Source organism: Meleagris gallopavo, chromosome 1, assembly GCF_905368555.1.
Source record: "Meleagris gallopavo chromosome 1, MGAL_WU_HG_1.1, whole genome shotgun sequence".
NCBI classification, from domain to species: domain Eukaryota; kingdom Metazoa; phylum Chordata; class Aves; order Galliformes; family Phasianidae; genus Meleagris; species Meleagris gallopavo.
Genome location: NC_139404.1, coordinates 54,291,791 through 54,363,879, shown reverse-complemented (window position 1 = coordinate 54,363,879; position 72,089 = coordinate 54,291,791).

Below are 72,089 nucleotides of genomic sequence, written 5' to 3'. Positions count from 1 at the left end.
ACACTTTTAACATACTCTTTCATTAGCCCTACTCCTCAGTACTTAAAACGCTCAATTCATTCAACTTTACTCCAGTCTTTCAACTTGATCCCCTGGTTTGCTTGGTACTGAGTACTTTTGGAAAACAAGAGAATGTAGCATCAAAGCATCAAGCACTGAAAACCAAATGTAAGGACAAGTGAACTTGTGTGGCTGCAGGGCACCATCCCTATGCTCTGGCTTGGGAAGAGCCTTTCCCTAAGAGCACATTATCCCTTAATCACCTGGGCTGGTTTTGTCATTCTACAAAGCAGTGTGTATGGCCTGTTCTTGCAACTGGATACTGGATTAGTACGAGTTTGAGATCCTATAAGAAATCTTGTTCACTCAAGACTATACTGTTGAGCACTGATTCTTACAGCGCTTCATAAAAGCTTCCTAAGTATGCAGCACAGTTCCTCAAAGCTTAGAAAACCAAGGCACCTGTACAGTTCTCCCATTAGGAAGTGAACTCCTGAAATAAAAATAAAAAGCGTATTTGTGACCACAGTAGTAAAGATCAAAGTATTTGCAGTTGTATTTATATCTGACAATAGAGAGATTTTGTTCTTAAAGAGTGGAAAGTATATTGCAACAGTTATATTAGTTCCGCAATAGTATACATAGGAGTATATTTATATGTGACAAGGTGAGTCAGGAATGGATTATTTTTAATAAAACATAAGATTATGTGAGTTTTCAGCAGTACATTACTCTGACACTTGCTGTAAATATTTTTTTTTGCATTTTAAGGAACAACAATACTGTAGGATAAGAAGTAGATGATCATAGTAGAATCATAGATCACAGAATCGTAGAATGGCTTGAGTTGGAAGGGACCTCAAAGATCACCACGTTCCAATCCCTAGTCATGGGCAGGGTTGCCAACCGCTATAGATCAGACTGCTCAGGAGCCCATCAAGCCTGGCATTCAGCAGGGATGAGGCACCAACAGCTTCTCTGGGCAGCCTGTGCCAGTGCATCATCACCCTCTGAGTGAAGAACTTCATCCAAACATCTAACCTAAACCTCCCCTCTTTCAGTTTAAATCCATTCATCCCTGACCTATCACTATCTACCTGCATAAAGGTGGTCCCCCTCCTGCTTCTAGGTTCGTTTCAAGTACTGGAAGATCGCAGTGCCTGGAGCCTTGTCTTCCCCAAGCTAAATAACCCAGCTCCCTCAACCTTTCATCATAGAGGAGGTGCCCCAGCCCTCTCCTCATCTTTGTGGCCATCCTCTGGACCAGCTCCAACAGCCCTGCATCCGCCTTGTGCTGGGGGCCCCAGGCCTGTAGATGCTGACTATGATGAAAGACATTCTTGAGAAATTCACTTTAGCAATTATTTGTAATGTGTATTAATTGGTGTGACATTATTTGTATAATGAAATGTGATTATATTGCATGACTCTTAAAAAATCTCTGTACAGCATCTAACACAAGAAGGCCTGGTCTAGAGAGTTTCTAAATTCTTACTGAATGCAAGCATAAAGTTAAAAAATAAAAAGTTCGCTTTCGTGTGCTCTCTGTCCATTCAATAGAGCAAACTTTCTAAAGGAAATTACAGTCTCATGGTAGATGGTATTATCTAAGAAACGTGTTGCCATTTCTTGGACTAGATGATCTTAGAAATCTTTTCCAGCCTTAGTTATTCTATGATTCTGTGACTCTTATCTGTATAGATTTTCCAAGCAAAAGGAACAAGAATGGTTCTAATGCAAAAAACTGTATTCCCTTCCAGGTAATGTGATCCTCGCTTTGTCTCATAGAATAAACAGGGAGAAGGATGACCCCACCTCCCTCTTTCTCTGTTCCTCTTCCCCCAGCCTCCCTTCTAGCACAGACAGATGTAGCTGTAGAGGGTGAGGGCTAACATATTTTGACCAGTTAAATGCTGGCCCAGGGCACGGCAAAACTCGCTGTGACATCATGAGGTTGGGGGTCTATTTTACATGAGCAGCAGGAGGTCAGCCTCATTGTTTGCAGAAAGGCCAGCCTATCTGCATCAAATTCCAGCACTGGGACTCTCAATCAAGTTTAAATCTTCAGATTTTCCAAGAAAATATGTTAATTATTTTCTGACCTCCAGGCATTAAAAACAGCTTCAGAAAGGAATTCTCAAGATTTGTTGAGTTTATCATAACTAAAAATACGAATATTTTAATTTTTAAACAAAATAAAACAATGAACAAATTTTAGGTACTTCCCTGGAACTGTGAAACATCAGGTTAAACTGACAAAATATGAAGTGTAACCGATAACACTTTGTTATTCTAGAGAATCTCACTGATTTAATAATTCCGTGGCATTTTCCATAATAAATTCCATAGGGTTGTGTGAAAACATGAGCAGACCATATAAGAGGAGGAAGGAATGGCATGGTTATAGAGCCAGCTTCCATAGGAGAGGTAAGTCTGTTTTTTTTTATTGCTGTTTAAAATCCTTACACAGACTGAATGACAACTGTGCCACTGGGCACTTGCCTCAAAGAATCTGTAAATCAGCTTGTTGGGGTAATGTTCGCATAATAATCCCTGTTTTAATTTTCCAGTTCAGACCACCATTATGAAGGTGCTTGCAACAATGCCCAGAGGTCCCAGCTCAGAAGGGCCCCAAGACGCTGGCCACTGTATGGATTTTATTATGTTAAAGACCACACCGTAATTACACACTTCTCTTGATTAAAGGAACATGAAGAGGAGTATTGTGCATTTGCTATTGTCTCTCCCTCCTTTGCTGTCTGGGCTGAATCCTCATTAGGCCTAATTGGAAGTTTGCAGCGCACTCAGGGAGGATGTACCTGTGTGCTCCTCGGCTAGAGCAAGGCAGTGACACAAAACCCCAGGACCTCCTTGCCTGGTCCAGAGGAGAGAAGCACTTTGTGGTGCAGCAGTTTGTCGTGATGGGCTTCTTGCCTTTGCTTTGCAACGCAAAGTGCAGCTGCACCGCACTGAACACATAACACACAGGCATAAGAACAGCAAACAAAAACTCTTCTTTTACATATTCCTGAGTCGTTTTTATTCTTAAGAGGCAGACTAAGTAATATTGCACTTGAGGTAAGCTGGGGAGGCAGTACACAGTCAGCTTTCTTACCCGCTCTTCTATCTGTTATTCTCTGTTGACATAAACACCGCTGTTCATTTGAACTCTGAAATGAAAACCCAAACCACCACCACCACTGAAAACTTTTGTTGGGGCATATACAAAGGAATGTCCTTACGGTGAAGTTTTAGTGAAAGCAAAGAACATTCAGATGCATAAAGCAATAATGTCTCCAATCCCAGATACTTCTGTACCATATGGCCAGAGAGAAACAGATGGGCCGGGTCACAGCAGGGGAAGAGAGGGAGAGCCTGGGGATTGTTATCTGATCCACTGGGCCAACACTAGCAGGCTGTCCCCAGCAAACAGCCTATTATTATCAGAAGGGGCTGATAAAAATGTGATCCTCACATTTATTTGCCCTCAGGTAGTTCTCACATGTGACACCCAATCAAAAAATCTTTTTCATTTTTTTTTCTTATTTGCAGATGTTTAGTTGGGGGCTGAAGCAATTGACTTACAAAGAAGCAAAGGACTGTGTTGCATTTGCTTCTGATTGATTTTAGATATGGGTTATTTCCTGTCTGCCTGAAGTTCAGAAAGTGGCTTGTCTAAACAAGATAAATTTAACAAGTAATAATGCAAAAAAGATATTTATTCTTTTCATTATTGTTGTGTGTCCATGGCAGTATAAACATTAACCTGGAAAAAACAAATACAGTATGATACCTGTCAGAGAAACCCTGGGATATCAGTTGTGATTTCAGCAGGAGAGTTCTATGTTTCTGTGCTCCTCAGTTAGCAAAGTTGTAGTAACAATTAGAAAAGTTCCACAAACTATTAAATTGCCTTCCAGTTAGGGAAGAAAAAAAAAAAGTGCATGGAAAGTACTTCCATAGCTATGTTAAAAATGAAGACAGCTATTTTTTGTTTTGATTCATGGATACCAAATATTTCACCAGAATTGCCAGATAGACCCATAAAGGTGAAGAGTGACCTTGTCATTGTCAGATTGGTTATGTGAGGTTGACAACCCCCCAAACACCCTGTCCTCTTAGACACTACTGCAAACAGTTAACACAAGTGAAACCACCACTGTATGAGCACAGGTCATGGCACTTTCCTTAAGTATCAGCTCCCTAACCTCTACCATTTTGCCTTCTGATAGCTCGAAAAAAGTGAAAAGAAATTTATGCTTGCTACAAATACAAGATACTGAAACATGTCACCTGCCCACTTTAATCTTCTGGCCAGGTCTGGTGGTGAACATTTCCTGAGAGCAACAACAGCTACGCTATTTTCTAATCCAAATCTAAGGTGTTGTGTAAAAGGAAGATTTTGCTGACCAAACATTGCTATTTGATCTTAAGCACTACTAACTGGTTAGTATGGGCTGCAAAAGCAGAAATGCTCTGTGTTCAGAATTTCCAGACCTTATTAAAATGGCCACATGGGACATTGTCACTCAAATTAAAACAGATATTTATTGCTGCTAAAATTCATTACTGGGACTCACAGAGCCCAGGCAGATTGTTACCTCCTACTGAGCCTGGTGCTGCTGGCTGGCCTCTGCATTCCGTCCTCCCTTTGAAAAAATGTCCTTGAAAAACTCAACACCAAGAAGATCTGGCAGGGAGTGGATAACATTCTATGTCCCAGAGGTGCTATAGAGAGTCTGTGTCTTACAGAAATGACTGCAGGTTGGAGATGTGCTGAGGGAAGAGGTGTGTGTGTGCCTATATCTAGGCAGAGATGCTGGACAAGCAGTAACTGAGCCCTTTGAAGACGATTTGGGTGTTCTAGCATATCCTATACCACCTTGTGAGTATTTAGGACTGTGGGCTAGCTCTGAGTTAGGGTCCGAGGCAAATTATGAGTGAGCTGCTCTCCCACCAATGCAAGGTGGACAAAGAATAGCATTTGCAATTATTTTTTTTTTTTTTTAATTGAGGACCCAACATTCTGCTCTTCTGTGGAGAGCCTGAGAAATCTGCTGATTTCAGATTTCCAGGATGTGATGAAACAAGGTACTACGGTTCACCAATGCAACCAGGAGCTGAGCTTTAGCCTTCATTTTTGAAAATCTTGGATTAAAAGTTTCTTGTAGATAGTATTTGTCACTGTCCTCCACTTCCTAATTCTAATACACATATATATTTCTCATATAAATATATGTATTTGCAGAGAATTTGCAGGAAAACTTTGGTTTTAACACTTCAGTCTCTTTCTGAGAAAAAATCATCACAACATCTGGACTGAAAGAACATACAACAAAGATAGGGATAAATGCATAGCTCTTCCTTAGTAGAACCACATATATAACAAAACAAAATAAAGCACATTTTACTAAGAAACATATACTGTAATTATCCTTTGCAGTCTTCATGGGCTGGAATTAGGCTTTTCCACAAGTGACTTCCAATGGGAGATATATTCCTGAGCTGCAGGGAAGGACCATCCCTCATCTTTAGGGGTCCCAGAGCACATCTAAGACTGGAAGAGCTGCTATTTTACCACTCCTAAACTTCCTCCTATGCTGATAAATTGGTAAATGTTCTAGTTCAAATGAAGTTTATTCAAGGTAAAGATCTATGGGCTAAAAGATGCCTCTCCCTGCTGTAAACATGGTTTTGAGGTCATGGCATCTTTGACCATGCCACGGTGGAGATGGTGGCTCTGCTGTGGGAAATACAAAATACTTATCCAGCTGGGACTTATGCCCAGCAATCTTGCACTCCAAGGAAAAGAGGAAGACAAGGGAAGACTACAACAGGATTTTAGCCAGTTTACACAGATTGTCATATAAGTACAGGTTAACAGGAAACTATGAGAAGTGAAATTTCAAGCTCAACTCTCCGCTTATCTTCTATTCAATGGAAGATAATTTGGCCTCATCTTCACTTTCTCAGTCATCTGCCCCTGCAATACATTGATGCTGATGCTATAATTTAATTTAATCTAATCTTGAAATAATATATGACAGCTCTGATTTGAATATCTGACTGATTTGTTTAGAGGATGCTCTTCTGAGGTGAATGCCTTTTCCCCCTCTTTCCTCTACTTTACCAGGAAGTTTCCATTGACTGGCCAGGCACAGAAATATTTCTGAAAGACAAGCAGTTAGATTTTTGGGAAAGGAAATGATGTATTTAGATACTTCTCAGAAATCAAAAAGAAAAAAAAAAAGAAAAAAATCTGTATTATATTGCCAAAACTCTGGTAAGTTACAAGAACTTTTATAGTATATACAAAGAAACAAAAATGACAAGGAATAAAGAAAACAAGAAGAGGTAAGTAGGAAAAGGAAATGCATTCCTTTGTTGTTAAGTGTTTGGAGAGGGAGTATATGTAATTTAGGTGACCAACACAGGTGCAATATTTTTCCCCCGCTAATGGAAATGGAATGAAATAGAAACAAAATCAAAATCAAACTCTTCCTGATTCCCATATTCCTGGAATATAAATTCCAGTTTGATGCTGCAAAGTACTTTTCATTACAAGCCAAAAGAACAGCCCTCACTGATGTTTACTTGAATGTCTCAATTTCTGGATTAAGCTGTCCCATTGTTTTGAAGCATGGTTATGGTTTAGAGATCAATGAGACATAGACTATCCTAATCTACTACGAACATGCTATAGCAGTTAAGGGATACTCTGCACTAGAGAGCCATCTAAATCTTCTAATTACTTCAGCTACTGATAGATTGGCTCTTACCCCCTTAAATTCCTTTGTCACCGAGGAGTTAAAATTCATGAGCGTCTATGCTGCTGAATGCTTACTCCAGTGCTGCTATTTTCTACACCAAGCTAGCCATCACTGCAAAGAGTCGGAGGTCTGTCAGGCCATCTGTTACATAATAGTCAACAATCTCTAAAATCTGGGGAAACAGAGATGGAGAGAGCAAAGATGATGAAGGGTTTAAAAAGAACAGATTGCTGCCTTGCTTGGAAGGGAGGGAGGCAGGAGGAAGGGGGAAGGGGGAAAGGCCAGATAATAAGCTCTGATGGAAGCAGAGATAAGCCCATTTAGCATAACCAGCAAACATATATATATATATATATATGTTGATATATACTACAGTATAAACTATAGTGGCTAAAGAAGTTGACTAGGACTCCAGATTGGTGGAACAAAAAAAAAAAAGAAAATTGTTTTGGGTCAATAAAGCTGAAGGAGATACTGAAATATTACAGCTATAATTCAAGCACTGCCATACTCAGCTAAGATCTAAAGCCTCTTTGAGAACATCCTCTAAATCAGTGAAGAATCCAACCTCAAATCCTTCTGTCTCTTGGTGTTTTGTCACACTCTCTGGTGTACCACAGGAGTCAGTGAATTTTTTCCTTCCATCCTTGTCTTTTCTTCCTTTCCCCTCCCTTCGCAAAGGAGGTGTCTCACAATTTCTAAGGCATTGACATGGTGAGAAATTGCAAGTAGGTCTCAGATACTTTATATTTGTCTTGCCACATGGCCACATTTTAAACAAGACTAACCATATCCGGTGCAAAATGCTCTCAGGAGACATATTATCTAGTTAACTGCCTCTGCAGCCGTTGAAATAGTACCAGCAATAACATTAGCATGGTGAGCCACCCAGCTGTACTAGAACTGCTAACATGAGCTCACTTCTCATCTGCTCTCAGGCTGTCTGGTTCTATGCTTGTTCCGCTTGTTCATGCTTGCAGAGTTTACTATGTCAGTACCAAACATAATGCTGGTGTTGCCTTGGTTTTCCTGGTGTACTGAGACACGCTGTACTACAAATCTCACCACCAGACTCATTGCAACTCCCTCCAAATGGATGCTGTTTCAACATCAAGGCTCAGTTTTTAACCCCTGGATTCTCTTACAGTGGAAGTAAAAGACCAGTGGGACTTGAAGGCCTTGCAGCAGTTTCAAGCACTGGTTTCTGCCTGAAACAATGATGTGAAACAACGAGAATTTTGTTTTAATTTCATCAGCCCTCTTTGTATTTTGGGGGCTGATGGCTGCACTGAGGACTTCTTCTGTGACCTCTCATAACATGAAAACAAATTACCTTAACTCCTGCAAACTTTACATGTTTCAGAGTGTTTCTTCAGACTGAACTGAAGTCATACATGTTCACTCGCTGATGTGTTTGGCTTTATTATCCCCTTGTAAACCATTTTTGATCTGTAGTAGAAAACATATTATATGCTTGCTCAGGGTGGCAGAGGAACGGAATGTTTTCTAAATGCATTTATACAAACAGCTGAAGATATAGGGATAACTTTACTGGTTAAACCTTTCATATGGCAGTAACTACCGCCAAAGCAAACGTTTTATAATGGAAGTAATTAAAACCTGTGCTCATTTGCTTATTGTTATCTCTATAGAAAGAGGTGCTTCATTAACTGGGATCCAAGTGTATAAAGTGTAACACATCCCTTTGAGCTGTATTAATGGATCATACACAATAATTCTGACAGATGGAAAAGATGAGCCTTACAGGTCTGATAAAAATAAACAACAAATGCTGCTGTCACTGTGCAACATGAGTTGTGTAATGATGCTAGCTCTGGTCTCCGCCGTAGAGCCAGTGCTTCAGAATACTAACATCAAGCCACTTGATATGTGTTTGACGTCTAAACAAGTCACATCCTTTGCTATAGGAAGAAGTTGTGCTGGGGGTTGGGGACCGTCTATGGTGCTACATGGTTCAGATAAATATCTTCCCAGATGAATCCCATGTAAAATAATTTGCTCAAAAGACCATCTTTTTTAATCATATGAAATAGATGGTTGGAACCTTTTTTAAGAAAAACATCCAAACAACTTAGTCCCTGCTGTAGTGCTAAAGCCTTGTTCTAACATTTCGTGCTGGGAATGCAAAGCAGGTCACCAAGTACAGTAGTACAAATAACACTTTATTTACAGTTTCATGGCTTTCAGATTTCCTGTCTCCATAATCACTTCCTTCTAATTTCCTTCTGTTTTGTTTGAAATGGTAGTCTTTTCAAAGGAAGTGCTCAAAGAAACAACGCCTTTGTAAGGTTTGGATTAAATGACGGAGATTTTTATACTTCTTTTTGTTGATGTCTGTATTTCCTAGCACCGGTTTTCTGTATTAACAGAGTTTGTATGTCTGGTTGGTTCAAACAGAATCATGATAAGAGAACTGCAAAAAGGCCAGCAATGAAGGGCTGAAGTGTCAGCTGGGGGAAGCTGGCACAGTTCCACTGATGTACATCAGTACAGACCAGAATCGTTTGAAGAGCCAAAAGTTTTAATGCTGGATATAATGCTTTGAGCGCTACCATGGAACTTGGAAAATTTGCTAATACTTTTGCCTGTACAAAACATTTGGATACAATAAAGTATGTATATCATAGAAAGCACATTAAAGGATGAAAAACTTACCATGAGCCAGCAGTGTGCTCTTGCAGCTCGGAAAGCAAATGGTATCCTGGGCTCCATCAGAAGAGGGGTGGCCAGCAGGGACAGGGAGGTGATTGTCCCTCTCTCACTCTGCTCTTGTGAGGCCTCATCTGGAGTACTGTGTCCAGGACTGGAGCCCCCAATACAAGACAGGAAGCTGTTACAGAGGAAGGCCACAAAGATGATCAGAGGACTGGAGCACCTCCCTACGAAGACATGCTCAGGGAGCTGGGCTTGTTCAGCCTGGAGAAAGCTGCAGGATGACCTCATTGAAGCCTTACAGTGCCTAAAGTGAACCTACAAACAGGAGGGGAGTCAACTCTTTATAAGGGTAGATAATGACAGGAGAAAGAAAAATGCTTTTAAGTTGAAAGAGGGAAGGTTTAGGTTTGATGTCAGGGGGAAGTTCTTTACCAAGAGAGTGGTGAGATACTGGAATATGCTGCCCAGAGAGGTTGTGGATGTTCTGTCCCTGGAGATGTTCAAGGCCAGGTTGGATGGGGCCCTGGGCAGCCTGGTCTAGTATTAAATGTGGAGGTTGGCATGTGATAGAGGGGTTGGAGCTTGAAGATCCTTGCAGCCCCTTCCAACCCTAGCCATTCTACGATTCTATGATTCTATCAGTAATAGAGATGGAATATACAGGGAAAATAGTTAGGTGTGAAATTTAATCCACGTATTATTTGATGCATATTTATTTTGTCTAGTGGTTTCAGTTGTCTAAAGAGTAACATCTCCTATAGTTATATTTAGACTTCTCTATATAATATCAAGTTGCCTGACCAAAATGGGACAGATCACAAATCCCGTGTCACTTTTTAAAATGTTGCTACCAAAGACATAACATGAGTAGACTGCACCCCTCACGCTTCTTCTTCAGCCTGTCCCAGCTACTTGGCCAAAATTGCCTACTCAACAACCAAGGTAAACCCTCCTATTTCCACGTTGATGTGTGGTCTTTCTCTTCTGTCAGAGTTTTGATTATTTCTCAAAAACTTGATTATTTTGATTATTTCTTTCAAACTCTTAATACTTCCAAAAATGTCCAATGAAACAAGCCAAGAGAAGTGCTGCTGCTGTGCTGCCACCACATCTCACTTCTTATGTGCTCCACTGATTCGTGTCTGACTGCTACACACTTTTCCAAATGCAGTCAAGAATTTTTTTTTTTTCTGTCAATAGCACATATTTAGACTATTCGGTTTTGGATCTGAAGTATAAAGAGAAGAAAAAGAAAGTTGTGCTATTTCATTTAATAGCTAGGTTTCATAGGGAATGGTCTAAAAAATAAATACTTCCCACATGTGCCAGTACTGCTGCTGGTCAGGGCATTTTTTATTTAAGGGGAGCTTTGACCAACTAGGTATTGCAAATAAATTATGATGATATGATATGGGAAATATTTGCCACTCTCTCACATTTTTCAAGGGAGAGCTCTGTTAGGTTTACTTCCTGCATAGATCAGTGCTTCTGAAGCAACATCTTTTAAGGCCATCAAAACTTGCCAGCAGTTCAAGTACCCATCTTCATCAGTATAATCCTGGAAAGACATTCACAATATTAAGTTTTTGGAAAATTAGCCACTCACCTCTAGGCAGAACCCTGGTGTCTCAGAAGTGTAGCTTTGACAGTGTATCTCAGTCTCTGCCTTCATTTTCAAGTTGAGGAAAAGCCTCAAGAACTCTCAATCTTTGCCTCCATTAAGCAAAAAAGCACAATAGTTTAGCATTTTTAAATTTTTTTTTTTTTTTTTTTTTTGTCTCCACATCACTTTCTTCAACAATTTGTTATTTCTGGATACGTAACACAACAAAGCTCAATTAGATGTATGATCAACAATACAAAAATCATGTGACTATTAAGAAATTGCTGAAAGAAAAGAGGAAGCTGCCATCACTGTCTTTAGTTTGATGTTACACAGAGCTAACACATACCCTGATCTCACCGGTCTTTATGTCCAGACTCAAACGTTCATTAAGTTTCACAATGAGATAATGCGTCAGTTATATTTAGGTACTATAGAGTGTAAGAGTCTTTATAACCTTCTGGAGAAGACTCACAGACAGAGAAAATAGATTTGTGTAAGTGAAAATTGATAAGTTGTTCAGCTTCTTTTATCAAAACCAACTGTCTTTATTTCAAAGTCATTTGTAGACTATATTATCACTTATTTCTTAACTTTTTTTTTTTTTGGTCATCTCAACTGTCTCTCATAGTAGACAAGCAGAGAGGTCTTTTGTGCACCCTCTTACATCTCTCTAAGACTCCTTCTCTTCTCTTCCTATAGCCTAAGAAAACTTCCTCAATCTTCAAAAAGTGTCTTCTTTTGCCCCTGAAGTAGAGCTTAGAAGGTTTGGCCTCTTAGAAACTTTTGTCAGTCCTTATTTTTGCTTATAATCTCCCAAAATAACTTGTAATGGCAACGTTTAAAAATCGAAAGACCTTACTCCATGCTAAAAGCTGTTCTTGTTCACAAATTAGGAAAAGAGTATAAAATGCTTCTGTGATGCAGAGACTGGAGACTGGACAAGAAGAATTTGTTTTGTGTTTTATGGAGAAAGAGAGATTCAGAAGGAAATATGAAGGTATTCTACACTTCTAACCACAAAATTGTTGATTCCGTCCCCTGCTCTCAAGTTCACCAGCTGCATCAATTTGCGTTTGTGGTTCAATCAATACCATAATTTAGCAATAGCATTAAGGGAAAGAAACAAGGAAAAGAAGCCTAGAGTGAAAGAAAAGCACCAGAATATCCTGAAACTTGAGTATCATACTGCTTTCAACTTTATATTCTGCGTATGGAACTTGTAAAGGTGAAAGCTTAGCAAAATCCTTCAAATATGCCTTTGATCTGCTCAAGTGAGAGCCCAGGGTCTGAAACCTGGCACCCAATAGAGCCATTAGGCAGAGAAAAGTGCTCCACAGGTCCACACTGGCGACAAAAGCTGTGTGGGAAGTGTTCTCCAGCTGTGGGGAGATGTGGATATTTTGCTGCTTTCCCAATATTTCACACTCTGGTCCAGGCTGCAAGTTGTTTTGACTTTCTCATTTGAACATGGCTTACCATTATAAGAAGAGAAAGAAAACCTTAGCACCCCTTCCCGCCCCCTCCTTGAACCAATTGAGCTCACTGTCTGCACAGAAATTGATTGTTCAGTCAAAAACACAGCCCAAAGCAAAGTGAACAGCCTTGAAAAGTGCAGTTTTCTTTTGTGCCTCATATCCAAGGAAAGTGAAAGACAGCAAGAGGAGAAGCAGGAGGGAGGGAGGTGACCACTACCAGCACTGCTCCACAGCCCACCCTTGGCAGGCAGACCAAGGCAGCAAGCTATGGCCTTCCCAGCTGGGTGAGTAGAAACATTCAGATGGAGCTGGAGAAAAGTGATGGACTTTCAAAAGCAGAGCTTTGATGAACAGTGGGTCACAGCCTTTGGTTAAATTTATCTTCCAGATGTTGGTAATTTAGCAACAAGGGTTTTTTTGTTTGCTTTCTGCACACTGAAGTAGCATCAGGCATATCAGAGAACAGATGCATGTGGAGAATCACTAGGGAACTATGACTTCCTGCATTCTGTACAGAAGAGATGGACAGGAACACTCCTCTCAGGCAATATGCTACTGTTCTTTACACATGAGCATGAGACTGCTAAGAAATAGAAAGCGTTTTCTAGATCTCATCAAGGACGAAGTTGGTTCTATTCAGTTTTATCAACAAACAATGCTAGTAGCCTATTACTAGTAGCTAAGATTTCCATGAAGTTTCTTTAATGGACACAATTTCCTTCTTTTGAGGAGAAAACTTTTGTACCTCCAATTACTAAAGCTCAGTTCCTTCATTCATTGCCTACAGAACCTGTATGCAGGTATCCCTTCCTGTTCAATCAAGTAAATATTCTGATGGATGACTACTAGTGAATTTTGCAAACTCTCAACAAAGAAAGTACAGCACCAGAAAAAAAAGGATGCCATACTTACCCTCAGGTTATCATAAGCTCAGGTTCTTGCCACACATTTACCTCCCTTGCCAATACTAATGAATTCATTATCTATCTTTATAGGGGAAAGCACATGCTACACAATCACAGTCTGTGATGGACAGCTCTGGCACTGCTGCACAGACTACCTTCTGCTCTGATAAGTTTCCACCTAAACAAAGGTGAGAGGTTAAAAAACAAGGCAGGTGCACACTACACTAGCAGGAGCTTCAGGAACCATGCAGTGCTCCCATGGGGTTCTATCTGCTCTCTGTGCACCAGTAAGGCAGGCACTGAATGAGGCTTAACACAAGCACTGCCCCCTTAGAAACTTTGAAGGAGAAGGAAAGTGCACAGAATTGCCTTCTCTAGCTAGACAATTTGTTCAGACCGCCTTTGGACTGCAGGTTGACACAGGTCTAACTGACACTGGCAGCACCAGAGTATCATTTGTGCACAGATGATCTGGGCCTGGTAGCACATTAGGAACTAAGGCTTTTGTTAGGCTCTGCCACAAAGATCTTGTTATTTAGAAGTGCATTTGAGTGAGTTTAGTTGCCAGTCAGGAAACTGATGTAACTGTGATGGGAAAAGGAGTCCTTATACTGCCTTTCAATATGTCCTGGAGAAGAGCTTTGCGCAGTAAAATAGCATGGAAAGAGAGTAACTGAAGGGGAACGTAGGAAATGACTAGGACTAGCTAGCCAGCTCCAAACACTGGAAAGTGATAATGCAGAGCCTGCAAAATCAGAAATCTTTTGAACATCGCAGCTTTGTAGCATGGAGGGAGCAGGTAAAAGTACCAGTGTAACGCTGTATTTAGTTTTATGTGTTCACCTTCTTCTCTTAGTCAAACACTCAAATACACACTTTTCACAACTTCAGTAATATATGACACCAGGACGATCTGTTTCACAAAAGTTTATCCTGGGAAACCCAACATTTACACTTTCTGGAGCATTCCCAGCAGGCAGAAAACCCCAGCTGTTCTGCAAAGGCACCTCATCTGGGAAAAATAGCAGTGTCTCTGGCTCCAGCCCATCTTCTCACTGTCCCCATAGTAGGATCTCACATCCTTCCTCTAAGACAGTCTTAATCCAGATGCTTCTCAGGCCAACCAAAAAAGCTCAATTTGGCCCTACAAGACACTGTGTAGAACTTTTCACTTGCCTCTGACCTCTCCAGTTCTTGTAAAGCTCATTCCCTTGTTTAACTCCTACCCTGTTTGACTTTACTTGGGAAACTACTGGGGAGTGTGACAAATCTATCAGACAATGAGGGAAAATTCTCACCCAAGGAACTTGCAATTTCCGACAAAGCACAGGGGTATCTATGTGCATGGGACTTGGAACTGGTGTCCAAATTCATGTCATCCAAGGTTTTCAAAGGGTTAGATAAATGGAGTAAGCATTCATCTGCTAAGAACTTTGTTGAATTCAAAAGAGTTCACCCACAAAACAAAAATATTCTGTAAATAATCTATGCCTTCAACAACTGAAATTTCAGAACCTTGCATTTTTGAAAAGTTTGTTTATTAAACTAAACTGTGATGTCTTTGCACTTCTGCCAAAGGGCCTTTTATCTGTGCAGAAAGGCAAAACACCTTTGTTACTCAAAATAGAAATCAACAAAGTGCCTACACCATAACGTAAAACAGAGAACTTTCACTTACAATTTCTTAAAAGCACAGCCCAAATGACAACAGTCATTATCTAAACTCAATTCCAGATGCAATGTTCTGAATAAAAAATGACTCCCACAATTATGATTATTTCATCTTTGAAAGACTAGGTGGAAAGGACAAGGTAAAAGAAGGACATGGAAGGAAATAGAAACAAATAAAGCAGGTTATAATTTGTCACAGTGCACTGCAGATTTGTTGAAATCAGAGTCCTGTAGTCTCTTCTCTTCTTCAGACCAGCAACACCAGATTCAGGTGAGCAAACAGCTGGAAGAAGAAGCAGTCATTCATTTAGCAAAAGGTTAAAAAGCATAGGAAGCATATGCTTCCTGCAGCATAGGAAGTTTCGCACGAATGTGCGTAAGAACTTCTTCACGGTGAGGGTGACGGAGCACTGGAACAGGCTGCCCAGGGAGGTTGTGGAGTCTCCTTCTCTGGAGATATTCAAGTCTCGCCTGGACGCCTACCTGTGCGACCTGGTGTAGGGAACCTGCTTTGGCAGGGGGGTTGATCTCGATGATCTCTGGAGGTCCCTTCCAACCCCTACAATTCTGTGATTCTGTGAAAAAGCACCAGAGAACAATCTGTATCTCAGAGCATTGGAATTTACTGAGGAATGGAGGGGCAACTTGGAGATGAATATCTAACAGTTCTTATTTTGGGATTAATAATAGTTATTTCCACTGTTAGACAGGGACACGCAAAATCCTGGTGACAGAGAAGGTGGAAGTTCATGTGAGACAGGCCAAGAAAAGGACAGCTACGAGGCAGTAATATGATATGGATGTGGAAAATGTGATACAAGGTCTGTTGGCGGAGGGAAGGGGTATTTACAGAAGAGAACCAGTATAAGTAGCAGTGAAAAGACTTGATGTGTAATTACAGCTGTAGCTCTCTGGTTAACCCATTCCAACTATCAGGGCCTGACACAGCTTGGATGGTTAACTTTGCTGATTAGACTTCATGGAAGGAGCCATAGGAGACTCTTCAGGGCCTTGACCCATTGGCCCGGGAGCTGTTTTTAAGCTCCAGCACTCTCCCTTGGACTCTGCCTGAGCTACATCATTGACCCTAACTTACAAACTGACTCCTTGGCTTGACCTCAGACCTGCCTCATTACTGTGAATGTGTCTGCAGTCACTGGGCTGTGTCAGTCTGGGGACTGTGCTGACCTGCCCTGGGACAGGGCCTTCCTAGCCAGGCCCCAGCCCTGCTCCATCCTGTTCCCTTGCCTGCACTGTGCCCCATAGCAGGAGGAAATCCTCCACCTGTAGCAGGGCATGACAGTGCCAGGAGGCTGAAAGGATTGCTTTGGTCAACCATGCAAAACAATGGCTGAGATAAATATATATATATATATATATATATATATATATATATATATACACGTATGCCTCAATTCTTACTCCAAAGTTAGAAATGGGAAAGAGGAAAAAGGTAAATTAACAGGCAATGTTGGCAGGAAAACAAAAGTAATCTGGAAATTAGACACAGATTTCTTACCTGCAAAGAAATCATGGTTTTGAAAACCTGCCTGAGCAGCTCAGAGAGGAGATCATATGGCATAGACAGAGAGAGGGCCAGATCCAAGGTCCCTTTTGTGCAACACCCACAGGAGCACAGTACAGGGTGCCCCTGGGGCTGGAAAACAAAGGATTCCTGCTTAGATCAAACTGCTTCTTTTGACTTGTCCTTTTAACCACACCATTTGTGCCATGTTTCCCTGCTTCTTTTTCTGCATACTGAATACACTTCCAAGCTTCATGACTATCATGGCCAGTGAAGGGGAAAGAGGTAGAAGTATTTATTTTTTTGGTAAAATTCTTACTCATTTTAAACCTATATTTTATTACGTGGTGCTACTGCACTTATTTTAGGTGCATCTGGTTCATTCTCTTCTTCAATACCCAGCAAATACTGAACCTAATTACACCCGGTGTGCTCACTGCAATTGACCATTTACTCTGTGCAGTTCTCTCACATGGTGAGCTAAAGAGAAAGCTTGAGTCAGTGTTTGAAATCCTCATTCAAATGCTGCTTTCAGTCAAATTGCTTTTGGGGAGGGAGAAAGGAGAGAAGGAGACTGGGGGAAGCATGGTTTTGTGTTTGGTTGCTGCTGGAACAGTACAGGGAAGGAAGGGCCTGGTTTTTTGCTATCCCCACTGGAGAATTTAATTTAAGGCTGGTGTGTTGCTGTTTGGAAAGATGCATTAAATACCCAGATGCAATTTCAGTGGGTACAGAAAGAGCAAAATAAATACAGGATATTGGCTCATCTATTTGGAGGACTGATTTTCCAAACCTGGCACATTCGGGATTCACTGCCTGCCCTGATTTTGTGTGTCACTGATTTGGCTAGGATCTAAACACAGAGCTTCACAGTTATTGAACCACTGTCCCAGATCCAGCCAAGGCTGAACACAAAGCAGGCCTGAACAAACCAGCAGGCAGACTACAAAGGAAAAGCAATTGTTCTGCTTAGCAGCAGCACTATTTCTACTATGCTTAGCATCAGAACAAGTTAATTTGGGAGCACAATCTTCTTAAAAGGAAGCATTGCTCAGCACAGCATCCCCAGGTCTCATGCAGCGTGCTGCCCTTTTCACCGAGCAAGAGCCACAGATGCTACTTGCAGTGTATTTTTATGCTATGCAAGTCATATAAAAGCTTCTGATGAAAATCAACTCTCTTAAATCTCTGATTGGCATCTTGTTAAAAACTGACATCATGTTTGACGGTCATCACTGGCTCACGAGGAAGTTTCTGCTGTGATTTAATAAGTAAGAGGAAGGATTTTACTGTTAAAGACAAAACAATACACCACAATATCAAAACAATTATACAGTGTCCTTCGTCTAAAGTACTTGGTCTTTACTGCCCTTTTATAGAGGTAAAAATAGATCATGAGGAGTGAAAGTCATGGCCATAAAATAAACAGCAGAGCTTCCGAATGCATGTAAGCTGTCCATGAATGCATTGTGGTTAATGGAGCTGTAGAGATCACCAGTGTCTGGAGACTATGACAGTGGCAGAGGAGCCCTCAGGGCAAACAAAATACCTCGATGTAGGGATGGACAGAAATCATCCCACCATCCTCAAGGCGCAAGTGTCTACCTCCTCTCCACAGGAATGAAAGGGTGTGATTTTTCATTGCTGCAGCAATTGTCTCCTGATGCTTTCATATTTCCTGGGGACAACCAACATAAATCAGTGATTTTCAAACTCCTCAAGCCATTTGGGACACCCAGCAGCAGACTGACAAAGAACTTGCTTGCACTTAGAAGCGCTGCTGTGTGCTCCTCAGCTACATTAACCACATCTTTGCTATCCATGGTGTGTTGCCTTTGTCCTCAGATCAGTTTGTGAAATAACAGTGCAGCAAAATGCCGTCAAAGAAGAGCAAGCAGCCCCCAGACTCACTCATTCCAACCTGCCAGTGGGGAAGGGAGCACTCTGGGGAACACAGCAAGAGACGGTGCGAGCCTCTTCCCTCCTCTGCAGAGTGACAGAAGTCTAAATTACTGCCCTGCCTCATTCACCAGAGCCAGCCAGCTGAGTAAAGCTTGAATGGAGATGTCAGGATCTGGCCCCAGCAGCCGGGGCCAGCGCTGCCTCTGTGCATGCCAGAGGAGCTGGAGTGGGCAGAGCACCCAGCCTTGTGCTTGGCCGCCGTGTGCAGGAACAAAGCAAGCACTGGTATAGCACCCTCACTCAAACAGCACCAGAAATAGTATCTTTTTTTTAGCTCTTTTTTTTTTTTTTTTCCATGAAACTACTGGCAGAGAAAGATATACAACTTAGCATGAAAATAGGTATCAGAATAAGGCCTTGGCTGAATAGTCAGTACTCTGCATAATTCTCTCTTTTCATCCCCTCAGCCTAGATCCTCTCCAAATATTCAGATCAAACTCGGCAGTGGAGCTCCAGCATTTTGGCCATTAAAAGTAAAAGCTGGAACACTCAGATTCTGCCTTTATCATATCCCTCTATTTTGAATAAAGACAGCTCTCTGATTTTGACCTCAGGCTAATTGTGAAGTCTCTGTCCCTGTCTCTCTCAAAAAGATCAAAGAACTGAAGGAAATATACTTGCTAGTGAACTAAAAAAAAAAGAGAGAGAAAGAGAGAGAAGAAAAACACTATTTTAAGGAATGTATTCCATTCCTCTCTATACTAATATTTTGTACATGAAACATCTTACTCAGTCTTTGGCATATGAAAAAGCACGTAAAGGAAAGGGCGAAAAGAAAACCAGAAGTCAGAATAAGCTGCAGAACGATGTTACTGCCATTTAATGGTGAAAGTCCTTTTCAAAGATCCCAGCATGCATTACAGTCTACGTTTGAATGATGCATTGTTAGACAATGGAGAGGGCCAGCAGAGGGAAGCAGTCTAAAATTATAAATGAAAATTATAAATTACAAACGAAAATACAGAACAGGAGACAAACCCAACCATGCAATTTTCATTTAAACTCTCTAGGCAGTACAGTAAAAGAGCTAGAATACACTCCCATCAAAAGCAGTGGGAATAACCACAAGAGCCATCTTTCTCAAATCACAGATGAATTCAAATGGGAAGAGGCATGCAACAGCAAAACAAAATAGTTGTTAATGCATAAAACTACTGTATGTCTTCCAATAGCTGGACTCTAGAACCCTGGTTAAATACTGACTTTCTTTCAGAGTCAATCAGATAATAAGACCCCTTCAGAAGCACAGAATAGTTAAATTCATCACCATAATTTAATTGTAGAAGGTTATTAAAGAGCACTTCGACTCCCCTCCTGCTTCGGCGCTGCTTTTGTGTATTAAACTCAGACTAATCAAATTGCAGATTCCAAGAGTACTGTATTAGTCATCCCCATCCCTTTTAATTTGTTTAATGGCCTCCTTTTTTCTCCCCCCTCTTCTGTGTGTGTTCTGACTGGCTGTGCAGCGCTTAGGCTCACGACATGTAAATAAAGAATGGATAGGGGAACAGTTCGTCAAAAAGAATAAAGCGTGCCTCCATTCTAAAGTTACATTTGATGTCAGCGTAATTCATGGGACGTGTACTGCAAGCAATGGTGCTTATTATTTCTGCTTAACTGTCTACAGACACAGGAGGAGAGGGGAGAGGGAAAGGGAAAAAAAAGGAAGAAAGAAAAGAAAAGAAGTCTGAATTTACACTTACCGCTTCAAAAGCCCTTTTGTACTTCGCCAACTTCTCCTGGCTGAAGATGCAGTATTTTGCCAAAAAGTCGAATGCAAGAGAGGACAAAAAAAGGATAAAATACCCCATAAAAGAACTCTTTTCCCCACTTTTCCTTAAGCATTTTTGTAAATTACCGTAAAGAAAACTATTTTTTAAAAGGCACAACAATGCTACTCACAGAAACGTCTTCTTATAGAAATTTCAATTTATGGTTTACTTCTTGTGTTTTGTTTTATGGGTTTTTTGTTTCTTTTTTTTTTTTCGTTCTTTCTTATTTGGAAAAGTCTTTTCACCTGGCCCAGGGCACAAAGTCAAAGTTAGCTCTGAATAGGAGATGTTTAACATGTATAATGCATAAGAGCTCCATCCTGGTGAGGCAGTAGTCTGGGAGCGTGGCAAGGGCTTGTTGTTGTTTGTTTTAACTGTCCCAGAAAAGGACCTCTTTAGACTCGAGTTCTGCAGAGCAGCATTCTCCGTATGCACTCCCAAGTCCAGAAGTATCAATAGAAGCCAAATCCCTCTTGCTTTGTTCTAGTAAGATCAGACAGCAATACCAACATAAACTTTTCCAGAACTAATTACCTGTTTCATAAAAATGGCTTGCCGTTTCCTATTTCTCCCTCCTGATGGAGTTGAAGTAGAAAATATTGGATCATTAAAATATTGTACATGATCCCCCTCTCTAAATTATCACTACTTTCCTGGCTTGGTGCCAAGCCTATCATCAAAGAAGTCAAGGACCCTTAGTTACTGGGTTGCATGAAGTTGGCCCCATTTCCTTACACCAAACATAATGCGATAGCAAGATGAGAAAATAGGAGGGAAATGTCAGGTTGTGACACAAACACAAGATGAGCTCAAAAATGAAAGAACCAATGATGTCTCCAAATGGTATTGAACACAACACTTCTGTGTTCAAACTCCTCTTAACATTTATCCATTCCCTTCTAACTTCTCTGTGCCCCAGAATGCTGTTTCTATCATTTCATCATTTTCCCATCCTCAGTTGAAAGAAGCTTCATTTTCACTTCAAGGGAAGCTGCTGGCCAATTTAGGACCTGATGGGTGAAAAACATTGAGATTTCCTGCTCATTGAGATTGAGAACTGGGAAACAGGTAATAACATACAATAGGGGCCTGGAAAAACATCTAAATTTTCATCATCATCATCATTATTATCAGTAATTTTATTTTATTGCATAAAGAAAGGGAATTGTATATAACATTGTAGCAATGTGGTATTCTGAGTGGCGTCTAAAGAAGCTGGCAACATAAATCTTCTGCTTCTTTATAAAAGAGTACATTTGTCTTCAGGTTGTGTTCTGGGACGTGTGAAATAAAGGTTCCTATAGCGGGGGAAGGCTCATTGTTTGTAACTGTGTCCTAAACAGTACAAAAGGATAAATAAAGGTGCCTAAATGCCACTCTCTCTTATCCCGTCTGCTCCAGATGAACCAAATCTGTATGATAACAACAACAGCAAAAATATCATTGTTTTCCATGGCAAAACAGCAGCAGCGTTTTCTATTTTTGAGCGCAAATCAACAGATGCTCCAAGATCTGTTGTTAATGCACAGTGTACTTCTGAATTCCAAATTAAACTATGACACTTAAAGAAACGGTAAAACTAATTCCCGACACAATTGGTCTTACACGTACCTTTCTTATGGGTAGCATCTAAAAAAGATTTAAGTCAAAGAAGACCTAATGACACTAATGACACTAATGGCTTCTGGAAAAGAGTTGCACCACACTTGGTACTGAGCACTGCCCCAGAATCCTATGTTCCCTATAATAAATTTGCACAAATTGCCCTCTTTTGTCTGCACATTGACTTGGTTTGGAAGATGTAGATGTTTCAATGTTCTGTGAAACATCACTTATAGAATTATCTGCATTGGCGCCATCTGGTGATTCTGGAAAATATCAAACTGTAAAAGAAAATGTGTCATGTTTACTCTTAATAAAATCTTCACATTTCTTCTCCCCAGATATTTCATAACATTGCCACTTCACTTTCAAATGTGTTCCTAAGAAAATAGCCCTGTAACAATTTTGAGGGTGGAAAAAGGGAGACAGAACTCTTTTCCAGAAAAAGAAGGTGAGAAAGACAAGATCATATTTAATCAATTTTAAAGGATAGATTAGGCTCTTAGAACTTCTTCTCTAATTTGGTTCATAAAAAGTTCAAAGAATATTCTCACATATTAGTCCAAATAGTAATACTTCACAAGAGCAGTTTTCTGGAAGAATGTCCTGTGTTGATTTGAAGCTACTAGAACACGGAGAACTCCACACAGATATATGGTGCCTATTTCTGAAATCCAACTCTGGGTTACACATTGCCTGAAGTTGCTTTTACTCTCAACAGTTTTGTGATGTTAAAGAACCTTTTAATAAGCAATGATTCCTCCCCGTAAATTTATTTATACTCTCTAATGAAGCTCACACTCAAAAGAAACAAAAAAAGTGGTGCCCTCTCAGTACTTCTGTCAGATATTTTCTACAGTCCTTAAAGGAATTTCAGTGACTCTTATTTCCTCCTTCCAAAGAGGACATCTCTTTAAAACATAGGCACTCACACTGTGTGAACAGCTACGCCTATGGTACAGATCTCCTCTTACTTATTGTTTCCCTCCAGTTTCCTGTGTGGCCAAAGAGGCAAATAAATAATGTCATTTTCCATCCCAATTTTCGGCAATAATTTTGACTTTAGGGAATGAGCTTTCTCCAGTCACACTTCTCCTGCATCTGTTTCTTTCTCTTTGTTTATTCCCTTCCTGTCCCCAGGAAGTTTTGAAATTGCCGATCAATTTTAACCAAGTGTGACAGAGGCGTAGAGGTTTGACAGGAATTAAGTACCTACAAGTTTCATGAAAATAGGCAGCAGAGTAAAGGGAGGGAGGGAAGGAGGCCCTATTAATTCCTTCATTGAGGGAAAGGCCCCAGCATGAGCTCAACCTTTGTTGCAGCCCCGAAATCCACACGAGAGAGAGACCCTGGAAAGCAGCCATCATTAGTAGCGCCGCTCATAGAACCACCTGTTTAATTATTCTCCTCCATAAAGCACCATTTAAAAACAGCTCCATAGCTTTCAATATAAGCTTGCTTGCACTGCCCCCAGTAGGAGTCACAGAGACTGAGTTAGGGGGAACTGGGCCCCATATGCTTTGAACCTCTCATAATAGTCACCCCTAAAAGGCTGCTCAGGACTCTGCAGATCCAAACATGGGTCCCACTGTTGCTCAGTACTTTATAGCCAGGTACACTCTTCCCTCCTGTCTCCCACTGGGCAATGCTTTTCCACTTCATGTCTTTACCAGCAAGCCTAGAGCTGGTGAGCTAGAGCATCCAAAGTCATGCTCTCTCTCCATCACTGTTCTGCCTACACAGAGCTGAGTAAAACTAAGAAAAACAAACTTGTACAATGCACACCTGTACTGAAACATTTACCATGATGAATTGGCCAACCTTACAGGACAGTGAGAGGGTGCATCCTTCACACTGGACTGGTCAGTCACCCTGTGCCAAATGTCAAGTCTTCATTCCAAAGAGTAGAAATACTTTGGCTTTGATGATAAAGGTTGTTTCTATCTTTGGTACAGGAAAGATAATGTACTTTTCTCTAATGTTGAAGAATAAAGACTATTTTAATTGAAACCAAAATCATTCTAAGTATTTTAGAGAGAATGGACAACTAAAATTTAATCCTTTAAAAGAAGAAATAAAAAGAACAGCAGCCAATACTGGAAAACTTTTCTAGCCTAGTGTATGTAAGATCCTACCTCAAAATGTCACATAAGAAAAATAACAGACATTACTGTGGTGGAAAAGAAGATAATTAGTCTTTGTTGCTTTGTTTATAAGCTTTGCTCCACCTGTAGTATTTGATCCATCCACAGATTCACTTTGTGTTATTGCTTTCTGCACTTTTTCTGCCTGCTTTACAAAGTACACAGGAGACGCCCCACAAAACCAGGCATAAGTATTTCTGAAGGAAAGTGTCCAGCAGGTTAGTATGGATAAAGGTAGTCAGAAAAGGTCATGCAAGATGTCAGGGAAATAAAAGAGGATGAAGGACACACCCAGGGTGAGAGCCGGGGCATGGGGACCTCATGGCTGTGCAGAGCTCATGGGCTACATTGGTGTTGGCAGAAGGCCCCATCCCCAAGGAGGGGAAAGGTGGTTTACTTTGCTTTTCTGTAAATGAAAAATCTCATACAGCAAATTTATTACATTAAAATATTATTAAAATTGAAAAGCCAAGTTCTCAGAGGCTAACTCAGAGGAAATTAAAGAAAACACTATGTTGCACTCTGGAAGGCCACGTCATGCTGCAAGAAGGAGGATAAAAGTGAAATTGTACTGACAACTTTAGCTTTGTCATTTCGAAACAAGAAAAAAACTGAGGGAACTGGAGGAAGTCAATAACAGCCTCCATTTCTACTCAGCTCCATAACTTCCACTCAGTTTTTGATTACATTTGTTGTATGTTCTTAAAGGTATAAAGAAGATCTTGTAACATTTTATGGCCATCAATGGATTAGCCCTCTTAACCTTGCCTGAACAATACATTATTCCCCTTTTACAGATAGGGAAATGGAACGATTAAGTAACATTTCCAAAGCCAGAAAGCACAGTGATAGCAGACTCAGAAAATCACTGCTCTTCAGCATCATGCTTTATCTGGAGACAATGCTCTCCCATGGGATATCTGTGTCAGAGCTTTGAAGGACATCAAACTATAGTAGGCTGTCAGTAGAGATAATGGAATAATTGGCAACTCAGTTTATGATGCTTTTCTTTTCAGGAAAGCTGGATTAGGATCTTCAGCCAATTAAGTAATGCTGTTGACTGACCAATCATAGATGTTTATGAGACAGATAGAAAGGAAATTACAAGGGAAAGAATAATCAGGGCTCAATTAAATACTAAACCCAGTTCACCACTTACAAGGAGCTGCAGAAGAACTATGTACTCTCTGCCTCTGCTGGAGTAGAAACTACCTTATGCTTGAACTTGGCCATTTGAATGTCAGGGCTGGGAACCCAAATCTTCAAGTTTTCCGCAATAATTCTGAAATATTGCTATGCAGCATCATGGCAACTTATTCAATCAAAAATGCTTTTCAACAGTTATACGGGTTTTCAATATTTGCCATGATCTGTATGCAGTGTAGTAGATCTAGCACACCACCACTTCAAGATATAAGTATAGAATAGGTTCAAGAGTCCAGTAAGTCTCTGCTTGCATGCTACAGAAGTAAAGCAACGCAGTTTCATACGAAAAAGAATACCTTTCCTCTAAGGTAAGGGTGTCCAAAGGGCACCTCCTTTTACAGGCTGCCCTAACTGACACTCCTGTAACTCCCAGGTGTGGTGTCCACGAGGCATTGTAAATAACTCAATTCATTCCCCCTTGAAAGAAATACACCTTATAAAGTCAAGATCACGACTTTGCTTTGAAACTAGTTTCTATATGCTTCTCCACCTTTTTTTTGCACACAGACACATAAACACAGATATCCCTATATTTTGGATACCTCTCCCTAGGTTGTTCAAATGTTACCCTATACTTTGCAAATAAGGGTGTGACCATCGTAACAGCTAGGGACAGACAATTTACAGTGTCTAAAGCTATTCCATGTAACAGGAAAGGCCAAGAAGGAAAACTATGCCAAGTCTCTACACTTTTCAGAAATGTGTAGTCTTCTGACATCAGCTTTACTTTTGCTAGCCCAGAGGCCCTGTCTAGTCATTCTTTCCTGCCATGCTTTGTGCAAGCCAGCAGGCCAGGCTGGTCTTCATTTTTACTAAGGTAGAAGTAGACTTGCATGTTTTATACGCTCCAAAATATTTTCCACTGATTTTTTAACATAATCGTCTGTAAGGTCAGGCAGATCTTCGGATTTGTGCTGCTTCTGTCTCATGCTTTTGTGTTTAGGCATAAGCATAAAAATAAGGGTTTACAGGAAGTTATTATGCCTTACCTCATTAGGTCTTAAACTTCAGGGTGTATTAACACTTGATAGTTCTGCAGCCTGTTATCTGGATTTGCAACAAAGTTTTCTCCCAAGATGCTCAATTGAAATCACTGTGGACTTTTGGACACTTTACAGTTTCTTTGCAATAAACACATCAGCAGAAAAAGCCCCTCAATACATCAGTGATCCAGCTTTATGAAAACAAACAGACAACCCAACCTACAACAGATATTCTCATCCCTGGCACTGATGTGGAGGATTACTGGAGAGCATGAGAATGCTTGGGGGCTTATTTCTTCACTTGCATAAACTTTTGGGGTCAGCTGGCAAAAACTTGATCAAATCAAATCAATTTCAAGGCAATGCCTGTCTTGTCAGGACAAAATGGGAAGCTTTTTGTTTCTGTGGGACTTGGGCCTTATCAGCTTATTCTTTCCCTCATACTTCCTCTGCCCACTTGCAAATCCTCCTGGATTTATTGTAGATGTATGAAGCCTGCTGGAAATAATAGTATAAGCAAAGAGGCTAGTCAGCAATCGACTCCAAGCTCTAGGTAATACCAATGGGAAATTATTCACACAAAAGGTGCGCTGGGGTGACAAATGAAGAGAGTGCTTTGGCCCATTGAAGATGCTAGAAGCTCGGACAATGCTTACACACAAATACCAAACAGCTCATTTTATCTGATTATATACTAAGCGCTTGCCGGCTCCCACCCCTTCCCTGATGCCATCACCCTGCCCACACCCATATGCTTTCCCCTAAAGGACACAGGTTGCTTTCTTATGTGCAGTGTACCATGAAATGGTAATCTAAAGCAGGAGCGTGTCTAAAAAACAATTGAACTTCACACAAAACAACTGTCCTCTTTCTCCTCTCTTCCCCAAAGAGAAATCTTTAATGTTTGAACATGGCAACAACAAAGCGTTCCTTGATAAAACAGGAGGAGCACGAGCAGTGATTTATGCTTTTCTTTCCCATATCTCCTCCCTCTGATATCACTGAGAAAAGGAAATAATTCCTTTGTCCACTTTTTTATATTTAAGAATTTTCTCCGAACCCTTTATCAAATACTCATCCCACTCCCCTACGTTTTTTTTTTTTTGTTGTTTTTTTTTGTTTTTTTTTTAAGAGATCATTAATACATTTCTAGAGATATCCTAAAGGCTTTGGAGGGAAAGACCTATCTGGGCCTTGGATCAGCTATTAAGCTGCATCACTACCACATTTTCCCCCAGGATAGTATGCTTGAAGCCAGCATGTGCTGAGCCTCTGAAGACCAGATTGCTCAGGCTCTTTTGGATGAGTCATGAAGGTCTTATGATGGACCCTGGGAAATGTGCTTGCTTAAAAGGTGCTGAGAAAATTAAGAAAATTGTGGGTAACTTTGAAAGTCTTCTCCTCTAAAACTCACAAAGTACTTCAAAGTGAATGATCACAATGGAAAATTATATAAAAAAATAAAAGCAATCCTAAATGTGGCTGTGGTGTACTGACAGTAAGGAGAAAGGATGTAAATACCAATAATATCAATAAAGAGAAAGCAGGAATTTTCTGTATATAGTCCTTTAGTGTAATTAATTGAAGAAAAACAAATTGGTATACTGAACTCACTGATGTAATGAAATCATAGAATGATCCTGAAGAGCCTTTCATTGCAATAATAGCTCACGGGTGCATTAAAAAGCAGACAAAAAAGTTAGACATCAGCCAACCTGGAAAACTGTTTTGAAGAGTTTTGACAGAAAACGGAGCAGCTCTGAGGCTCCTCACTAACAGAACACTGAGCAAATGCTAGAGCTACAAGGAAAGCTAATGTTGTGCCACTGTTTAAAAAGGGTAAATGGCACGACCCAGGTAATTATAGACCTGTCAGCTTGACATCACACCCAGGCAAAACAGTGCAGCAGCTGATAAGGGATTTGATTAATAAAGAATGGAAGGAGGGAAATATAATTAATGCCAGTCAACACAGGTTTATGAAAATAGATCTTGTCAAACTAAGTTGATCTCTTTTTTGGATGAGATTACTGGTTTGGTTGATATAGGTAATAGACTTGGACTTCAACTGCATATTTCACTTGGTATCACATCAAATTTTGATAAGAAACCAGAATGACACAGAAGTAACTTGGCACCTATTCAGTGGGTTTAAAACTGGCTGACAGGTCTAAAAATGTAATTACAAATGAAGAATATTTATTGAGCCGTATCTTAGCCCACTCCTATTTAACATCTTCGTCAATGATGCAGAAGAAAAACTCATCACTAAGGAAGTGACTACTTACTTGGGAGTATGATAAACTATTAAGCAGCTTTGTTGCTGATCTCAAGTAATCTGGATAGTTTAGCTGGCTGAACACAGGAAATCAGTATGTGCTTTGAAGTGACTAGATTTAAGGACTTCCTAATTCAAAGATCCTTGGGTCATAATGCACAGTTGGCTGAACATGAACACATGAACTTCCAGCTCAATACCATGACCGATAGCTCTAATACAATTTCACATGAATAAATAGGAAAATATGAATGAGGCCTAGATTTGTTACTTCTGGCTAGAAGCAGAATCGATGGAGATGCTATTAAGGTCTGTTTTCCTGACCATATACACTGAACAGTCTTACACTCGACACTGCTTAATAACTCAGGTGATATGGAAGGCAGTGCTACCAGGATGGCATCTGATCACTTTTTCACTTATCAGCCCACCCACCCAGCTAGCATTATTTCTATCTGGAGCTGCACAAGTTGGCTAAAATATCCACTATCCACAACACAACCACGTCACCTCCATTCGTGTTTCTCCAGAGGTTGTGCAGTTTCTCATGAACATGATCCTACTGTGGTTTTCTCCTTCCCCAAGATTCTAAAACTCTATGGCCTGGGTTTCCTCTTGTTCCCAAGAGGAGTTCCATGCTCTTTTCTCCATATGGATGATGTACATCATCTGGTGATGTCATTAGAAATTTGCCAAAGTTTTTCAAAACCAGAACTTGCATGAGCAGTTTGTTAGCTGGGTGGTTCAACAAGAATAGAGATCTAGATTAGTCTGAGGGCACACTAAAGTATTGACGTATAGGTGATAGTCCAAGTGAAGGCACGTTTTTACAGAAAAAGCCCTTGGAAGTTAGCTTATATCAATGCCAATTACACAGACAAGCTGTCCTGTTCCATCCTCTTAGTTCACTTGAGAAGGGGTGAAGGAAGAGCCAAGCCACACAAAGTAGACTGATGCTCTCTTCACTGTATCATCCTTGGGTGTTTCTTTTTATGGTGTTGAGTGATAATAACATCAGAAATACTCTTAGAAGCATCTATCTAAGTTAGAAAGCTAACCCAAAGGTCTCCATTTATGGAGTGCTTCAGTAGAGCAAAGATTAGGACTGGACATTCACTGTCATCCACCATTTTCAGAAAAACAAAGCAAAGTTTAGCAAGTGAAAAATATCTGAGAGGACCATTTGGGATTTGCGGCTCAGATCAAACTGTGTAAGGGAAAAAACAGACTCACAACACTGCAGTAGTCACGATGTGCTCAACCTGTTATTGTAACTTCTGTGTGGTGTCCCAAATGCCTTGGAATGGACACAAATTAATAAGCTCATTTTCTGACTTAGCAAAGAAAATAAAAGTTAAAGTATTTGGGGGGGCTAACTTTAAGATCCAGTTAGGTATACATCTATTTTAGATTGAATACTTAACACTTAAATATTTTATATCCATATTTTTGACATCTAAGAAAAATTCAGCCTGTTTTTATGTGGCCTGATGTTCTTTCGGAGGTATTTTAATGCGCACTGTTGTTTTTGTTTTAGCAAATGTTGCTCATTTTGTCAGAAGCAGATGGTGTTTCCTGCATTTTATTTGTTCCAAAAATAAGCAACATCCAAATGTTCACTATGGAGGTGTGGAGGAGCAAATGTCTGATGCATAAATACAGTTTCCTCCTCCCAATTCACTTTGCTATTGATCTGGTGAAAGGAACTGCTTCTGTCTTGTTTCAAGCCTGCAAAGCCATGGAACTTGTTCTACCAGAGAGGACACATAGCTCCAACCAGAGTCTCTGCCAGAGCAAAGCTAACAGCTCCTAGGAGGCAACTCAGAGGACTTTGTAAGAGCTTCTTTTTGGCCTGCAGAAGGAACACATTTCTTACAAGGCAGTGTTAGCATGTAGCCTTAATGAGGACACAGCAGGCTCCCTCTGTGGTCAATAGAGGGAAGTAGGCTTTTTCAGGCAGATAGTAGAAGTTCCATGTTCCAAACTGCTTGCTGGAAGAGTTGCTATAGAAAGACCAAAGAAACAGCCTGTAAGGACCCACTTCCAACTTACAACTTCATGGGCAAATAAAGTCTCCATTCTGACCTTCTTCCATGAGGAGGAACAGCAGTTCAGAGGCTACGCAAGATTGCAAGGGACAGATGCTCCCAGGCTCTAAGGATTGCACTGCTTTCCAGGGCTGGGCTCCACCAGGAGGAGGTAAATATTTTGGGGGTGAGAGGAGAGATGCAGCCTGACTCACATTTAGGAGCTCAGGGCAGAATGTAGGAGCTGCAAGGAGCCAGCTCTGTATTCAATTCAGACTCCTCGTGAAACTAAGGGCACATCTTTATAAAAAACACTTATAACACCCTGAGCAGAAACAAAACTCATCAGTCCTCACTTCTGAGAGGTAAGCCCTGTGCAGCCACACATCTCCACAGCTGAGGTTTGCTCTTCAGTCTGAGACAATTAGGCCTGGGAGCACCAACAAGGTGGACCCTGGCAACAAGGAGCTGCACTGTATTGTCTATATGCACCTGAATACAGCAGTGTTGGGCCATTCCTTGGTGCCTTCACCTGTGCTGAGGTAGTTCATGCCAAGTCCCAGCTAGGGCTGTCGTGGGCTTCTACTCCACCAGCAACCTCCCTACAACGAGACTGACTTGAGGTCCAGCTGCCCGGACAGTTAGAAACTGTTTATTTGACCAAACTATCTAGCAGCACATCTTTAAATCCTATGCTAGATAAAGACCTTGCAATAACTCCTGATAGCCTCCACCAGCCTGGCGACAAACTCAGCAAAGACCCTGAAACAGCAGCCAGTGAGCAATGTCAGGAGAGGAATATGTGGCATCTAGGAATATATTTTTCTGAATAAAATATAATAAAAAGATAACCACTGCAGGGTGCCCTATTATGTTTTTAAAATACTCCCCGTTTGCTTAATGTTTATCCAAAAAAGCTAATTATACTTGTCGCTTAATGTAAATTGCTGGATAAATAAACACAGAAATAGGAGCTCAGTGACTGCTATGCTTTCTTTAAAATGCTGTCTGAAGGTTCATTATGCTAAGCACAAAAGAGAAGGGAACTTCTTACAGTGCACTTATTAAAGGCACATTTTCTACAGAAATGATTGTAGCATGATTGTACAATAGCATATAATTTGCTTTGTTGGCATTTTCAGCGTGAATCTTGAAGACAGCAGGCATGGATGGGAAAAGTGGCGGCAGGGCTGCTGCTTGTGCTGTTAGGAGCTGTCAGCAGTGATTCAGAGGAGAGTGCCCCAGCCCAGACAAGGAGTGCCGGCAGACCATACAGATGACAATGGGGCAAGAAACCCCATGGCTCATTTGCACATATGCCTATCTCTGCGGTAGTTTTGATGCTGACACCTCAAAAGACTTACATGACAAAGCTATGATCGCTAACAGAAGAACATGCTGTTGCAGTTCACAAGTCCTGCAGATGGGATCCAAGCTAGCCATTGACACGCAGCTGTACTTCTGTCACGGGAGCCAAACATACCGCAAGGAGTTATGCCACATTAATGCCCTTCTGCTGGCTCAATGCCACCTGAAAGAGGACAGACAAGGAAAAAAATCAGAATGGCCCAGATGAACATCACTCACCTGGTATGTAACTTGCAGGTACAAAGTTAATCAACACAAGTCATGGCTTTGCTCCATGGCCATTGCATTTCTGACGCAGCAGGAGGTGGCCTCAAGCCAGTGATAAAGTAATATCCACCCACCACACTTGGAGGGACTTTCCTGAAAAGCAAGAGAAGTAGCAAATTTCAGGAGGGCTAGGGGTTGTTCCTTGTTCTTTACAAATACAGCCAAGTAAAGGGAGCAGCTACAAGAAAAGGTGAACATAAGGATGCTACACCTGAAATTGCCTATTAAAATACTTTCTGTACTTAAAGAAGATACACAATCAAATATGAGTTTGGCCCTACTAACTTTAACATCCTACAGGCCCAAGTTACTGTTTCTTTGCATGCCACCAAAACAGCTTCAGAGCCACCAGGCCCTGATATAAGTTGTGAGGAAGCTGGGCTGCTGAGGCAAGGAGAATAGGGACTGCTTCAGGCAGACTGCATTTTCACTCCTGGCCATGGCTAGGCTGCAGGTCACTGGGTAGATTGAAACACTCACAAAAGAAATGTGTCTTTTACCTTTCTAGCCTCTTGATAGACTTTTATTTGCCACCAGTTCCAGTCTGATGGATGTTTCAACTTTTTCTAACTCTTCTTAGGAGTTGTGTATTAGTTTGCACTGCTTTTGAAACTAAGTAGTTATCCTGAAAGGGCAGGAAGTGGGGATTAAGTCCATTAGACAGTGTTTGAACTACTCTCTTTTCACTGTGTGTTGTGACTCTGCCTCCTGCCAGTGCATTTCTGCCTTTTCCAGGAACTGGCACTGCAGGATGGAGTGTGGATGGCTGAAGACCAGGCATCTGTACTGACTTTCACAGGTACCATACTGGGAGAATCAAGGAGAGAAACTCTAAAACAGAAGAGGAAGAAATGTCCCTGGCACCATTCTCCCTGCAAGTGTTACATACAGGACCTGGGTTCTGAAGAAGCTCTTTACTGCCTGTCGAATATAGAAGCAAAGAACTGTGTTAGACTGCAAAACGTGACAACCTAATTGTCCTGAAGGGTACTATTATTGTCTGCTTAATATGCTTTACAGTCTCGATGAACAGGGAAGGCTGGCTGACAAGTGCAGTATGATGTATCTAATGGCTCAATACTACCGTGATGGGTCCATAAAAGGAATCTAATTTCACAGTTTAAGGGAAATACAGATCATGCAATCATCACTTGAAGTCCAGTGATTTCAGCAATCTGGACAAGTAATTCTGGTTTAGGACATTCTGGTGGGTCAGCATTTTGCTTTATTTGACAATGACTAATTTAAATCTGGGACCTAACACTGGAGACTATAAAGTCTTTGGCATTACATGATATTGTAGTACCAAAATGCTAACTGCACAGGGATGTCAACAAGGGTATTTTTAGTTCTAACCGGATGAAACAGCGTATCTGAAAACATTACATGGCAGAGCAGTTTATAATAAGCATGAAAAAAATTATAACTTTAATGTATGTTGCAGGTACAGATTCAGGTTATCATTGGTGCAGAGTCAGGATTTCTTCTGGGCAATCACACATGACACTGCAATTATTTCATACACACAGTTATTTCATTTGTTTAAAAGGACGACTTGCTTATATTTTGAGTATAATACATAGTTCTGAAAATAGGCTCTCTATTTTCCTTCTACTGAAGATTATGCTGAAATACATCGTTGTACAGAGGACATGATTTCAGAAGTGTGTTCCTGTTTCCAGTGTAGGTTGCAGACAAAGGTTGTGTCTACCCTGTTTCCATTTGTTCTCTATAAAGTTTTAAGACAAGCTTAGATGTAAAAACTCACCATTTGGGGAGCTGGAAATGGCCATATTTTAAGTACTTTTACAAGGCAGATCTGAGCCTTCTTGAGTTTTCAATAAACTTGTGCTTTTTCATCCTCTTCTTCATGTTGCTGGTGTGCTTCTTGGGGATTTCTGTGATCAAGGCTGGGACAGTGTCCTGAGTCTACAGAAAGAAACTCCCTTCGGCCTTCTAGAGGGGTCAGAAATCTCATCTCTTGTGCAAAATCTGTCTTTTTCTCCATGACAACCTCTAGCTGATTATTCCAAGATTAGAAGATAAAAGGTAATTCATATGTAAGGGAATGAATAGTAAGAATTATATCAAATCAAAGAGGAATAAAAAAAAAAAAAAACAGATCACAGACTAAGTGTGTATCTTTTTTGGCCCTTCCCAAGTGAATAGTTAAGAAATATACCATGTTGTAGTTCAAAGCATCATTTTTTTCCTAGCTCTGTTGTCAAGTAGAATGGTGCTTACCTCTAATTCTCAGTGTTGGCAATGTTCTCATTTCACGTCCACTTAGAAACCTTGTAAAAAATACCTTGGTCTATGTTATTGGAATAATAAATGTGCATGCCTGCTTGTAAAATTCTGGAAAAGCCATTCTCTGGGCTAAAGTGTATGGTACAGAAAAGAAATATAATAATTTAAATAAAAAACAGCCAAATATTTCTAGAGCTCAGTTTTTTATCATTAAAAGTTGTGACAAAGAAAATAGTTTAATTTGACAAAGAAACTTTAATCTGTCCACCAGGAAGCCTCTGGCTTGCTAATCTTTGCTGGTTGGGAATGAAGGACCTCTGCAACACTTAGGAACCCTACATGCAAAGACTCTGCCTAATGCACTTGGCCTTTTCAGAAAACCAAAGACTTTTGTTATTGGGAATTAAAAAAACAAACAAACAAACAAAAAAAAACCTGAAGCAGACAATAAGTCTTATGGTTTTCTCGGTAGGAGCTCACAGAAAATGCATCGATACAAAGGTTAAGCTGATACTTCTCCTGCAAACTATGGACAGTTATGATGGTTGTAACTATGTGGGAAGCATGGGCTTTGATGAGCAATTTTGATAAGAATAGAATGCCACTGGACATCTATTCCTGCTAAATTTATGCAATTATTTATTTCAGTGGGATGATTCCTGTGAATAGAGTGAGCAGGATTTGGCTTTGGCTATGGATAAGTGGAGGACACCAAAGCGTAAAATGGCAGCTTAGAATGATGGAGGAGCTCCTAATCCTGGGTAGCCCATTTACACCAGCCAGCACAGTTCAGACAAAGCACTAAGGGGGGGGACATGGTTGCTTTCTGAAAAGAAAAAAGAAAGAAAACTGAACCTAAAAGAAAAATCCATAATCAGGAGGACCATCAATAGAAGAGATTCCCAATTGGTGTGGTACCTTCTTTCGACCCAGAAAATTCCCTACATTTGTTGATTCTAATCCAGCTGGCCTGACTTGGATTTGTAAGCACCAGATGCATTGCAATCAACTATAGATATTCTAAAAAAAAATCAAATAAAGGCTTTTTTAAACCAATAAGTAGCATTCTTGCAGATGGATGAAGAAGACAATCCGTCACAAAATTAATAAAATCACTTCCTCTACTTCCAAAATATTTAAGACGTCTGAATCAAGCTGCCTTTAGTTTGTATACATATCAGATTATAGAAGATCTGCCTCTTTATAAATTTTTTTAAAGGATGGCAGCCTTAGTTCAATAGAGTTAGTGAGGCAATCCTTTAAGCTGTGTCAAAATGCCAGTTATCCTCAGATGCCACCCAGATTTGAATAATTTAGAAAGAGACAAAACCACAGAAAGGAGGAATCATCCTTTGACTACTTTTGCTTTTGACACGGCTGCCTCCCTCTGCCTTTTACCAAAGCATCTTCGTCTCTCTATCAGCCATGACAAGTGCCAATCAAACCTTCTGTTTCTAAGGTTCTAGGGGAAAACGAAACATGAAACATTTTCTAACAATCACTGACCAAAGATCCACTATCAGTGTGTGGTCTGGGGGAAGCCAGCCTTTTCCTTTTTCACTTCTAATCTCTGACCCACTGTTTACCTCTTCTTTCTTATATACTTTAATCTCTGTGTTGCTCCAAAGGATCCTAAACAAATTGTAGGTCAGCATGGATTAGGCTGCTTTGTTACCAATGATTAATACATTTACTTTTGCTTTAACATCTTCAGCAACAGCTGAATGTCAAAAAGATCCAGCAAGAGTTTGTTTAATCTCAACAAAAACTATGCTCACATCTTCTTACAATTGCATTGTCAGCCTCAGCATAAAGAACTGGGACACAATAGGAGACAGTGACCATGGACCTGCATTGTTAACATGTATTTTCAGAGAGACGCCATACTAGTAATTCAGTATTAGCACAGTCAGATTCACAGTAACCTTCATTAGATCAGGACAAAAAATTAAGCTTCAGACATTTTCCTAAGATTCTGTATTCTGCTCCCATTTGCTCAGCAGTTTCACTGTATTTAGAAATGGTGTATGCAGCTTGACAGTCGTGGAAATATTTTCAGTGTAACAATTACATTAAAAGTTGCTTGACAATGATGTAAATATATGGATCAGAAATAAATAAGGAAATTACTGGACACTTTGGACTAATTTCAAAAGTAAGGATCAGATAGCTCTCTTTAAAGCATCTTAGATGTTTCTAGACTCAGGGAAGCTTTCACAGAAACACAGAATGGCTTGGATTGAAAGGGAACTCAAGGATCATCAAGTTCCAATCACCTTGCCACATGCAGGACTGCATCAGGTACTAGATCAGGCTGCCCAGGGCCCCATCCAGCCTGGCCTTAAACACCACCAGAGATCCACAACCTCTCTGGGCATTGTTTGTTTCTTAAATTAACATTGCATCTGCCCTGAAAGAATTTTGGTGTGATTTATACATATGGGGCTGCTGTCCCATCTTATCTTTTTGCATAAAGTTCAAAACTTGTGCCATCAATTTCAAAGTAACTTCACCACTCTTGACTCTTTTTTTTCTCACCTACCATTGCTTGATGTCTCCCAAGCATCAGCACCACCTGGCCTCTATTCATCCACATCTCTGACAATGAGCACCACTGTTTTTCAAGTTTAGTCAGCGTAGGAAGTGACATCCATACCTGAACGATCAGATCACAACCCTTCCTTCATCAAAACACTCCTGTCCACTGTCACCTTGTAGAGCTGCTTCTCATTGCAAGTTCTACAGGGAAATTGCCCCTGCAAAAACTGCTAGCACAATAAGTTTTTGAAAGTAGTTGACATGTCTGACAGATGAGTAATATTTCCAGTTGCTGTTTATACCAGATTTTTATTTTTTCAGAGTTTTCACCAATAGCAATTGCATGGTAACTTGAATGCTTGTGTCAGGAGGATCTTCATAGGTTTTCCTTTCATTGACAGAAAAATACCTACCCAGTGAAATTTTAGAAATGTTTTATTTACTTGGAAATTGTAAGAATATGCACACATGTATCTTTATGCAGTATTTCATAGGATTCACCCAAATTTCCCGAATGTAGTGTGTCTGTAAACACACTATCTTATCTGTATAAATATATTGCCATAGTTTAATCCAGAGAAAGGGTGTACACAAATTCATGTAATATTGGAGGAAAAAAAACAGTAATTGCATTACTCATTAGCCAAGAGTGTTTAGGTCCCAAAATCAAGCAATAAAACCTTCAAAAACAAGTGCAAAACAAGGGCAGTGTTCATTCAGCAAGCAATGAGATGTGTAACTAAGACAAACTGAGAAATCAGAGGAAAAAAAAACATACACATGAGCTGAGATCAGATAAGAAAAAGAACTAGAAAATTGAGATAAACCAGCAGTTTATTGAGGGAATCGGTAGCATTTACTATCCTATATACAAGTTGATGCATTTTAATGAGAATTTAAACACAGTATATAAAAGTTAAGAATGCTTTAAGAAAGCAATCCTCAGCTTACCTGTACCATCCCAAGTCCTAGAGGCAGTTGCCCAATAAAATAAGGGTCCCAGCTCTCTGGCTTGGATTCAGTTTCACTCAAGCCTGTCAGAAGGCGTTCTATAAAGAAGTCTAGAGAAAGGCAAAGAGATTTTTATCAGATTTCAATTATTAACAAGTTTATAAGCATAAGTCATCAATCCCTTATTTTATCATAATTGTCTTAGTTTTCCATGTTATTTCTAAGAAAAGATATATGAAAAAATATTCTAATAATTAAAAGGCCCTTTAAGAGATTAAAAAAAAAAACAAAACCTGGTAAGGAGAAAGAAAATTGTACCAAAATAATAATAATAATAATATTAATAATAATACCAAAGTAATAATAATAATTAAAAAAATTAAAAATTAGAAAAAGAACCTAGATATTTTCTCTGCCAATTTTTTGCATGCTAGCAAGAATTACTCTAACAAAGGTGATGGCCATTGGGCACATTTAGCCCAGGCTGCCTTATGCCCCAGCAGATCGTCTGCCTTCCACCCAGTGCCTGCCCCAAAGGAAGGTCCAGCTGCATGTTGCCTCCATGGTTCCATGAGCATTTATCTCCCCAGCCAGTGCAAAAGCAGGGCTGTGCAAGCCACTTCAAGACTATCTGCCTCAGTCTGCAGTGAGGGGGATTTCCTCAGCTGTCTGGAAAGCAGATTTCAGAAGATACTCCTGCTGGTTTCCATCACTTGGCATGAATTTCTGACTTCATTCTTGCCTCCTCCAAAGACATAGATGCTGAGCTGCTTGGAAATATTAGCCTTGACCTCTGTCTTGCAGAAGCCCAAGATCCAGTCTATGGGACACAATAACCCAATAACTTGGCTATGGGTAGATGCTGGATGGATAGACTCTAAGCTATAGTCCAAATTCAGATTCAAATCTAAGCCAAACATGTGACAATGACATCCCCTAAACCAAAACACAAGACTTGCAAGCAACATCGCTATGGCCACCTCGCTTCCACTGGCTGTCTTTACCTTAGTTTCATTTGTTTTCACTGTATGTTTTGTCCCACTGTTGCCAAAGGCAATGAAAATATTGGAGTTGAAGGCCTTGGCTCCTACACAGAATTCTTTTACCTTTAAATAAACTGTTAGTGACAAAAAGCATATTTACCTCTCCGTAACACAATCCATTGAGAACAGATATCTAAATTCAATTGGCAACTCTGAAAAAGTCTTTAAAAAAAAAATTATATGCTATATGCATAAGCAGCAGCAAATGCCATCATCTGCAAAATAAACTGTACATTTCAGGGGAATAAAATGGTAATCTGCATTGTGATCCTCTGCTGGGGCACCTTAGAGAAGATGGTGTTCAGATAGTAGTTGACTGATTGGTCTTAATTCAAACAAAACTTCCCAAAGAATAAGAAAGCTGTAAAGACCATCTGTAAAGTTTGAGATAATATGAGCAGTGTGTTTGCTGTTCTTCAGCACTGCACATACACACCTCCTTGCTCCACAGCAAATCAAGAGAGAATAAGTTAATTTAAATCACCTTTAGCAGGGCTTTGAGCCTATTTATTCTGCTTCCCAGACTTTGATGGGCTAAGATCTTGCACCTGTTCGCCTTCTGCACATACTCTGAGTGTCATCTGCTCTGCACGTGATCCTTCCATGTCCTATGGAAGAAGTAGGAGAAATATAAAAAAATTCATGATGAAAGTACCTTTGAATGTTACACTGATGGAAGTTACACTGTTTTAGTTGTGAAACTTGTATGGTTTAGGATTTCCTTCGTCACTGCTTACTGTAATTAACTCCTTGAGAACATTATTTGTTAACTGCAACTCATAAATAATTGTGGTTGGGTCAGCCCAATTACAGAACATGAGCAGACCTTTCATAAATAAAATACCCCTAATGTCTTCACACTAATTGTTTTGTAACTCTAGCCTCGCATGTCCAGGAGTTGCTGTGCTAAAACACTGTAAATCAGTTTAGAACTTCCATTCACACATTGACAGACTCTGTGACAAACAGGATCACATTTCTTATCCAGACAACCCTTGGTAAGCAGTCAGTTGGATTAGAGTAATTTGAACAGGTTCACATTAAAAAACATATGATATTACCCAGAGGAAGCTCTCATGCTCCTACTTCTATCCCCATTCCTACAACAGTGTATTCTTCTGTTAAACAGACAAATGTTCCTCCTGCAGCCAAATTCATTACAAAACTTCAACACAGCGAAAGGAAAACTACGGAGTTGACAAAAACAATTGCTTTTTCTATCCTTGAAGAGGACAGTTTAACAGCTAACACGCCTTGATATAGTCTCCAGGTCTTCAAAGACAGTCCCCAACCAAAAGCCCACCTGTGCTGTCATCAGATGTCTCTAAGTGCACACAGGGCATCAGTCCTTTATCCACAACTCTCTCTCTCCTGCTTTTGTCCAAGGGAAAAGCATGTGGTTGACACGGAGCAACAAAAGAAGAGACTGCATTCTGTTTTGGAAAAACAGCAACAGGCGGGCAAAACTTGTCTCAAACAAAAAGAGTTATTTTGCTTTTAATGCCAGAGAGCAATAAGATAAGGTGTACATATGGAAAGAATATCAGTACTTTATTAATAAAGTGTGGATAAACCACACCAATCTGCTGCCTGCATTAGGAAAGAAAGCTGTATTGTATGGACAATGATATTTCAAAGTGATGTAATAACTATAACACCAATTTCTCTTTGTTTAATAACCTTATGGAGTTAACTTTTATTTACTGTTATAGCAAAAAGAATATCCCCCTGCTTAAAAGATGAGAAGCTGGGGAACTTCCCCAGCAAGGTGATCTTCTCAGAATGAAGATAGGATATAGATTGAAAGGAAAATACATCTTTTCATGAGGGGCTTCAAGAGAGTCACCATATTACCTAGAGGAATTCTTCTCTCTTCTCCAGGGGAAAGAAAAGCAGACAGCAAGGCTAAAATTTACCTGTTTCTACTTCCTACTTATCTGGTAACTAATAGAGCAAACAGCAGTAATTAACCAAAGAAGATTCAGATAATTTTATTCCCAAATGCTTTTTGCAATACAGTTTAGGAGTAGATAAAGCATTCCTGAGGTACTAGGAAATTTTATTCCAGTAGGCTGCAAACAAAAGAACAATGAAAAGTAATTTACCTTCTGTAGCACACTGAATCTTGTAGTTATCTCCTGGTAAAGAAGAGATGCTCAATGCTACGTTAGACTCAGTACCATCTTACTGTAAAGAACAAAATCTGAGATGCTGATATTAGTAAAGTGAGACATGCACACAAGTACTGCTTCCTTCCTAATGTTTACAAGACTGTGCTATGCAGATACACTGCACTATATGTGAGGACACTCAGCCTGAAGATTCAGTTACACAGGTTGCTCTGGTCAGCAACTAGTCTACAAGCAGCTACACTGGAAATGGTCTGTTATGTTTTCTTCAGCTAAGTTGCTGAGCGCTAAAGGGAACATGAGTTAGCTGGAGTATATTTTGACCACCGGAGGGCTCCTACATTTTTTTCCTTTATTAAATAAAAGCAGTAAGGAATGGGTGGCCTCGTTTAGAGTCAGTGAAAGAATAACGTGTAGCTAGCAATGTATTTGATGAATTTCATCTTTATTTTTATGTGAATCACTGTGGACAGTGTTTGTGTATGTATTCAATGTATAAATTACTCAAAGCTGGACACAAATGCTTTCATCAAATATTTTTAGATTTGCAAATACTTAAAATGTTGTCATTCCAGTTGAATATCTTTCTCACAATCTGCATTATCACTTCAACTATAGTGCATCAAAGCCAACCTATATTTTTAAATGTCTATTTCCTTTGTATATCATTTGCTAAATAGTACTGATGGTCAGATAAAACATTACTGAATATAAACTATAAACTTGTAGTGATTTCTGTCTCTTCAGGATGAGGTTAAGCCTGCAGTTGCTCACTCATTTTGGAAGTGTATCACTGAGAAACATCACTAAGCTTCACCTAGTCAAAAAAAGCAGATAGGACTTGCCATTTCTGTGTCCCAACAGACAACTGAAATTGTCTTTTGTTTTCAGGGATCACTTGAGCTTTAAAAACTGATTTGCAGGTCTGTTTGGGACAGGAAGTCAAGACTCTTTCAGATCTTTATAGAAGCCAAGCAAGTAGCTGTTTTCAGAGTCCAGATCAAACATGTGGTTCTCACATCACTGATTCTCACCTTATTTGTACATGATGGTCAGACTAAGTCATAAACTCTCCTCAGCATGTTTAACAATAACAGGTCACTTGTCACATTCAATAGAGCTCTGATGAATTAGAGGATCTGGGCCTGTTTACAGTTTAACCTAGTCTCTTCTTGTTTCAGTTGTTCAGTGGCTGAAACTTCCCACAGATTTTTTGTTCAGTCTACGTTCACACATTTGAGTGGAAGTTACCATAGGTCTAGAACCCACTATTTTCCTCACCCAGCAGATAAACAGCAGATAAACAGTTTTAGTCCCTCTGGGTTCTACTCAAACATATATATTCCTCCTATCTTATCTGGGTTCATGCTGCTGTAGTAATAGCAGAAATGTTTTCCTGATATCTCGAAAGTGGATTATCAGTCTTTTTTCCTAATTCCCTTGCAAACGTAACTTCCTTTGTAAGACCATTCTGGTTTTGCCTATTTCTTGCAAGCTCCACTCATGAAACAGAACTTGGGCAAGCATTTTCCTGTTGAACTTGATATGACTAGTGTAATTTGTATGACAGAGCCAAACTAAATGTCAGGTTGACAAAAATCACTTACTACAATTTAACAAACTCCTTTATGCGCTTTTGATGAGAGATAAACGTTTCATACCACTCTCAAGTAGCCAGAGGAACTAAACCTCTCAAGTTCTCTAGCTTCCAGCAAAACAGCAGAATAGAAAATATTTATCTAAATTATAGGTCCATGATAAAATATCACCGCCAGAAAAAGAAAATACAGCAGGTAAGAAAAATCTGTTTTCTGTGGGTTCTTAAGTATTTTTAAACAGAGTGAGGTTTTCATCATCCTTAGGCTTCAATACTGGGGCTGGAAGGAGTTTCTATCAGCAATGTATAATGTATTCATGCATTCTCTAAATTCTTCCATTTCTACTCAAAATCCATAATATTTATCAAAACTTTCAAATTGACTTATAAATTACTCAAGGAAGGGCCCTATCTTAAACCTCTTTCCCACTTGTTAGTAGACTCACCTGTGATTCCAGCAACAGAGTACTACCTGCTTCGATGCTGAGCCCCATTGCTCTTAAGGGTGTTGAAAACTGAAATCTGCATGAAAAAAATCAGATTAACAGTAGTCAAGTCCTTAGTAAGGAGCCTGTGGCCCTTTTCCCTTTTGAAGCATAGAAAATTATTCTCACTGTATATTCAGATTTAAGCACAGGAGAAAACTGTGGATGTCATTACAGTGAGAAGTCTTGAAGTAGAAACAGCCACAATTTCTTTGGGGGTGGTTTGACTTTCTAGTACTCATTTAGGCTCACCTTTTCTCCTCTAGCAAATTACCTCTAGGTTGCTTCCCCTCACCTTGTTTTACCTGATTGCCTCAACTTCCAGATATTGTTGTAATCTCCTCTTTGGGGTTTATAATGACATTTGAAAAACAGTTTGGAAAGAACTGACTTAAAACAAGTTGAGTTTTCCTCACTGAGGACTAAGTGTAGATAGCTGCATTTTATGTTAAGAGAGTGCATTCCAATAGAATGATCCCGCCTAGCTCATCTTTAGGAGTCTTATTTTCTCTTTAGGAAGAAACAGTAATCCTTATCCCAAAATGAAGGTCACCTGAGAGGAGAAGATGAGCAAACATCTCACAAAACAATTCTGTACTTTACTTGCCACTTGCCTTGATTTGGTTCCTTCATTCATCCTACCTCTATTAGGATGTCAAAATCCATTTCCTTCCTTAACAAACTGAATTCAGCGTCAGGTGAGATGCAGCCAATCACATTCCTTCACCTCATCCCCTTTTCAGGGCACTGAGGTCAAGGTTTCCTGGCACAGACTGCTGGGTGGTCGATGTGTAGCATGGAAAGGCTCTGCCAGTACAGTTGGGGAACCCTTGGCATCTCATGGAAACTGAAAGTTCCTCTTCTGGAGAAAAAGCTGCACACTAGCATGGCTTCTTCCACAGCGCCTGTCTCTTGAGGTAGACTTATCAAGTCTTAGTGTTTGCCACCCAGACAGCCTAGCTAAACCAAACCTCCAGATTCATTCCTGTAAGAAAAATATAATTCCCAAATAAGAAGAAGCAGCGTGCAGTTCAGGTATGTTACCAGCTTTGAAGCTCATTCTTCAGGGACTGATACAGATCTGGTGCACTTTGAATAAATTGTGTACCCTCACAGTGATTACAAAACAGTAGATCTCAACTGTGTGTGACTGATATGTAAACTAAGAAAGCTTGATAACAGAGACCATTCCTCACTATTCTCTGCTGGATATTATGGCCACGCCTTGCCAGTATCTGAAGCAAGTGTAATAGAAGTATTCAGAGGAACAATCTTTTCTATTCTAACCAAATTTGGCAGGAAAACAATTATTTTTCCAAGTATTACTTGCTGGGTTCTGTTTCAGCCTCTTATATCTGGTACACTGCACAGACTGTATCTGCACATACACCTTGCAGAGCCACAGCTCCTCTGTCACTTCTCTGTAAAACAGGAGTCCCCCAAGCAATGTAAGACTGCTTTTAGCACCACAAAGGTCTTCTGCTCTTCCCGAAGGTTCTCACATCGGTGGCACTCAGGCATACGAGCTAACACAGCACAAACATCTGTAGCGACAGCAGACCCAGGACACTGTCTATTAGATTCAAAAAGTGCACACAGCTGTGGCTCACATGTCAAGATAATTGCTGGAAGAACTGAGCCTATAAACCCCTCCTCAGCCAATTCTGATCCCATCTCACCCCATCTTCTCAGTGTTAGCCATTCTGTTGTATGTAAAACACTCTCTTATTTCACACTTCTTTTAATTATGCTAGCAGAGGTTTAGCCCTGAATTACATGCAGTTAAGAAAGCTTCCCACCCTCATGAAAAAGAACCCCTTCATGTTTTGTATCTTTAATGCAGCCAATTTGCAGGGTCCTTTAAGAGCAGCTGCTAGTTTTATGTGTCAAATGACCACAAAACAAAAGAGAGCGTGGCAGTGCGATGTGGGTTCTGCTGACACAGCACACCATTTCAATTGAAAACAAGAACTAGAAGGAGCAGTTTGAGAAACCTGACACTAGCTGTTACCTTTAGAAATCACATCTAAAAATTAAGACTAGCACGCATAGTACATATATATATTGTTAAATGCATGTTAGGTGTTGGAGACACAGGTGATCATCATGTCCTTCTGAAGAAATATCTGTTACAGAAGAAAAGGGAGCAGAGAGGGTGCCATTTCTCTACCACTATAGTAAACGCCTAATGCACTGTAAACAGGAGGTCATGCAGTAAAACGTGAAGAAGCTCTTTTTTAATCATCTGAATAGAAATTTAATATCTTTGCATTTGCTAAGTAAGGCAACTTGCCCAAGCAACCAGATACACAGAGCCTTATGCATTTATTCTGCCTTTGTTGCTATTGAACGAAGCTCCTATGTCACAAGCATTAAGGCTGGTATTTACTAAGCAGTTGCACTTGAGGGCACATTAAGAAAATTAGGACTCCCAAACATGTAAGGAAACCTGAGATATCAAAGAAAATATTCATATATACAGCAAGACAAGGGAAAAAAAAAAAAAAAAAGAGAGAGAGAGAAAAAGAACAGAGCACTCCTAGTAGTTTTGCTCTTCTAAATGACGAGGTCCAAAAGCTAGGATTCCAATTCCCCAGGTCAACCCCAATTGTACACTGTGAGGGGGAGCTGAGCATAAGCAGCTCAGATCTTGGTCATGCTGTGAGGACCGGAGAATAGTGGGGATGGCATGTTGCTACTACACATTGTCCATCGCAGCTGAGCTGCAGCAGTGTTAGAGCAAGAAGAGAAAAATTAACTATTAACATCCAGGAGACCTATGGACTTTGGTAGGACGGTTTAAGCATTATATCAATACTATCTGTCAGCTTCCAGGAGTTAACAAAGCACTGGCTCTTTTTAAAGGGCAATTGCAAGGTAAGAGCAATGCCACAGAGACTAGTGTGCTTAAGTTTTCACCCTCTTTTCTGCACACCTGACAGGAAGGGTGGCTGCTGTCAAACAGTAAGGTCACATGAACATAGCAAAATTCACCTTCCCAGTCTGGGAGAATGAAAATCAATTGACTATTCAAAACTGAGTAGCAATAAAAAAGCTCATATTCAATAGCCCAGCAGCAAAGACCACCATACTATTACAGCAGGAAAATCCTCCAGCAGCCTTTCAACACAGCTATTTACAACACAGAAAGCACTACCATGTGAGAAAGTCTTTCAAGAAGCCTGCAAAATATTCCGTTGCCCTCTCCTAATCCTGAGGATAAATGCCGAACCAGACCTGCAGGTCACAGAATCATAGAATCTCAGAATATCCCAAACTGGAAGAAACCCACAAGATCCATCAAGTCTAACTCCTGGCTCCAGATGAGACCACCCAAAATTCAAACCAAGTTCCTGCAAGTGTTTTGAGACCTTCTTCAACTCCAGAAGGTAAGTGACCATGGATCACTGCCCTTGGGAACCTGTTTCAGTGCTCAACCACCCTCTCAGTGAAGAACCTTTTTTCTACTACCCAACCGGAGCCTCTCCTGCCAATCCCCGAGGTTCTTTAGGAGGTAGCAAATATTTCTAATGATTTGCCTGGAACAAATCAGAAATCCCTTTGTGTGAGACATGCAAAATTAGTTTTGGAAAGAACTAGTAAATCTTACCTTTGAAAGGGCAGAAAACAAACCAGGACTGAAGCTGAAGACTGGGTTATGAACAAATGTAAATTCATGACCAGAACATTAGTATAACAACTATTTCAGAGGAGACAGATACCAGATTATGCCTCTGGATCAAACAGCTCTTTCAGATGGTATTTCAGAAGGCATATGTGAAGTACTGAGCTAAAATCTTTCATGATATGAGCTTTAAATAAACAGCTCACCTAAAAATACTTTGTTGTTCTGATGATAATCCCTCTGTGCCTTCAAAAGTTTTACACACAACTTGAGCTCTGATGAGAAAAAGAAAAGGGCCTTTCCCTAACGTTATAGCATTTGCCTGTAGTGGAGATTTCCAAGTTCAAGCTCCTTGTTTGAGGTGGGCATCTGAAAGAAACACTTTGTCTTTTAATGATTTCATCAGCTCTACACAGGATCTCCTCCCTGTGCAGTGTTCCTGCACTACTCCGTGTAGCTATAACTACTCCCCTGAGGTTCTGCATATCTCTCCTCTTCTGGCAAATGTATGGCAAAGGGATAGTTTTCTGAGGTTGGATTTTTATCTCATTTCCTTCTTTGCATTTGTTTATAGTGAGATATTTAAAAGACTCAAAAACTTCTGTGTTTGTACCACTTGTCTATGTATGCACAGATTTTTGTCACCCTTTGCTTAATTGCTCTATTCTCACTGAACATTTGTACTTCCCCTTTCTCCCATTTCTTTTTTATTATTAAACTGGCAGATCTCAAGAAGGAAATGCCCTTCTTTTTTTTCTTTCTCTGTTTTTAATGCAACTCCTAACATGGTGGCTTGTAGGTATAGGTTGCTATAATAATCACAGTATTCCCCTGTGCAACGTAACTTGTCTTTATTGATCACCATGCCACCATAAGCAGCTGAACCATTCTAACATTATAAATACTTTGAATCCAACACTAGAAGCTGACTGGTGCTGTGTGTTTCCATACCATGGCCTAATGCCTCAACTGATGGACCCACGCCCCATTGCAGCAAGCACACGGCACCCTACTTCCTAGCAGTTAAGCCCTTTGCCTCCAGTGAGGCTTGTAAAATGCAAATTCCTAGTAAAACACACAAACTTCCTTTTCATATTTGTGAATAAGATTTTCTATATCCTTTTCATGAGCATTTCCAACTATCCTGTTCATGCTCTCACTTGCAGATAGAGCCTTTGGTTTTTTCTGTATTTCTGAGTCAAGGCTATTCTTCAGAAAGCCTTTAAATATGCACATGCATACACAAAATAGGTGGGTGTGCATACATGTACAAATATACCCACCCACATGTGTATGTAACAGATGTATACCCATTGTATGGAACAAATGCAAATGAACATAGAGTTTTGATCACTTCTTTCACTTTGCTTGCCAATAAGGAATTACTGGGACATAGTAGCCTCATGACTTAAAAGATGAGACCATGCTACTGCTATTTTTATACTTCTGAGGAGAGTGCAGGTGTTTCAAAGCATTTATGAAATTGCTTGATTGACTCTTATATAGAAGTCTATTGACAATACTTTGAACCTCTGCAGCTAGGCTGTAAAAGATTTGATTATAGTAACAATACTAACCGTCATGAATGTCATAAATCTTAAGAGAAAGGACACATATGTCACATATAATGCATGAAAAAGTTGTCCTTTTATCATGGATAACTTACTATTGTGTAGATACTCTGCTGATCAGCTACTGCATTATTTGAATAAGTATCTGATGTCTTGTTTTCTTTCAAGGAGGCAGGTGCAGGATGAAGTAGGAAGCCTGCCAAGAAAGATGATAAATTGCCACTCGGTGCTGGGGACCAGTGCAATACTGCCAGGAATTAAAGCAGTGGAGTAATAAGAAACTAGGAAGAAAATAACTTCTCATTCTCAATAAACAGATTGAGTCCATTTTCTTTATCCATTACAATTTTTAGTTAATCTAAAACAAAACATTCTCATTATATCATTGCACACAATGTAAAATAGCCTTAGAAAACATTTTATGACTTACAAGCCATGAAATTTTAAAATAATGGTATCAGTTGCTTTTCTGATAGGGAAGTAATCCTGAAGCTAACAAGTTCAAATAAAATTACACAGAAAAATAATTGCAAAGCTTGGTCTTCAGCTTTCAAAATCCATATCAATTTTGTCTAGAGTTACTCCCAGATTACTAATTTATTCAGTAATAGTGCAGTTGAAAGTGACAGGGAGCCCCAAATGTCCCAAGTTTCCTTATTTCCTCATTTAGCTTCTTCTGCACTGAATTTGATGTGATATAAATTATCTTGGGGAAAAAAAAATCATGTGATTTACATTCATTTATATGAGAAATAGAGCAAACCTTGTAGCAACTTTACAATTGAGTGCCTACACATGAGTTATCTGGGTTGCTCTAAAAGAAATATCTCCTATTTATTTCCCCAGAAATTATGATAGATACAAAGAGCACGATAACACTATTTGATAGAAAAATTTCTTAGCTACAAAATGCTATTTTTCCATATAGTCATCATCGTTAGCTAGACACTTTCACCAGCAATGAACAAGAGCCTGCATACCATGCTTGTAATAATCTGCATCAGTGGAAGTGACCCACTGCTTCACAGTTGCTATGACAGCATCATTACTAGGAAAATATTGCCCACACAGTCCATCTTTCATCAGTCCAAAAAGATGGAAGTGAGAAGACATCAAATCCAGGCTATGCAGCGGGTGTGGTAGGACAGTCCAGCCAAGGTTGGCAAATATGCTCCATAGTCAAACTGGTATGGGGCTTGGCATGATAGTGTTGAAAAAGAAAGGTTGTCTTCTTGGGCCTGACTCTGCAATTTCAAGACTTCAGCTTAGTGTTGCAATGTAGCACTCAGAGTTGGTGGTTTGTCTAGATTCCAGGAAATCCAGAAGGATCATTCCTTTTCTATCCCAAAAGACAGTGCACATCACTTCCTAAGGGCTGCATCATGAACTTTTTTCTTCAGTGGGGAATTCCCAAGTTGCCACTCCATGGACTGCTCTTTCGACTGAGTCTCCTAGTGGTGACATCACATCTCATCGCTGGTAATGATGTGATCCAGGAAACCATCACCATCAGCCTTGTACTGGTTCAATAGGTCCTGACAAACTTGCATATGATGTTATTTCTGTTTATTATTTCTGGGACCAACTCAGCATGCACTTTGTGATAGTCTAGCATTGCCACCATCATTTCCAATGCACTTCCAGTGAAGCCAAACTTCAGCTTCTTACATAGCTCCTGGTAATAATCCACCAATTCTCACATATGAGCTGTTCAAGACATTCTTAATTTCATGATGTGATAGCTGTTCATGACTTTTCAGAACATGTCTTGTCTTTCACATCACTGACATCACTGCTGAAACACACCAATCACTGCTTCACTGTGCAGACATCCACAGTTTGGTCTCCAGAAACATTCATCAAGTGTTGATGAATGTTAATAGGTGCCATTTTTTCCACATGGAAGAATTTAGTGACACACCTTTACTTCATATACACCTCCAAGTTAAATACTACTCTGTCAGACTGCCCCTCTGCTGCCATCTGTCATACAGCAACAGAACAGAGTTGAACATTTGTGGGAAGGTTCAGCCTCTACTGCCGTACTATCAACATCTGCCTCTGACATCATGGGTCATGATCATAAAATAGGAGGCATTACTTTTGGAACCAATCCTTTAACTGCAGCTTAAAACACAGATTCCTCAAGAATTTTGTCATTCATATTGACCAAAAGTCAAGAAAACACTTCAGGAAAGCTGAATTGTTATAGTTTGACACTAGAAATAAGTTCATACAGCCATCAAATCATTATCGATCTAAGGCCAAGTTACACACATACACATTTCCTATTTTCCTAAGCCATCAAATAAGCACAAAGCAAATATATATCTCACTTCTTACTGCACACAATGCATATGGGGGAAAACATAAGTTTCCAAATTTACGGACCTTGAAATCTTTGACTTCAGTAGCAGTTAAGACCATGCTCTAGCCAAAACTTCAGGCAGTGATGCTGTGCTGACATTGTGCTCTGCCAGGATGCTTTTTGCAGTCTGAAGTATCCCATCTGTTTTGGTCTGTTTCCTGATTGGCCAGATTATAGGTATTCTAAAAGATCAGTCTGTTTACAATACAGTTTCTGAGTTGACGACTTTTGGGGAGCCTTTCTGCTCAGCCTTTGGAATGATCCCTATTGTATTTCATTTGGACAGTGGTGCAGGATCAGATCTACACATATAACCAGAGACCTGACTCTGGCAGTGAAAAAGACTTCAACATTCTGCACTCTATGCAACATTTTTCCATGTCATTCAAAAACAAAACTAGTCCTGCTCAAATAGAGTCAGTTCACTAAGAATTTCTATTCAAATCAACTGTTTTAAAAATATTCAAGATTTTGAGAACTATGGAGAACGCAGATCTGTGATTGCCTTTCTCCCCTCTATATAATTAAAATATCAATAGGGATATGGCTTTGGGGCATCCAACCCTGATTATAAACGAATCAGTAGGTACTATGGAAACCCACATCAGCCTTTTACTAATATGCTGACATGTACAAAAACTCAGCTAGAGCTGTTTTTGACATTCATCTATCAGTAAAATTAAAACTAAATTGAAATACCAATTATCAGTGGCATTCCTCTTTTGCACCATAATAATTTATGGCAATATTTATATTTTGAGATTGGCCATTAGTCAAACAATTCATCTTCTGAAATCTTCACCTCAGTAAAGAAAAAACGACTTGAATCTAGCAAGATGAGAACTACTGAATAAACATTTTTAAAGCTTGTGTAAGATCTATATTGTCATCTGTACTGTGTCCAGAAAACTGCATGACATCTAGAATGAATGTTGAAAAGCTGTATGCTATTTAATCTCATCTACATTCCTTCTAGAACTGTTCATCTTACCACCAAGGCAAAGGAATGATGTGACAGAGAAAGACAGTTAAACATCTAGATGTTGATTTTTCAAGTTGCATATCGCTCAATAAGTTCTGATATTGAAACTACTATTTAGCAAATGTAGATGATATCCTAGCTCTGACTGTTACTCATGAAGTCTGTCCGTGTCTTAGTTTATCTTAACTAAGGGAATTTTCCTCTTTGTAGATGCAACAGTGTCACGATTACTTTGATTCCTCACACAGTGTGGACAGTAAAATACCAAAGACAGCAAAACACAAAATATAACTCAGGGCAGTATAACATATTTTAAAGAAGTTTCCCTAAAGAAGAGAGTGAGACACTGGCAAAATCTAAGGAAAAAAGTTGCATTCTTTTTGTGTCTAAGGAATTTAGCATAATAAGATGAATGCACTATTAACTATCAAGGAGCTAACTCACCACTGTAGGCATGTGAAAATTAATCAAGACCTTGTATCAGTTACAAATATCTCATAAAACCATTATCATACATGTACAAAGGAAAACACTGAGCATTGAGAACCTGAAGTGTAGATTTGTGCTTAAGGATTTTTTAGAGAATGAGGTGTTTGTAGACCAGTTTCCATATTATAAGCCCTGTCATTATCATCTCATAAGTAGAATGAAAACAAATAAATACTCCTTAAAAGAAATAATGATTTTGTACCCTCAAACTTAACTGTTGAGATATGTGTATCATTACACACAGACAATTTTCATGAGCATAACAAAGGGGACTTCAGGACTGTGCTTCCCTGAAAAGTAGAGACATCTAAGATCAATGAAAAATCCTTGATCTCTGTAGATTGATATGACTGACATACAGGCCCAACTCTCCTGTTGGTAATGTCTCCTCTCATCCCCAGTTTTTGTAGTCTGTTTGCTATATCCTTTTGTTCTCTATTCAGCTATGCTTTCTACTTGTTTGGTAACCAGCAAAACCTGCCCATGACATACTGGAAGCAATTCCAGCTCCAGACCACCATCATTGTTTGATCTTCTTTCTCTCTCCACCTCTTTTCACTCCTCATTCTTTTTTTAGGCTGAAGAACACAGCAGATCTTGCTAAAGAGCCTGTCCTCTTCCTTCTTACAGCCCCCTTTTAGATACTGAAAGGCCACTCTCAGGTCTCCCTGGAGCCTTCTCTTCTCCAGGCTGAACAGCCCCAGCTCTCTCAGCCTGTCCTCTCAGGGGAGGTGTTCCATCCCTGGGACCATTTGTGGCCCTACTCTGGATGCACTCCAACAAGCCCATGTCTCTCCTGTACTGAGGACTCCACAGTACTGAGGACTCCACAGCTGGACACAGTACTCCAAGTGAGCTCTCACCAACACAGAGGAGCAGAATCACCTCACTTGCTCTGCTGGCCACGCTTTTTTTGATGCAGCCCAGGATACGGTTGGCTTTCTGGGCTGTGAGGGCACATTGCAGGCTTATGTGCAGTTTGCCATCCACCAGTCCTTTTCACGGTGCTATGTTTAATGAACATTTCATATCAGACAGTTATTCAAAGTTGTAAACATAACCAAAGCACAACTCTCATTTTGGCCCAGGAAAAAAAAAAAAAGGCATTAGTACAATGAAAATTTCTGGAAGGAGAAAAAGGCATTTGCAATGATTCATGCATTTTGCTGTGAATAAATTTTGAAGTTGTATCACAGATATCCTGGTTTCTTAAGAAAGAAAGAGGAAATATGCCACAAAATAATTTTACAGCAAAGCAGGAGTTAAAGAGTGTGTATAGGGTCTAGATTCTCCAGTACCTTTCTGCATCTGTAGTCATGTAGTTTATGCAAAGTGCATTTATTGTGCTTGACTTCCAACTTTGCTTTGTGTTGACTCAAAGCAGATAACAGCGAAGTAAGAGAGTCCTAGAATTGTTTATGTTTCACTGTTTATTTAGTTGATAGGTTTTTGATGTAAGGAAAACAACTGTTGCATTCCTCTTTCAATATAGTACTGAGATTACCTCTGTGACCTTTTTTTCTAGGGTCAACACCAGCAAATGTATTTCAGCTAAAGTTATGCTTCAGGATCAGTTGATCTGGACTACCATTGCTTTAAGTGAATAATATTATCAATATAAATTCAAGTTAAAGAGAAGTAACTTAATTTCTTTAATTTACCTATCATTCACCCTACTTACTCTAGTGGTCACCCTTAAGACTACAAGCAGGAAGATGAAGCCAAGTGACTGACTTAATTTCTCAGTCAAGCAAGAAGAAGAAAGAAATCCTGACTCAGAAACATAAATTAATCTCAGTGAGATGAAAAAGTACATACTGCTTATTCATTGATTTTCTGTATCATATTCAAGTCTAAGAAGCTTGAAAAGAAAAACATGCAGGAAAAGTGACAGGCAGCATGCAGTATTCTTCTAACTTACAGTAAGTTATGCTGATATTTCCCATGTAATCAGCATTACAAAATTTTATTGCAGAGACATCCATACAATTATGGATTTTGTTTTAACATTATCAAATGCTTCACAGTATTTCATCTTTCCAATTTGTTTTGTGGGTAATAATAGAATTTATAAGATAAAGATGAGCAGAAAAACACAAAACAAATAATTTGAACTTATAAAAAAATCACTGGGACATTTTAAAATAGTAATAAAATCAGTACAATTCTGGAGAACACACTGGTTTCCCAAAAATAAAAATAAAAAAATAAAGGAAAAAAAGATGAACAAAATATTTTTAATCAGCTTAAATAAAAAGTATAAAGTTGTCCAGAATCATGATGATGCTGATGCTGTTTCCTGTTCCTTAACTGAGGTCTCCAGAGCTGGTTCAAAGCACTACTCCTACTGAAGACTCATTAGCGGTATTTTCCTGTCCTATAGGTCTGAAACAGTTCCTGAATGCCCACTGGAGAAAAAAATTATGGTTTCTCACGTGCTGTCACTCTAATAAAGCCTATTATTCTGCCAGACAGGTGAAGAGATTCCCATGAGAAAGAATGTGTTCAGTGTGGCTTTCCTGTTAAAAGTGTGATCCAAATTTTTGCCAAATTGGAGGAAAAAGTCCCAGTAGATTTTAATGAGCTTTTCATCAATGGATTCCTTACAGATTCTTCCACACTTAGCACTTCAACAGCAATTGGAAGTCAGGTGGCAGGTACAATTTTACTGAGCGCTCAGGAGCCAGATTGGGCACACCTCTTCTTATAGCAGGAATATGCAGCTTGGTCTCAACTAGGCTTGGAGCCTACATGTAGCTTGTTCATTCACTCACAGGATTAATGTGGGAATTAGCTCCCATATGAGCAGCATTATGTTATCTAATTTGCATAGTCTCCCCATTCTCGCAACACGATACCAATCCTGACAGTGGGAGTCTATGCTTTTGGAACAGGAGGTACAGCTCTCTATCTCCAGTGACAACCATGAAGTCTATATGGGAAGGGCAAGCAGAACACTTGACAACCATGACGTTTGTACAGCCTGTGAATTGTTACAGTGGCCATATTTTGAGACATCAGCAGCCTGTGAGAACTCCTTGCATATTTTTCTACTAGACCTGATCAAAAGAGAAACCATCTTTATTTTTTTAAAGAGAACCCTATAGAAATTTCAGATACTGATCAAGTAATAAATAACCAGCTCACTGATGACCATAACAAGGACTCTGCCATGCTTTCACTGGACTCCTGTGAAAAAGGCGTGGGTTCCCCTTCAACCTATTCAGCTATGAAATTTCCTCAAACAGTGAAAGAGAAACCATAAAACCAAATGTGATGCGCATCATCCCAAGAAAGTCTTGCCTTGCAATTCCCTTGGCAAAATTCTCCCAGCTTCAAAAGTACTCTATTTTGCAAGAGTCTGAAACAATTTAACACCAGTTCCATTTGGTTCTTCACTGAAAGACATCAAAACTCTTAAGATGAGATCTTTCCTTGATAGATACTAAGAGACTGTGTCACTCTTAGTAAGACTGTCCAACAATCTTCATCATAACTTGTTTTCAGCTGACTGAGGTGTATAACTATAAAAATATGCTTTGAATGTCCCATTCCAAATATATTTTGTACTGTTGTGACATAAGGAGTTTCAAACAAATACCGGTCAATACATGATAAATCTGCAACTAAAGACTAGTGGTAGTGGTTGAGTATAGAACATGGAGACACTGTGTTTTCAGCTCAGAAGAAGAGCCACTTAAAATTGAAAGACTTGGTATCTTTTTTTGCATGAATGAATAACCAAAAAGGAGTTGAAATACAAACTAGAATTACTGAAAAAATATCTGGAGATACAGAAAAAATCAATGATGCAAAGAAACATGTTTACAATCAAATATAACATTCATTAGGATCCTTCTGTGGCAGCAGGCAGCACTTCAAACAACACTTCAGCTATATATCCTATTGATCTCACATGCTTAAGATCTGCTGTAGAACACTTTGCTGCACTACAGCATCTGCTAGGAAAGAAATAAATATAGCTATTCACTGTTGAGGGTATCATAATCACCAGTCAAAAGCTTCCATAAAATTCCTTGTTTCAGAAGAGGTACATTTTTTTTAAAGTGCAAGATTACCCACTAGATGCCATTATAGCATATAGAGTTTTTAAATTGCTATATAGCTTGAAACATTAGAGTAAGAAACTCTAAAGATTCTGTGGAGCAGATGTCTGTGAAAATGCCTGAGTTGATGTTTCCTTACCATTGTTTTAGAAATCAGGTTATCAGATCACTCAGCTTTCACTTACTGGGATTTAGCTGTGACTGCCCACTTTTTAAAAATCTTGGCACAAATATTTTAATTGCTTACACCATGAACTATCAAATCAAGTCTCAAATGTTCTGGGAGGATTCATAAAGCAAAGCTTTCCAAGCCACCTTTCCCTGTTAACAGTAACACAGTTGCGTTGTCCATTCATCTATTTGATTTGCAGCCTTTAAATCTCTCTTCTTCATTGAGTTATGCCACGTGAAGAAAGTGCAAAAAAAAAAAAAAAAGAAAGAAAGAAAAAAGAAAGAAAAAAGATCTTTAAATTTTTCAGAGTTGAGTTGTCCTTCGGTAACATGGATGTCATTCATGTCACAGTGAATGAGAGTCATACCCAAAAGAAGTGATGACTGTAAATGTAAAAGGAAAACATCAAAGGTAATAGAAAGTCCATTTAAGCCCCCAAACGGACAGGCAGGCAGGCAACGAAACAAAAAGAAGGATGCTATTATATGCAAATCTCAACATCTTCTCCACATGACCAGTTTAACAGTGTTCATCCTTAATAGAAATAAAATAAAACATTTTCTAATTTGTTTAACTTGGTGTTCTTTTCCTCTAAAACCAGTTTTGATTATGTGATGGAACTGCAAGTTGTTTTAACGTCGGCCAACTTGTAGGATAGAATAGCTAAATCTTTTTTCTGAAGTAACAATCCTGAAACTGTCTTTTTTTCACATGAGCACAGCTTGTTGCAGCCAGAGACGAGACTATATCGTGATTTTATTTGAAGTCATGCTTTTGAGTGTCTTTGACAGCTCTTTCTCTATTAGCATTATCATTTCCTGAGTTACAACTGTCAGTTACCACTATCAAAAGGTTGGAGAGAGAGGTTGAAGTCTTCCCATCTGGGTTAGCTACATATATGCAAAGGGCCATTAAGAAAGTGAGAGAGGGAGAGAGAAAGGGAGGATGGAAGGCTTCACCACACTAAATGAAAAGCAAACAATATGCATATCAGCATCCTAAGGAGATGTACCACTCTGCTGGGAAAAACCAAGACAAAAGAATTATCTGACACAACAGTTCAAAGCATATTGCACCTGTCAAAACGTCTGTCATCTTCTATAGAAATGCACCATTCTAAAAGAAAAAAGAGAAAGTCTAGCAAAGTCACTCAGAAACAACAGACCACTTTGTCTTCTTCCTTCCAGCCAACTCCTCCATCTGAAAGCCATTTAACTCAAAGCTAAAGATTGCCTGGAAGGACCAGACAATAGGAAGGTCTCTTTCATTGTCAAGGACAGTTACACTTTGAAGATGATGCTCAAAAGGGGTTAAAATGGGTCAACAAGCAATTGTTGGTTCTATCCAAGGAAACGTGAACAGAACATTGTTAAAGTCACACACAAAAAAAAACCTAAAAGAGCACATCTTTAAACTGGGGAAGTATGGGGGTGTGGGGGAGGAAAACACAAAATACTGATGTAATCTCATAGAGGAATGAAGATTAAAAAACAGCAGTACAAATGGACAAATGGTGAACTCCAGTCTAAGTATGGCAGTGCTTAGTAACATGCATCCAAAATACAACCGACAAGAGGGATATAGGCTTACAAGCAAAGGTAGAAACAACAGAAACCTTGAGAGAAACAGCTGGAATTTTCCCATGACTTTTTCATCTGTGCACTTCCAACTTTCATAACTTTTTTGCAGAAATCGCTGCATTTTGCACAGATAGAGGACATGGATCCATTTCAGGTACTGAAATAAATTTTAATGATTTGTCATTAATAACTGTTTCAAAGGATGAAGATGGGAAATTTGTAAAATACTTCTGTTTACATACAAATTTTCTCATCAGTACTTCTACAGACCACAGTAACATCTTTGTGTGCATGTTCTCTTTGCATCTACACAAAAGTTACCATTATAAAGAGCCTTTTAGATTTAAAAACAACAAAAAAATTCTCTAGTAAATCTTCTGTGAAATAAAAGATGCATCTAAAACCATTTAGTTATCTAAAAAGTTATTACTTTTATTTTTATTAATTTTATTAATTATTTTTATTAATCTAACTCCCCTATCCATCTTTTTTTTTTTTTTTTTTCTTGTTTCTGATACTTAGAGTATCACTTAGGAATATAGGCATCAAGCCTGAAAAATCAGTTCAGAATCATTCATGAATTTAAGTGGAGTTATTTGCGTCTACATCTTCAGCAAAGGAACATTCAATTATGAACTAATTCAGACAATAAGATAGCCTGAAATTTCAACTCTGCCAAATTTAGCAAGCTCCCAATAACACCAGTCGAGGCAAAAAGTCAGTTCTCTTCCCACAGTTGTACTTCTGATTTAGGTCAGTGATAGTCTTGCACATGTTGTTTATTTGATAGCTTCTCCCCTCTTGCTTTTCCAGCCTCCAGGCAAGACGACAGTAAGAAGAGAAAATCATCTTTGAAACAGTGGATAAGTCCTCAAATTTTGGAAAATCCTTGAATCTAGAGCTGAATTTTCTTGCAATTTCCTGCATCTGCTGAGATATAGAACTGGCCTCTGATTTGGTGTCACTTCCATATCTCCCCAAGGGTCAATGGACCAGTATTCAGTTGCTGAGAACATGGTTTGTGGTGTTCTCTTTTAGTCACCATAAAATGGCCTTGCCCACCAAAGCAGGAAGATCATGAAAAAAGGAGATTATTTGAGGAAGTTCAAATTCACATTTAAATTTAGAATCTAAATTTGCAATGGGAGCCCATTTCTTCAAGACTAAGAAGCAATGAATGTAACAAACTCTTCATCGTTATCTACACTCTCAATGTAAAAAGGCACTTAAATTTCTAAAGCATTTCTAACTTTTTGTTTGTATTTGGCGTATTTTCTTTAAATCAAAGCAATCTATTGCTAAAATATTAATCAAAGCTCAACATTTTAAACAGTTTACAAGGTCATTTATTCAGGTGTAAAATACTTCTCAGGCTTTTTTTTTATGAGTAGTTTTCTTCCAGAGGTAGCACTGGAAGTTCTTCAAGTAGTAAGCCCCAGTCAGTTTTTAAAGATACTACAAAATTCCACTTTTACTGAATCATAGAATATCCTGAGTTGGAAGGGACTTATAAGGAAAATCAAATCCAACTCCTTTCTCCACACATTACCACCCAAAAATCAGACCATAGTTTTATCAGCTCTATTTCTTTCCTTCAAATTTCTACACTGCATTCTTAAAAAAAAAAAAAAAGAAAAAAAAAATTAAAATCCTAGAAATATTGATGTCTCAATGCTTACCTAGCAATAAATATTTGTATGAATATCTTAACAGTTCCATAGACTATCCTTATACTGCAAATCCTTCACATCTGAATTCTGAAATAGCTTTTTTCATGAAGTTTCTATGACTTCATGCAAGTGATATCTGGTGTTAATAGCTAACGGGAGGCACAATAATACACTATTGGTACCTCTTTTAGAATTACCTATTTTTAAACTATTGTTGTGATTTTTAAGCTTCCTGCAAACCCAATCTTAAACTACAGTAGTCAAAACAAGGATAAAATAATAATCATTATGAAATTACTGGTCTCCTGTGCAATTCAGACGTATTTGACTAAACCAGCTTCAAAAGAAATGCCTTATCAGATGTCAAGTACAAAAATTACTCCCCCAGCAGTATTTGGCAAGTCAGACGGTGTTATTATCCTGGTTGTCCTCCATCCTTTCTCCTCTCCCATATTGCTTCTTCATCACCCACAACACCAAGGTCCCCATCCTCTGCATTTTCTTCCCCTCCATGGCTCAGGAGCCAGAATGTTTGAAGAACAGAGGAACCATTATCTCCTCGCTGAGCTCTACTGTTGGATATGAGGGCAGGCTGCCGCAATCAAGGGCAAAAGAGGAGAGCCTTTGAGATCATGGAATGGGGATGCTACACATGCAAAACACATGAAACCTGTGCAGACTCTCAGCCAGTGGCATCTGACGAAATCTAAGATTCTAAACTCTAACACAGATGTGGTGAACATGTGTAAATTCTGTGCACACATGTAAATTCTTATTTTCAGGATCTAAGAATTCATCTAGTTTTACATGAAGAATCAACATCTTCCTCCTCTCCACACTCCAGTTATTAAATATAGACAAGAACACCTTTTCTTTTATCTACTCTCATGATCCACATATATTTTTTCAAAGTAAGAAAAAGAAAACATCCCCCTTGCTTCTATTTCTGTTGTCAGAAGTTGAGAAAAATATCAGTTGATATTTAAAAAAAAATTATCCTAAGATGACACCTGGAAAAAACACTTCAGCTTTAACATGATCTCAGCTAAGAGACATGCATAAGAAAAGGTTTTGTGATGATAAATGTGCACAGATACCATTAACAGCAGAATAAACAGCAATATACAGTATCAAGTGTCAAGACTTATCTTGACAAATATAGTCAGATTTTGTCCTTTTTTCTTATTAAAGTATAATTAGGATTTAGTTTTTCTTGTGATTGATATCATTCAGAGGATAATGGAAAAACACTGGGTCATATTTTCTGCTTGCGTGTCTCCGTGAAAGGCAGAGTTGCACAGTGAATTTGTGTACTTTTTTAAAATCTTTGCCACAAGTATAAGCTTTTCACATATGCTTGTACAATGTTAACACAGGCAATGCTTCTCCAGCAATCTCCATTCTCCCATTCAACCTGCGCCCAAGAACAAGCTTTAATTTCAGTTTACTACTGTTCTGTTTCGGAAGACCCAGTCCTCAAATCATTGGAAAGAGATGATTACATGTGACTTAAAAAAACCATCATGCTCCATGAATAAAGAGTAGCAGTAGATAAGAAGTAAAGGGTCCTACAAAATATAGGTGGAAGTTTCCCAAAGCAAACTTTAATCTGTTTCAAGTAGCAAACAAATAAAAGTTCTATTCATTTATTAATGAGTAAAGAGCAAATGTGCTAATTTCACCTGACAATATATTTGCAATGAATCATTTAGCAAGATAGTGCACAAGTGCATTTCAGATATACTTCTCCAATATATATTCAGACATACTGTCTCCAATGCTTTCATAAGACATCAGGGGGTTTCCTCTCTAAAAAACTCAATTTCTTTGATCACAGGAGTGTACACCTGACTAACATAACACAATCCACTTACTGTCATTAGAAGATCAAATTTATCTTTGTCCTCTTTCAAGTGTCATCATCTAAATGATTGTCTAAATTCATATTCCAGGGTCTTTTTGGAAAATGTGAACTACTGGCAGCAAAACCATTGTACCTTGATTTTCAAGTTTCTTTCAAGCACAGCACTGGTAGTGATTAGGAAAACCCTTTTATTCTAACATCTAAACAGTATGGTGAGACAGAACAGTGTTCTTTTAACTTTTCACAAATAAGTTTAGTCCTCTGATAGGCTGTTCACAGGAAATTAGAGTCCAAGCAACCTGAATCTGAAGGTTCACACATTTGCACTCCTCTTGGCTATACTGTAAAGACTGAAGGTACTTTGAGATGTTTATCAAACATGAAAAAGCTGTGCAGATGGCACTGTTTTAAGGAGCAGAAGGAAAATTCTACTCTGACATGAAGCTTCAAGGAGCCAATTAATATTTGCTATTTGACCTGAAGCTGGAGTCCTCAGAAAGTCCTGGTAATGGACAGGATAGCCCAGGTGAAAAGATTGTCTAGAAGACAAATGTCTTGGTTGAAAGCCAGTTATTTCACTTGATCCTCTACCAAACCCTTGGATTTTCTAGGGAAATTCCTTACAAGAAATTTCTTTCTATTCCCTAAAGAGAACAAAAAATCGCATACAGTCTTCCCCCTTGCAGTCCCAAACAATATCCCTCATATCTCAGGCCCAAAAGGCAGCCAGACCAGATGCACACAGCAAGGTCTTCCCAGCCACACCATAGCAGAAGGGGTGTGGAAAGCATGCAGCCAAGAACTAAGGTAGGCACCAGCTAAAAGTTCGTGCTGTTCTGTCATGGCCTTGGAGGGAAGACTGGGACACTTGGATGGGATGAGTGAGCTACATCACAGGGGGTACCATCAGCATTACTTGTGCTTCTTCAGGGCTCTGCTGAAAAGCAATGTTAATAGACATCGAAGAAAGGCAAAGGCTCTCAAAGTCAGAGAAGTTTAAGGAGTCACTGCAAGCAGTACAGGAAGGTAAAAAAGCAGCTTTAAAGGACAGATGGCAGTCACGCTGCTAAACGAATCATTCAAAAGTACGCATTCTACAGTGATGAAGGGAGAAAGGAGGAGAGGAAGAGCAAGAACTAAGAGGCTTCTTGATTTCTTGAAGAATAAATGAAGTACAAATTGCAGAAATAGGCATAGGAATATTTAATATTGATCACCAAGAACACCCATCTAGAAGAATCCTTGAATTTAGATTTAGGTTTTCATCACATTATCATCAACAACTATTGCATATTTTAATTTAAAATTTTCATGGGTTTTGCACATTTAGGAAGCATAGAAAAAAATATCTCACCAGAATCAGTAAAGATTTCCCACAGGAATCCTATTTAATTTCAAGGAAAATACAGTGAAATGTGTGATCATGCTCTTGGAAATATAATTTTATCTTTGCAGGTAAAAAGCAGTGAGTCGCAGTTAGAAGCAAATTCCAATCCACCAAGTAACCTTCATGTTTCTAATTATTGAACAAAACCTCACTTGTCATTCATACTAGGCCTCTGCACACTACAGAAGGACTGCTCTGCATCTGCTCTCTTTGCCACAGAGATATTTCTTTCAGCATCAACAAAAAGAGAGTTAGGAAGTCATAGATCTTTTAAGATGAAAGATGGAAATGCAGAGGATGGGGAAGATAATTCTTCCAACAATAAAACAATTGCACTACTGGATAGAAGGAAGGTTCCACTCTGTAAAAGGTTGCCTGGAGAAGATGTGGATGCCACCCATATCTCTGGAAGTGTTTGGGCTGGACAAGCATTTGAGCAACCTGATCTAGTGGGAGTTGTCCCATGTTCATGGTAGGGGGTTGGGGCTAAATAATCTTTAAGGATAACTTCCAACCCAAACCATTCAATGAGTCTACAATTTGTGAAAGGAAAAAATTGCTGTTATGTCCTCTATGACATCCAAGAGATCACTGTATTTTTTCTGACCATGTAAACCAAACTAACTGATCTTTCTGGTTGTCTCTTACAGTTCCTAAATATAAACAGAGAAAACAGCTTTTAGCAACTGAGCAAGCAAGCAGCAGACCAAAACTTCATGCACCTTGGGGATTAATCACTGTGCACATAGACAAAAGCCAGAGTCTCTTTCTTACTTCTTCTGTTTGAAATTACACTGATTCTTCAAACATTAGGAATAAGTTCAACATCCTGTTTTTTGCCCTCATGCCGTAGCATATAGTGCGTCTACATTCAAAAACTACTATTGTACATATTTTACCAATGAATTTTTTTTTCAAGTCTTTCTCTTTGTATTTCAAAGTCAAAGGAAGTTCTTAACACTTGTTTTTAAACAACCCATTTTAATTTGGGGAGTTTGATTGTGGTTTTTTTTTTCCTTTTTTGGTGGGCACTTTGATATTGTTCTTAAATTCTAACTGAAAACAATTATTCCTGGCTAAAATCTTCTCCAGAGAGACCTTTTTTTATCTTGGTTTCAGTCTGCAAGTCAAATTTTGAAGAGGAAGATGACAGCTACAAAAAAAAAAAAAAATCTACTGTTAACAATTTCTGCTAAAATTCACGTTCCCTGAATGGATTACACACACCTGTATTCCCAGAGGGACTTCTTCCAGTGATTTTTCCCACATGCTAGGATACATCATTCCCTTTTTCATGTGTGGACATCTAACACCAAGAGGCTTTGGCAGCCTCTTTCCAGGGCAGGCCAGGACAGCTGGCACTCCCTACTTTCGTATCATTGTCACAGCTCAGCAGCCAAGAATGCTGCAAGTGTGTGCAAGAGCATTTCTTTTTGCCTGACACTGACTGAAATTGACACAGACATAAGTTCACTATACTTTTTTTCAGGAGTATGAGAAGCTCAGTTTACCAAAGCCTATGCCCCAAATGAGGTTTCATCCTCTACAACTGCAGAGAAATTTCTTCCAGGCCTTTCCTACTGTACATCCCCTAATATTTATTTCAACTATAGCCAGAAAAACTAAAGTGTCAGTTTTAGCATTAAACTGAAATTAAATGACTAAAAACACCTACAGCCTAAGCAGTAGTTTAACCAGATGGCATCCAAAAATTTTGGTGCCAAAAAGAATATAAATGTGAAGAAATGCAGCTTTTTGACATTATTCCCCAGAGTCCAATTAAAATAAACAAAGTAAACTGCACAGAAATAAAAATATGTCCTGCAAATAGGCTTCATACTAGCTTGATCTGCACAGCAGAAATGGGAATATTATCCACAAATTAAACTACAGATTAAGGACAGCTCAAGTTTATTGTTAATAGATACTATATAAAATATAATGAATCACAGTGAGTCACCAATTGGAGTTTCTCTCAGAATAAATAGTCATTAAGGTCTAGATGAATAGATATTACAGCCAGAGGGGACTACTGTGATCGTTTTTGACCATCATTATCGTTGTTTTTCAGTGCATAAAGCAATTGTTAAACCTTGCTTTAGACTTAATTCAATTATGAGTTACGCAACAAAACACAACAGAGCTTCACTGAAATAACATATAATTAAGCTGAGCATTTTGTTTTGCTTTCCTTCATTCTATCATCATTAAGATTCAATCCTCCCGTACTTTGCAAAATTCAGTAGTATTTAGAAGATCAAAGTTCCAAGTGATGTGGCCATTGGAGAAAAAGAAATGTTTATGTAAAGAAATGGGAATGTCTTCACAGAAAAGAAAGAGTTCCTATCTCAAAATAAATTTAACAAAAAATTGTGATGTGGCACGCGATATACCAGATTCCTATTGTGAGACACAAATTCTTCACAACACTGGGAGACATCGCAGAACAAAAATACTATTAGAACTGTTTCAAAAGGAACATTTTTGGCTAGGATAGAGACTTTTGACATTATTTATTAGGTTCAAAAATGCTTAACAAAGGCCTAACAATAGGCCTGTGGAAACCACTACATCTGAGGCACTTTCTGTTGTTATGTGCTGGCATTGATTTGAAGATGGCCAGCATTTGTAGAACAATTCCCTCACAGCAGTCAATGCAAGTGAGCATTCATACACACACAGGCAAAAGCCTGTGAATGAAACATATGGAAACAGGAAAAAAAAAAGTAAATATTTATTAACCTCATTGTGGAGAGATGGGTGGAAGAACAGGGCAGCGGGGAAGGAGACGGTCATGCCAAATTTCTGTGAAATAAGGTGTTTGCCTGAGCATTTTTTCCACAGAATATGAAGAAGCCCACTGAATGTCCCAGTGCCTTAGTAACGGGATGCTGGGGCTGCCAGCGCCACAGATACCCTTCGCCACCCAGGCACTGTCCTTATGCTGCATGGGTTGGCACAGCAGGCTGCTGCCTCTTTCCCTTTCCACCTGCATCAGCTTTGGCAGATGTGGAAATAGCTGAGTTAATCTATGGAAAAGAGATGTGAGGATTTGGCTCAGCAACTGAGCTAACATATAAAGGCCCACACCAAAAGAGCCAGAAAGTTTTGCACGACGTGCTCCCTGCTTATACAAAGATACATTACACCATGGTGACTGGTGTAGACAAGTTTGGGAATGACAGAACAGGGTGCAGTGGTATCTGCAGGCCACAATATTTTCCTGTCATAGCAGAGCCAGGAAGTCACCACCATCCTCACTGGCATATACAGTAGCAGTAATCAAAAGCCCAGGATTTGATTCACACCACACGAGCTCATCAGACAGGCCAGCTCATAGAATCATAGAATCACAGAATTGCTCAGGTTGGAAAAGACCTTCAAGATCATCAAGTCCAACCACAACCTAACCATACTACCCTAACTAAACAGCCCAGTTCCTTCAGTCACTCCTCAAGTTCCTTCAGTCGCTCTCATTACGCTGAGGATAAGGCACTGCTCAGCCACAGCAACATTTCACAATTGCACTGTTATGGGTAAAATATCATTCTTCTTCTACATTAAACTGACACAAACTTTCCTACAGAAAAAAAACTTCTATTTCTTAGTGCAATCAATATTTAAATTATTTTTTTTGCTGAGTGTTGTCTTACAGCTGATTAACCTGGGCATTTCCCCCAGTAGATCCCCTGCTCTCGCCAAGAAAGAGCAGTCTCCTGAGGCCCTGCAAGTGCACCTAAAGCAGCATCTCCATCCACACCTGGGTCTGAGCAACTTGAGTTCTCTCTTTCCCTCAATCCAGTGAGGAAGCATCAAAGGGTGAGGACAGCTTAGCAAAGCCACATTGAGATTTATGACACAGCTTGTTTGTCCTCTCCTCTAAAATAGATGGAAGAAGATGAAGAAAAAAGATAAAATGTGATGCATCAGAGTAGCAGTCACTAAGGGAAAGTAGCACAAAACCTGCTAGGCAATTATCTATCTCAGTGGTGAATCCCTCACTTCACCAGCTTGTCTCTGAAGCCAACAGTGCTGCAACCATATTATGAATTCAATACTTATCTTCTGCTTCTACGTCTCCAGCCCTTTCAGAATAAAGATCTTGGATTTCTGAATGCCAAGTGAGTGCCTGAAGATCTGCACAGCTATCCTTACTTCGTTATCATGGTGCATGCACAAACTCTGAAAGTTCAAGCACCGCCAATTGATTTTTATTTTACCCACAAATTCAGTGTTTCTAGCCTGATCAACACTGAATTTCATTTGGCTTATTTCCATTCATTTCTGCAAATAGGAAAACTTCTAGCACAGGGCACTCCTGCTCCCTGTGCTGCAGGCCTTGAAAAGCAACAGCTGAACATTTTCCCGTAACACCTCAAGTCTGGTTGGGATGGAGATGCTTTTATATGAACTGCTTATTATATTAAAAAAGCATAAAATAGGCTTATAGGATAGTAGTTTAAGGAACTGTACTAAGGAAGTAGCTAATTTATATGTATAGGTAGAACTGCAGAGTGTTCCTGGATGCATGCAACAGTTCCATATTTTCTAAGCATATCTCACCACACTGTATTTGAATACAACAAAAAGTGCTTAACGTGCTCCATTCCTACAGTGAGCAACCTGAACTGGGAAAATTTTGCCCCTGAGGGCTGTTCAAATGCTTTTAAAGGGTTAAAAACGTTCATTTGAAGTCAAATCCAGAATCATAGGAGATATAAAATACATATTTCTCTGAATGATAATTTACTTTAGAAGACCATTTCAACATAGAATCATAGAATGGTTTTGGTAGGAAGGCACCTTTAAGATTACCTAGTTCCAACTCCCTGCTATAGATAGGCACACCTTCCTCTAGACCAGGTTGCTCAGAGCTCCATCCACTGTCCTTGTAGGGGAGGTGCTCCAGTCCTCTGATCACCTTCGTGGTCCTCCTCTGGACCCACTACAACAGCTCAGTGTCCTTGCTTTGCAGACCCCAGAACTGGATGGAGTACTCCAGACAGGATGTCACAAAAACAGAGTAAAAGGGCAGAATCACCTCCTTTGGCCTGCTGGTCACATTTCTCTTAATGCAACCCAGGATACCATTGGCCTTCTTGTCAGTAAGTGCACATTGTTGGCTCTTGATGAGTCTTACATCATCCAACACCCCTCCACCCTTTTCCTCAGGGCTGCTTTCAAGCCACTGACTCAGGCACAGGACCTTGCTCTTTGCTTTGTTGAACTTCATGAGGTTGGTATGGGTCTACCTCTCAAGCCTGTCCAGAACCCTTCCCTCTAGTGTGTCAGCTACACCACTCTGCTTTGTGTCATCTGCAAACTTGCTGAAGGTGCACTGTTCGTGCCACCTATGGTGTTAAATAGCACCAGTCTCATCACATATTGAGCCATAGAATTACTTTTTTTTTTTTTTTTTTTTTGCATTTGATGTAATAATAATTGGAAATTTAATTTACTTTCAGTGACTTTGACTTTGATTACTACAAAAGTAACTCAATGTCTTATGGCTCTTGCTGTACATAATGTTTTGTATTGAGTATTAAAATTTTTAACATTTTGATAAATTGTTTACTGTCTGTACAGATTAGTTTTGAAGTATCAAGTTATTTTACTTTCAGTAGTCTAGAAGGCTTTGGTCACAAGCTGTATCTTGAAAATGTTGAAACCAGTAAGCATTTGTTGTAAGAGGAATAATCTAAATGTGGACATAACAGAATCTGGAAATCTGTATGAATGTAGATTGAAAGAATTTGAATTTTGGAAAGAGATCAAAGTTCTCAGCTTACATTCAAGAAAGAATTCATGGCATGACTCTTTCCAATGATCTTCTCCAGAAAACACTTTTTTTTTTCCTACTGCTTCTATTACGAACTATTAATAATACTTCATCTGCTGAACTTTGTATCTTCCAGTCTCCTGAGAAGTAAGTATCTGATTAATTAGATATTAAGATTAAGCTGTTACCTTGCTCCATCACATCAGGTTTAAAATACTGCTCTTGATGAGACATCACATTTATTCCTAGTAATACTTACTTATAAAAAGACTATAAATCAAAAAGAAAATTGTATGTCACAGTCAAAGAAATGCAGAAACAAAAATGAAAACAAAGAGGAAGTTCTGAAGCACATTAGGGGTTAGGAGCAGGCCAGGAGTTCTGCTAGGGCTGTTGCTTCAGGATTGCTGTGGATGTTCAAACTTTGCTTTTGCCAGCACGCACCTGGGAAGTGGTCAGCAAACTAAATATGACAGCCCTATTCTTGTTCCAAAATGATGCAGTATGTAAAGAGAGAAAATAACCATCTATGCTTGATTAATTAGGTTTGTAAGTATTGTTCAAGAACTAAACAATATTTCTAAAGATTTCAATAGTTCAAAGATTGCCCTATGGCCGTCTGGCCAATACATCTTCCAGCACACACAATTTACAAGCATTTTTCTTCCCAATATGTTGTCTTCGTTTGGTGCGACATTGTTTGAGCGCGGGTCTATTTGGGTCAGAGTAGTTTTCTTCCCATCACAGCAGTGGTGCTGAAGACAGCACTTGGACCATACATCTTCCATGTCATTTCAGTCAAAGGCACATGATGCTTCCCGGTGTCCAATCAGGAAGGGTCCGGCGCTGGACCAGGGGGGCATATTGGCAAACCAAGCTTTTTTAATGACAGCCATTGTTCAAGACAAACAAAAGCACCGTTCTGAATATTAACATGCGGCCTTGTGTAAAGGTCATCTGTATGGCACATTCATCATCGCCCCAAAACAGGGGGGCAAAACGCTTTAAAATTCTGTCAAAACTTGTTATTGTCAGAATACGCCTAGAAGCTGGCAACTGATGCAGGCATAGCAACCATTTGAGCGGTCATCCTCCTTCTCAGCAGCCACTTTGCAAGGAGCTGAATGCACAGCAGCAGCAGAGAAAGTGAACACAAGATAATAGATATATTCTTCCTAACTGCTAGTAGGGGGGCTACTTTAATTAGGCTACCCAATTAGAAAATTAATCTAATAATCTGTAATAATTAGGCTGAACAGCAGTTCTTCCTATAAGGCAGAGCTCCCACTTGCTTGCTCCCTTTTCCTGTGGCTAACTAGGAACAGGCAGTCAGCAACAATGTTCTGGTTTGGAGGCTCAATGGCATGCTTTTCATTTGTGACAGTATTTGAAAAATCAGAATAAAAAGGATATATAGCACAGGAGGCTAAAATATTGAATTGATCCTTCAACACACTTGTAACTAATGCCAGTGAAGTTATCCCAATTAAATACCATTTGTATTCCTTATATCAGCAACTACTTCTCAGGATATGACATTCACAGTCTGGCCCTTAGATGGCATGGAAGGGACAAAACCATTACAAACGTTTCAGAAGTCTGTGTAGTAAAATTAATAAATGACAGCAAGACTCCATTATCAGTGCTCGTTCATTTAGTAAAATTAAATAGTTTGACTCCTTTGTTCACTGAACAAATACAGGCTTCCTAATCATCTTCTGCCCCACTAAACAGTTAGAAGCCAGGAAGATAGCATTTATTTATTTCTAACTTTGCTTCAGTCAGCTTTCAGCCAAACTGTACAGATACATATTTAAATTGAGAATCAGAATACAGCATATCTGTGTAGAATATTTTATTTTTAAATTGGAAAGAGTGTTTACATAGCAATACAGCATCGAAGGGGAAGGACTTGTCTTTCAGAGCATTTTTACAGCTTTACCCTAACGTAGACCAAGAGGGATTCATCAGCAAACACCAAGAATGACATGGATGGATTTCCACCAGCCTCGTGCCCAGTGAAGCACACTGCTCTGCTGTTCGCTGTCTGAGAGCTGGGGAGGAATACCTCTATTCTTCACTATGGAGAAGTTCAGCCCAGCCTGCAGCTATCCAGACAGCACATTTACTCTGGGGTTTTTCCAGCATCTTCCCTTGCTCTAATACACTGCACACTCTGAGAAAGTTGTGGGGTTGGACTGTTTCCTTACAGACTCATAACTGCCTTATCTGCTGTGGGTTCCTTGGCATTAAAGCAGGCAGATTAACGAAATGTCAGCAACACAATGAAAGCTAGTTTATCAAGTCTGTTACAGCTCTGGTCTACCTACACCATATCTGCAATGCAATGGAAAGCACTGCAACAACAGCAGAGCAGCAAGGTTCTAGGGTGCAGCAAGTGAGGATTTGCTCACATGCAACAGCCATAGGCACAGAAACAAAGGGAAGAAGCTGCTTACCTTCAGAAGGCCTCAGGTACACAGGGATCTCAAACCAAATAGTCTTACTTCCACTGCTAACCCTTAAATGTGTCACTGAGGTGCACTGCATGCTCCTGAGCTCCCCTGGGCTTATCTTGCCTTCCCACCAAATGCTCAGTCACTGGTTCAGGCTGTGACTTCACATTTCTGCTACAATATCTTACACATTCAATTCAGAAAGAAAACTAAGAAAAATGCTAAATGTTTTCAATTCAGAGTTTGGAAGACAAATTAAACAGAACTTGAAGTTTTTAGTTCAGTTACAGCAAGACCAAATTCAACAACAAGCTTATATATGCTCCTAATAATCTTGTTTCAAGAATTTGGGGTTGACTGATTTCTTTTCTCAGCAAGAGTTAATGTATTTTGGAGTGAAATTTGGATCCATGAAAGCATAAGATTACTCTGAAAGAAAATTTATCTCCATAATTACAATGTGAAGATAAGGATGTCACCACATTTCCCAGGAAGGCAAAACAGAATAGCAACAGTCACAGCAGAACAAAATGGGCAGACATTTCCTGAATGATTTTCAAGAAATACTCCCACTAGCTCTATGATGGGCATGGCTGTGAGATTCAGCTGCTGACTGTCAAGATCCACTCCCAAAACATGAGAACATTTCTCTGTATACTTGGCTGGGCGCATTGCTCTGCAGGCTGTCTGGCTCAGTCTCACTGTGCCCTCAGTGCTGGACACCAAAAATTGTACCTATTCCTATATCTTGTAAACCGCATGTGTGTAAAGTGCTCTCACAGGCATAGGCTGGCTGCAGGATGACATAAGGTACAGACAGCATACATCAACTGCTTCGAGGCTTTAAAT